Source organism: Chrysemys picta, chromosome 8 (assembly GCF_011386835.1).
Source record: "Chrysemys picta bellii isolate R12L10 chromosome 8, ASM1138683v2, whole genome shotgun sequence".
Taxonomy (NCBI): domain Eukaryota; kingdom Metazoa; phylum Chordata; order Testudines; family Emydidae; genus Chrysemys; species Chrysemys picta.
In genome coordinates, this window is record NC_088798.1 from 63,731,766 (window position 1) to 63,802,793 (window position 71,028).

A 71,028-nucleotide genomic window follows, 5' to 3' on the forward strand; every position below is an offset into this window, starting at 1 on the left:
TTTAAGAGCGCAAGTCCCACCAAATGGCAATGGGACTTGTACTCCTAAATCCTTGATGTGCCTTTGAAAATTTCCCCATGAAAGCAGGTAGGAAAAGAGCATTTTTGTATGTGCATCTACACACCTAATCTGACATGCAACATCATGTTCAAAATCACAGGTTAAAAGGACATGGTCAACATATCCACGCTAAGGCGGAGGTAACATCTACCATTATTGCAGTTGAAAGAAACCAGAGGTAAGAACGACACAGTCATCTCTATTTTTGGTAGGTTTGCTTTGTGCATTTGATAGCTCTTTGGCCTCGATCCAGAAAGGTGTCTAGGCACCGAACTCCCACTGATTTCAGTGGGAGTTAGGCACATAAATATCTTGAGGATCTGGGCCTTTATGTTTAGTCAGTTTCACTCTTTCTTCTGTAGAGTCAATTAAACTGGTCTGTTTCCTCTGCTGGTTTGAGTGTGTCTTTCCCAAGGCAGAGAGAGAGAGAGAGAGAGAGAAACATGTTTATAAAACAGGAAACTGAGATTTGTTAAACCACAAAACCTGCTGGATGGAGAAAGGGGGGTGGGGAGCGGGGGTCCAGTACAAGTTTGGTACCAGACGTTAACTTTGTTTTGTTCATGTACTAGAAGTCAAGCAGATGGTGTGTCCATTTAAACAAAAATACTCTGCTCTTAATTGCTCACTGAGCAATACCCTCTTGCTCCGTCACATTTTTTTTAAACCTAACTGAAAAAGAAATGTAGTTGATCAACTTAAATTATGCTCTCCCAAAATGGTATTAAGGTAGCATGTAGGAACTCCAGGCAAGATTGGTGCCCCATTGTACTGGATCTTATACATACACATAACTGCTTACAGTCTAAATAGACAAGACAAACAGTGTGTAGGAAGGGAAGCAGAGGCACAGAGTGTTGAGTCATACAGCAGGCCAGTGGAAGAGCTGTGAGTAGGATCCATGCCTGCAGGAATCCCAGTCCAGTGCCCTACCCACTATCACAATGTGTATCACTTAGGATTTATTTTAAAACTTTCTGGGCCAGATCTTCAGCTGATGTAAATTGATATAGCTCCACTGACTTCAATAGGGCTACACCAGTCCACATCAGCTGCGGATCTGGTCCTCTGTAATGCCTGAACTATCCGAGGCTTTACTGAAGTTCAGGACTCTGCTAATGTCCCCCCTATTACAAACCAGAATGTTGCTTTAACTGTGTTGTAACTGAGCCCTCTGACACAGATGCCTATCTGGGCCTGAGGGTGAGCTGCCTGTCCCTGACCTTGCTGATTTCTCTCTTGGGCTGGGGAAGGTTGTATGAGGAGCAGGGCAGGCCAGGGTAAATACCACATTTCGTTTGCTTTAGAGGGGGAAAAAATCCCACTTGATTTCATAACTGAATTCTTTAACCACCCATAATTCAGTCTTGCTGCCAAGCTGCGTTCAGGGCCTCATTTGGGAATTAGACTGACTTGGAACTAGGATAAGGGATTCTTAAAATAAAATAAAATAAAATAAAATAAAACCTCAATCTGGTAGTTGACAGTTTCCAGCTTTGTCCCTCCAGCAGAGCAGATCACAGTACTTGTGTCACTGCAGGACGGCCTGTCTCCTGCGTGCTTAGATGGGCTGTGTTTAGTCTCATGGAAAGTGGGGAATGGGAGGGATGAGAAATAGCCACAGGATGGAGCTGAAATCCAGGCCTGCAGTAACCAGGGGAAGGAACCTAAAAGGCCAACTGATATAACTCGAGGTCTGTGTTAAAATTATGTCTGGTGAACAAGAATGGGACACTGATGGACTAAATTTGGCATATCAGAAGTCATGCCTAATTAATGGACAAAATAATGAAAGGATGGGCGATTCCACTCATCACTCCCTTTGGGGACCTTTGGGAGAAAAATTGACCACGGGAGCGAGTTTCATCATCATGGCTGCCACCCTCACCATCTCCTGGGGGACCTCAGGTCTTCTTCATCCTCATTCTGAGAAATGTCCTGACCAGGCCAGCCAGAGAGAGGGACCCAGATGACATCTCCACCCCTACCAGCTTCAGCTAAACCCCTACCATCATTGGCATGTGAGACTTTGTCCCCACTCTACCCCATGTGTCTTTTTCTATCCCTATCTTATTTCCCCTTTCCCTCTCCTTTTTCCTTCTCTCTGATAAGAGTCTGGCTTAGCCAGCAAAGACTGTACATTTTGCAACACTGCTATTGAGCCTGTGACCAGAAAGAGGCAGCTAAAAGCAATACCCCAAACAGCCCTAATGCAGTGAGGGTGCAAGTGAGTCAACACCAGAGACAGAAGTTGTATTTTCTATCTTTGCTGTTCTTTCCTCTCCCCTTTGTGTGCATTTGTCTTCTAGGAAACGGGATTGGACTTTAATGACAACAGCTCCAGCCCATCTCAACTAATTTCTTCTTTTCCTTAAAAAGGATGGTCATTGTCGTAATACCGTCCAAGAGACTGTTAAACAAGGGGGGTTTTCCTTCTACAAACAGTCTCCAGCTGAAGGAAAAGGATATCATGCCATCCCCGGACAGGGAACAAGGCAGGCTGTTAAAATGCAAGCCTTATTTAATATTCTACATTTCAAAAGCTTTAACAACTAGTTTTCTGTCTTTTCTGTATCTGTAATACAAGGTTAAAGGATTTTTAATGGTGTCTTTGCCATAGGGCTAAGCAGGCTGAGGCCTCCATATACCAAAACTTGGGCCTTGTATAACACCGTTTAATGTTGGACAGTGAGTTGGTTATGCTAACAGCTTTGGCCCAGATATTCCAGTTAAATTAATACAATAGTAGGGTTACCATACGTCCGGATTTTCCCGGACATGTCCGGCTTTTGGGGGTTCAAATCCCCGTCCGGGGGGAAATCCCCAAAAGCCGGGCATGTCCGGGAAAATCGGGAGGGAGGGATGGAGGGCTCGGCCGGGGCCTCTTTGGCCGGGGCCGGTGCGGTGCCGGGCCGGGGTCGCGGGGCCGGGGGCATGGTGCGGGACCGGGCGGGGAGCCGGGGGCGTGGTGCCGGGAGCCGGGCGGTGCGCCGGGCCGCGGTAGCGGGAGGGTGCGCCGGGCCGCGGGCCGGTCCGGGGTAGCGGGGGGGGTGCGCCGGGCTGCGGGGCCGGGCGGGGAGCCGGGCCGGGGCCAGCGGGGGGGTGCGCCGGGCCGCGGGGCCGGGCGGTGCGCCGGGCCACGGTAGCGGGGGGGTGCGCCGGGCCGCGGGGCCGCGGGCCGGTCCGGGGTAGCGGGGGGGGGGGTGCGCTGGGCCGCGGGGCCGGGCAGGGAGCCGGGCCGGGGCCAGCGGGGGGGTGCGCCGGGCCGCGGGGCCGGGCGGGGAGCCGGGCGGGGGCCAGCGGGGGGCCAGCCTGGGCCGCGCCTCCTCCCCCCACACTCCCCCTTACCTGCTTCAGGCTTCCCGCGAATTAAATGTTCGCGGGAAGCAGGGGAGGGGGCGGAGACTTTGGGGAGGGGGCGGAGTTGGGGCGGGGGCGGGGCGGGGCTGGGGCGGGGCTGGGGGCAGGGCCGGGGGCCCCGTGGAGTGTCCTCCATTTGGAGGCACAAAATATGGTAACCCTATACAATAGGCCTGACAGAGTCCGGGCCCGGTTAAGGGGCTGGTGTGCGGGGCCTTTTGGGACAAGATTTAATGAGTTTTAATGAGTGCTTGCACTGGGGTGAGAAATGGACTGTATGTTTAGAACTTTTGTTATGGACTGTTTTGCACAAGTTTTTATAATAAGCCAGCCTCAAGGAGGGCATTGTATCCAGAGAGCCAGAAGTAAAGTTATTGAAGCCTCTGAAGGAGGGAAACTGAGGTGAGTTCACTGGTTGCGCCCTGACCTGCTGAAGGAGGGAGCTCTCGGTAGGGCTCGCCCTATGACATTGCTACATCTAGCCTGGAGGAAGATGTGAGGGACACTCTTGGGAATCCATTCAGTAATATGCTCCCAGGGCATATTGCTGTGACCTTTGAAGTGAATGGCAAGGCTCCCCCTAGTGTTTTGACTGGCCTCTAGTGGTGGTTCTAGTTATAGTATTCCTTGTTGCAGGAAATTCCTTTTGAACTCTTCTAATCAGAAGCCCTTGATGTGTCTGAGTTTGGCAAACAGAAAAACACCTGAGGGGGTGTTAGTGTACCCCGCCGGTGAGTGCTTCAGGTCCCCCTCTGCGCCTGATCCTCAGAGGATGAGTCTTACAGCCCTAGCGAGGGAGCTTTAGTGTCAGCTGTAGCAGTGCATGTGTCTAGGTCTCTAGGTCCCTACTTCAGTCCCTGCTGTGTTGGTTAAGATGGAGGTCGTCATATTCGCACCAGACTTCAAGATCACCGTCATCAAAAAAAAACTCCAAAAACAAACCGTCCCCCATCTATGTGTACAACATAACACCCTTGCAAAAACACCCACTTTCCACAGCTCTAGTATTAGCTCAATTAAAATTCGGGCCTGGATACCAAATTATCCCAATGAAACCAGAGGCAGCTACGACTTGTGCAACTGGTACACTGCAGCAATGCTGGCGTAGCATTTTATAGCACTGTTGCAACCATTCTCTAACTCCGTTCCACGTGAAATATTAACGTCACGAGCACTACAGCCATGCCTCGTGCTGGAGCTGAAGGGGCCACAAACCTGTATGTCAATGTCCTCTTTGCTGACTAGCCAAGGTCATTGACCTTACTGTCCTAGCTACAGAGTAGCGTTGTGGAATGGAGCAGTAGGGAGGCTGTCCCATTGACCTGTGTTTCTGGCCCTGCGCCACCACGTTTTCTAGCTGGCCTCATATTTTGTATGGCTGGTCAAAAAAGTTTGGTTTGGGGGATTTCAGTTCTTCCCCCCAACCTTCTCCTCACCCCACCCCCTTTTCTAGTGGCAAAATTTGCATACCATACTCTTTTTGTTTGAAATTGCTTTTTCATCAAAAAACAATCAAAAGAAGAATCTTCTTGAAGGTAGCACTCTAGCAGATAGAGCACTGGACTGCGAGTCAGGGGATCTGAGTTCTTATTCCAGGTTCTTCCACCAGTGTGCTGTGTGACCTTGGGCAAAACCTTTCCCTTCCCTGTGCTTCTGTTTCTCCTCCCACCCTTTGTCTTTCTTACCTGCAGAGACTGGAAGCTCTTTGGAGCAGATGCTGTCTCTCACTGTGGGTTTGTACAGCACCTAACACAATGGGCGCCCAGTCTTGGCTGGGTCCTCTACTAATAGGGAAGTAAGTGAATAGATGGTCAAGAAACCCATGTTGTTTCAGATTAACAGTGAAGCTAGATCCAAAGGCCAGATGACAAGCAGCGATGCCCCTACTTTTTGGAGTTATCTTTCTGCTCACATGGAATAATACTGAGCCCTTCCTAGTAGGGCAGAAGAAATTAGACAACCAACTCACGCTGAAACCAAATATCTGAATCCCTGTAATCAACCAATTGCAAAAATCTCCTTTATTTGCTTCAACCCAAATAAGCTAATGAACTCAGTTAAAAGGATTAAAAACTTTCAATTCAATTGTCAACATGCCAGTTAAACTAATTGAATTGTTTCATTAGTCTATGAAATTTAAAATGGTGTATAAAATGGGGCCTAATCAATGTGTTTTTCATTCTGACTGCCACATCCTTCCCTTGGGTATGATTTCCCACTGCAGCTCCTTAGTCCCCCTTTTCTGGTTGTATTTGATTCTTCTTTCTTGTATGCGGTGTTTGACACTGTGGGCCAGACCCTGTCATAGAAAAGTGGGGCTGGAAGGGCCAACCAGAAGTCAGCTAGTCCGTGTCCCACATGTATGGAAGCAGTTAGCGGTAACTGTTTTGCTCTGTGCTGCCAACTTGTGACCAGAATCAAAAACCAATGGACACATTTGGTTAGATGCACCACCCATTTTTCATAACCCAAGATCACACCCTCTTGGAAACTGCACCTTTATATTCCAAGGTGGAGAGGAGTGAGGGTTATCATAGAATATCAGGGTTGGAAGGGATCTCAGGAGGTCATCTAGTCCAACCCTCTGCTCAAAGCAGGACCAATCCCCAACTAAATCATCCCAGCCAGGGCTTTGTCAAGCCTGACCTTAAAAACCTCTCAGGAAGGAGATTCCATCACCACCTCCCTAGGTAACCCATTCCAGTGCTTCACCACCGTCCTAGTGAAAAAGTTTTTCCTAATATCCAACCTAAACCTCCCCCACTGCAACTTGAGACCATTACTCCTTGTTCTGTCATCTGGTACCACTTAGAACAGTCTAGATCCATCCTCTTTGGAACCTCCTTTCAGGTAGTTGAAAGCAGCTATCAAATCCCCCCTCATTCTTCTCTTCTGCAGACTAAACAATCCCAGTTCCCTCAGCCTCTCCTCATAAGTCATGTGCTCCAGCCCCCTAATCATTTTTGTTGCTCTCCTCTTTCCAATTTTTCCACATCCTTCTTGTAGTGTGGGGCCCAAAACTGGACACAGTACTCCAAATGAGGCCTCACCAATGTCAAATAGAGGGGAATGATCACGTCTCTCGATCTGCTGGCAATGCCCCTACTTATACAGCCCAAAATGCCTTAGCCTTCTTGGCAATGAGGGCACACTGTTGACTTATATCCAGCTTCTCGTCCACTGTAACCCCTAGGTCCTTTTCTGCAGAACTGCTGCCTAGCCATTCGGTCCCTAGTCTGTAACAGTGCATGGGATTCTTCCATCCTAAGTGCAGGACTCTGCACTTGTCCTTGTTGAACCTCATCAGATTTCTTTTGGCCCAATCCTCTAATTTGTCTAGGTTCCTCTGTATGCTATCCCTACCCTCCAGCGTATCTACCACTCCTCCCAGTTTAGTATCATCTGCAAACTTGCTGAGGGTGCAGTCCATGCCATTCTCCAGATCATTAATGAAGATATTGAACAAAACCAGCCCCAGGACCGACCCTTGAGGCACTACACTTGATACCGGCTGCCAACTAGACATGGAGCCATTGATCACTACCTGTTGAGCCCGATGATCTAGCCAGCTTTCTATTCACCTTATAGTCCATTCTTCCAGCCCATACTTCTTTAACTTGCCGGCAAGAATTCTGTGGGAATACTCTTATGTAGCAGCACTTCAAACTGTGCGGTTAAACAACATTCCCATCTCTGCCACTGCCTTTTTATGTGACCTTGGGCAAATCACTTTGCTTCTCTGTCACTCAGTTTCTCTCTGCACGCTTTGTCCAGTCTAAGACTGTAAACTATTTGGGATAGGAACTGCCTAACTGTGGTCACGTCTTCACTATGCACCACGGATGGTGGCGTGTAAGGTACGTGTAGCTATGCACCTTGTGAAAAGCAGGTTGTGTCCATGCTATAGTATGTAGCTACAAGTGTCAATGAAAGGCTCTGGCAGAGGAAGGCAGCAGGGAAAGGCTCCATCCCTGCTGCCAGAGGCTTTTCCTGCTGGGGGCTATGCATGTATGTACATTACACACCACTGAAAGAAGCACGCAGTGTAGATATACCCCCTATACATGTACAGTGCCTAGCACAACTGAACCCCAAACTCTTCTGAAGCTCCAAGTGCTGCTGTAATACAATAGGACGTGGGCAGGCTGACCCAGTAGGGGCAGGTAACACAGTGGATGCAGCCCTGAGCAGGAGAAACCTAATTGCACAGACAATTTCCTGCTCCTCTGCTTGGTTTCAATAGGAGCAGGGAACCAATCAGGACTCCTGGAGTTCCACCAATGAGAGCCCAGGTCTGGAGTCCTCTGTCAGGGTTGAGCTTCTCGTTCTGGCAACTGTTACCAGGTCTCTAGGAGCCAATAAGTTCTGACCGGCTACCTTAGAGCCCTGTGGACCAGGGTTTGGGACCCGTGGTCCCTGATGACACCTAATGATTTTTCTCCCCTTGTCCATTGCACATTCTGTCCCACCAGCCACTGTGCTCGTTCTCTGCTCTCCTGGTTTAAGTCCCATTGATCTTCCTGAGTGGCCCTTGTGTACGATTGCCCTTCGGCTCTCTGATTACGTGAATAATTTCCAATAAATAACCGCATCAGAAAAATGGCAAACTGATCCCAGACCACCCATGAACAGCGAATGAGGCTGAATGTGCCAGTTACATCATGTGGTGGGTGCTCCATGTTTGTATCCATATGAACAGATGAAGGGCCAGTCAGTGGCCCTCAAGAATATGCCGGGTCAGTCCTGGCTTTTGAATAACCAACACAACTTCTTCTTGTCTGCTGCTATTAACCAGCTGCACACAACAAATTACTTGCCGTGGATTATTCATGCAGCTCCAGCATTGTGCAATCTCTAGGCAATGACTTATGGGTTTGTTTAGGTCTAGCACTCGCCGGCGAGGGGACTCTGTGCCTAGCTTGTGGCTGGTCAGAAGGAAGTGCCTGCACACTCTGAACCAGAGGAAGGCATGTGGAAAATCTGGACAAGCCAGACACCCTGAAGAGTGTACAAATAGGGTTTCACTACATAGCTCAGCTTTCCTTAGCACAGGCTGACAGGTGAATATACACCCATTTCGCTGCTGGTGGGGTTTGTGCTGTGTGCGGGACAGTGGGGACCAGACAGATGGCATATAAGAAGCCTTCTAAAAAATAGCTTTGGTGAATGGGTGGTTTAGGTTCCCCAGATGCTGAGCCCCATCCCGCTTCCTCTCAGAACATAACCAGACCACCCCACTTCCATGTATTCCTAGTGCTCCCTGGCACTAGCCTTTCTCTCCCTGCTGTTACCGCAACTCTGAGGATGTGATCTACTCTATCTCCAGCCTGTTTGCAGGGTCTGTGGCTTCTAGGGACCCCTCTGCGTGGGCTGGAAAGTGGAGTCAGAGCCAAGTGGGACGTGGAAGAGAAGGGCATTTAGGGAATCACTGTCATTCTATATCCGGATGGGAATCAGGGTTGGTCACCACTGCCCAATGATCCCAGGTGCTGTCTGGAATAGCATCACCTAGACAATTTATTTCTGAAGCAGAGAGCTCAAATCTCTCAGCTCCTCCTCGCTTTCCACTCCAGGGATGCTAAGCTCCAAAAATCACCACCAATACTTTTACAGACACATCCTTACACAGCCCTGCCAGTGAGACCTGTCCCCTGTGAAGTGGTGCATAAAAGTGGCTTGCTCTTTAAGGGAAACTCCTCCCACATTTCAGTTGCTTTTCTCAAAATAATAGGTTCCAGGAAAGGCATTTGTTTCCCCCGTGCCTACCTGAAACCCACTTGCAGGCATCGGGGACTGGGCTGGAGAAGAGAAGGAGCGAAGGTAATGGGGAAAGCGGGACATCGCTTTGGTAGGCTAAAAGGAGAGAAATGGCTAAAGTGACTGTGAAACTGAAATGCAGAGTGGGCAGCTGACAACTGTGAGTTTAACATTCCTGCAGATCTTGGGCAATCAATCAGCTCCATTTCATTCCCTTATTGCAGCTGGATCTGATTCACATCACTAAGTGTTAATAGGAATCAGAACAAGCTACCACTATATTTATAGAGAGAGTGAGCATGTGTGCGATATTTCTGTCCATAAAGGTGGCCTAGTCTTCTCTAATAAAGTTCTAAGCCATTCTGCTGAAATGCTGTGGTTTCTGCTCACCGACAGCTCTATGCACTGAAGAGGTGTGCTCCTTCTCTGTTGCAGGAGACCATGGTACAGAGAGTGGCAATCATTGGAGCTGGCGTGAGTGGACTGGCCTCCATTAAGTGCTGTCTGGACGAGGGATTGGAGCCCACCTGCTTCGAGCGAAGCGATGACATCGGAGGGCTCTGGAAATTCACAGTAAGTGGGAAGCTCTGACAAAACATTCTGATTTCAGAATACGGCTGGTGTTGTCGCATCCCAGCTGTCACTCCATTCTGCATATGCCCTGTCTTGTATTTTACTTTCCCTGACACCTATAGACTGGTTTGCTCTTCAGGAGAAGCATCTGTTCATTGTTTAGAACAGATCACTAACTTTTGGGCACCATATCTTTCTATGGCACTTGCACAGGGTAGTGAAATCTGTGCTAATGGTCACTTTACTAACCACAGTCACAGCCACAGACTGATTTGGAGTAGAGGGGAGCTGTGGCTGCTCTGAAAATCAGGCCATCAGTCCCTGTAAAAGTTCCTTTGTGTTAATCACAAGGTGCTGTGCAACCACATGTTAGAACAGCCAGAAATATAACTGACTCTGTGGAGGCTTTATTGAGATTTTACTGCTTAAGAGTTAATTAGATGTCTTAAAAATAAAGCAAACTCTAGTTCCGGCTTAATGCTTTTAGAAGCGAGGCTGAGGGCACAATTTGGGGACGGGAATCCGAGCCAGCTGCGTCTGAGCCAGGCAAACTCAACTCTTACTCATTTACTCTGGCAGTGAGTGGGAGGGAAGTTGCGTCCGATGATGGTGCCACATGCAGTCCTTATCGGGCCTTGCTGTCTTATCAGAGCCCTGCGCCCTAGCCGCCCACCCCTGGAGTGCAGGGCAGGAGTTTGGTTTTGCTTTGCTGTAGCACGGAAAGCTCGACTCCTTGCTGGATTCTACCACCCCTGAAGGGGAAGAACCTTTCAGTACCCCCGCCCCCCAAAGTGACCCTCCTGCATGTATGTTCTCTGTGGCAGTCGGCAGGCTTGCAGGAATGAATCTAGACTCAGCGCAGAGCCATGTTATAAAAAGACTCTGCCTGCAGGACAAAAGTTGACATCAAGCACTGCAACTTTCTTCTTGCTGCCCTGCTCTCATGACCTGATCCTCCCGACAGCACAAACAAAGCCCTGACTCTGATAGGGGCCGTATTCAAAGAGCTGCTTATTGCCAGATCACAGGGTCTCGTTCTTCATTCTCTCACTTGGGTGAAGGAATAAGGCCCACAGTGAACCGAATCTCATTTCCATTGTGCTTATGATGAAATGTTGCGAGGCAGTGCGGGCTAGCAGGAACCAGCACCTTAGGCCTTCCAGTCCTGCTTCTGACGCTTGTTAACCATGTGTATGGAGCTGGACTTCTCTGCCTCAGTCTCCCCAGCTATGAAATGGGGTACTGACAGGACTAATGTTTGTGTATTGCTGCAAAGATGTGCTGACAAGGGGACAGCTCACACACACACACACACACTAGCACTCATGGGAGGGGGCTTTGGAGGCAGACCTCTGAGTGGGTTTCCTCATGAAGATCCTCCCAAGCAATAGAAAAGGCGCTACCCATAAACTTTGCTGATTTTCTGCACCAGCCCCAACCCTGAGAGGAGCAGATTCCCAATCCTCAGGGGAGAGGCTGCAGAGAAGTTAATGTAACCTGGGGCTTTCTTCCTTTTTCTGATGGTTCTTCGTGGGGCCAGAGAGGGGAAGATGCGCCCTTACCCCCCCCCCAACCCACATAGTCACCTTCCCCTCCCCCAGCACAAGCCTCAGACTCACAGGAAGAACCACCGGGGGCAGAGAGTTGCCAGAGCCAGCTGAGGCTTCCAAGGAGTAACTAGGAGACAATGACAGGCCAGCACAACCCAGAGAGAGCCTGGACAGAGAACCTAACCCTTCTCCAGGAGACAAGGCGGCCATCAAAGGCCAGAGCTGGAATGCAGGTGTGCTAGGTGTCATGGGTGCACAACAGAGGCATAGCCATGAGTGGGAATGGGTGGGCCATGGCCCACCCACTTAGCATCCAGGCCCACCCAAATCTGAGCAGGGGTATAGTCCCTGGAGTGTCACTCGGGCACCTGAAATCCAGGGCGGAGCTATGCACCCGCCCTTCAGAAAGCCATGCTCTGGCAGCTCTGCCTTGTCATTTTCTGAGCCGCCCCATGCGCATGCCCAACTTGGGAGGTGAAGCCCTGTGTCTGGGGGCACCCAAGGCTAGGAAGAGGGTGTGGCATCAAGGGAGAAGCACCCCTGTTCACGCCAGGAGCTCCCCGCAGGGAGTTCCACTGGATGGGACACCTGGGGAAGCCTTACATGCCCCCTCCCCCCAGCAGGGGCCATGCACCCCCACGCTGCAGTCAGCAGTGACTTCCAGCCAGTATAAAACAGAAGGTTTATTAGTCGTCTGGAACACAGCATAGAACAGAGCTTGTTAGCACAGAAAGTAGGGACATTCAGCAAAGACTGTCTGGGGGGATCCAGATCTCAGAGCCATGGGCTCTGCTCCCCGAGTCTCAAACCAGGAGCCTGACTTGCTTCCAGCAGCCCACCCTCAGTCATGCCCTGTTGCTCCTCTTCCGTCCTTTGTGTCTTTTCCAGGAAGACTGGTCACCTGGCCTCCGCCTCTTTGTTCTCCAAATCCTCCAGCTGGCTGTTGCAGAGGATGGGCCCCGGCCATCAGTTGCCACGATACAGAGTGTCCAGCTATTGTCTGGGCCCCGGGAGCTAGACAGCAGTCACACCTGCCCTCTAGGTTCTCTGCAACGATCACACACCTTTGTCCCACCACCTAGAATAGATACTTGTGAAACACATAAGGGAAACCGAGGCATACAGAGAATATTCATACAAAACATTAAGTAGGGTTACCATATTTCAGCAAGCAAAAAAGAGGACGGGAGGAGCCCTGCCCTAGCCCCGCCCCTGCCCCTCCCACTTCCCGCCCCCCCCAGAAGCCCCAACCCTCCCCCCGTTCCTTGTCCCCTGACTGCCCCCTCCTGGGACCCCTGCCCAAACTGCCCCCCAGGACTCCACTCCCTATCTAAGCCTCCCTGCCTCTTTTCCCCTGACTGCCCCAACCCTTATCCACACCCCCACCCCCAGACAGACCCCTGGGACTCCCATGCCCCATCCAACCACTCCCCACCCCCTGACAGCCCCCCCCAGAACTCCCAACCCATCTAAACCCCTCTGCTCCCTGTCCCCTGACTGCTCCGATCCCTCTCCGCACTCCTGCCCCCTGACAGCCCCCTCCCAGAACTCCCAACCCATCTAAACCCCTCTGCTCCCTGTCCCCTGACTGCTCCGATCCCTCTCCCCACTCCTGCCTCCTGACAGCTCCCCCCCAGAACTCCCAGCCCCCCACCCCCCTGCTCCTTGTCCCCTGACTGCCCCCTCCTGGGACCCCTGCTCCTAACTGCCCTCCAGAACCCCACCCCCTACCTAAGACTCCCTGTTCCTTGTCCCCTAACTGCCCCCTCCTAAGACCCCCCCCCAACTGCCCCCCAGGACCCTACCCCCTACCTGTACCCTGACTGCCCAAAACTTTCTCCACTCCCCCCAAAAAGCCCCCCCTGTTTCTTGACTGCCCCCTCCAGAACCTCCCTGCCCCTTCTCCTGCCCCCTGGCCCCCTTACCCTGCTGCTCAGAACACGGTGTTGGGCTCTGTGCGAGCCGGACACGTGGCTAAGCTCCCCAGCACAACAAAACCCGGTCCCTGGCCCTGCACAGTGCTGCCGGACCGGGCTGCAGGGGAGAGCTGCCCTTGTATCAGCACAAAGTGCTCTCGCTCCCGTTTTGCTACGCTGCATGGCAAAAACCGCTCCCAGTTGCAAAAGGGGAGGGCTGCACTTTGTGCTGATACACTTGCTCAGAATGCAGGGCGGCTCCGGCTCCTCTACAGCTGCTCCGGAGTCCAGCCCGGGACTTTCCTGCAGCCCTCCCAGCCGCTCGCTCTGCTCTGCCGGGGGAGGGGGGAAATCCCGGACATTGTGAGTGCTTTACAAATTCCCCCCGGACGCTATTTTTAGCACAAAAAGGAGGACATGTCCGGGTAAATCCGGACGAATGGTAACCCTACATTAAGAGAATTCCCACTTTGTCACACAGCTACAGCAACACTTGCATAAACAAAAACGCAGGAGCACTTGCATTGCCTCTACGCACCACTTCTTTCTGCACCACCCTTTCTTTTTAAATATTGGAATGGAGTTCCAGCCGGAGAAGCCCAGATTGACAACTCTGGAAACCAAAGACCTCTCCAGATGCCGTTTCCTTCACTCTGCCCTGTAACCATACCTCAACACCAATCGCAGGCTCCATCTCAAGGAGAGAGAAGGGATTTCACTCCCTTTGCCCACTCGGACCATGGCTACTGTCTTGACAACAGTAGGTCCAGTTAGTACCAACTCAGAGGGTGGTTTTTGTGGTGGAACACCTGGCTGCTTGGAATGGGTGTGAAGCCACTGTCTAATTTAACAGAGGGCGCACACATTGTATCCATATCATATTGCATTACCAAGGGATGCTTGGATTGGAGTTGTCTAGGCTGGGTGGTCATACTGCTGAAAAGGATCTGGGCATGATAGTGAATCACAAATTGAATATGAATCATTCTTGCAGGGCCAGTGCAAGGATATTTTGCACCCTAGGCGAAACTTCCACCTTGCGCCTCCCAACCCCAACGCTCCCCCTTGAGCATCACTTATTATAAACTTTCAAAAATGAATACTGCATAATATGGCATTGTTCAATAGAATTAATACATATTCAGCTTGAAAATTTATTATTTTCATTATATTTAGATTACATATTTAATGAAAATAAATGAATAACCTGACAGGGTGTGGGGCTGGCTGGCTTGGGGCAGGAGGGTGCGGCAGGGGTTGGCTGGAGACAGGGGAGTGCGGAGCTGGCTGGTTTTGGGCAGGGCAGGGGATGCGGAGCTGGGTGGCTGGAGACGGGTGTGTGGGGCTGGCTGGCTTTGGGCACGGGGGTGTGGCAGGGGCTGGCTGGAGACGGGGGTGTGGGGCTGGCTGGCTTTGGGCACGGTGGTGTGGCAGGGGCTGGCTGGAGACAGGGGGGTGTGGGGCTGGCTGGCTTCAGGCAGGGCAGGGCGGGGGGAATGCGGAGCTGGGGTGTGGAGCTGGCTGGAGATGGGGGTGTGGGGCTGGCTGGCTTCGGGCACGGGGGTGTGGCAGGGGCTGGCTGGAGACAGGGGAGTGCAGGGCTAGCTGGCTTCGGGCAGGGCAGGGGATGCGGAGCTGGTTGGAGATGGGGTGCGGGGTTGGCTGGAGATGGGGGTGTGGGGCTGGCTGGCTTTGGGCACGGGGGTGCGGCAGTGGCTGGCTGGAGACAGGGGAGTGCGGGGCTGGCTGGCTTGGAGCATGGGGCTGCTGCAGGGGTTGGATGGAGGCGAGGCTGTGGGGCTGGCTGCAGGCAGGGCAGGTGGTGTGGGGCTAGCTGAGAGCAGGGTGGCAGGTACCAGGGCTGTCCCTAGATATTCTTGGGCCCTATGCAGCCCCCCCGCGTGGGGGGGTGCCCCAGTCTTCCGTGGGGGAGGCGGGAGCGGGGGGGAGGCCTCCAGGGGGCCGGGGCTGGCTTGGGGGGCAGGGGGGAACTACCCCTCAGCACTCGCCGGCGGCGTGGCTGGGGCCGGGTCTCTGCTGCAGAGCTCAGGGGAGTGGGGGCAGGGCGGGGCTGAGCAGGGGCTGGGCCCGGGGAAGAGCCAGAGCAGCAGGGAGCAACACAGCGCCCCCGGCGGCCGGAGGAGGAATGACATCACTTCCTGGCTGGCCGGAGCTGATCAAAGAGGGTTACACATTTAGCCGGTGCCGGGTGAGCATCCCAGACATTTTGGGCACCGCTTTTTGGCGCCCTCAAATCTTGGCACCCTAGGCGGCTGCCTAGTTTGCCTAGTGGATGCACCGGCCCTGCAGCTGTGAACAAAGCTGATATCATTATGGGGTGTAGTAACAGGAGTGTCGTATGTATGGGAGGTAACTGTCCCACTCTACTCGGCACTGGTGAGGCTTCAGCTGGAGTACTGTGTCCAGTTCTGGGCACCACGCTTTAGAAAAGATGTGGACAAATTGGAGAGAGACCAGAAAAGACCAACAAAAATGATCAAAGGTTTAGAAAACCTGACCGATGAGGAAAGCTTAAAAAACCTGGGCACCTTTAGTCTTGAGAAAAGAAGACTGATGGAGGGACCTGATAAGTCTTCAAATATGTCAGGAGTTGAAGGTAGGAGAAGTGATGCATTTAATCTGCAGCAAGGGAGATTTAAGTTAGATATTAGCAAAAACTTTCTAACTCTAAAGGCAGTTAAGCTCTGGAATAGGGTTTCTAGGGAGGTTGTGGAATCCCATTTTTGGGAGGTTTTTAAGAGCAGGTTGGACAAACATCTGTCAGTGAGGGTCTAGGTATACTTGGTCCTGCCTCAGCACAAGGGGTTCGACTTGCTGACCTCTCAAGGCCCTCTGAGCAGTGCAGGAAATACTGTTGGTGCTTCGGGAAGTGGCACTCTTCCCTCTGAATCAATATTGAACATGTCCCTAGTGTGATGTTCAAGGGGGCACCAAGTTGCTGGAGGCACCGTCCTCCAGATGAGATGTGACACCACTCACAGGATCACTTGTGATCATTACAGGGACTTGTTTGTATGAAACTGGGCCTTAGCCCCAATGTCCTGGCCAAATTCCAAACTGGTTGTTTCCACTCTGCCTCTGAACTCTTCCCCTGCACCTCCGGTTAAGGATGGTATTCTTCACCCCTGTACTGCAATGGTGCGGTGCGCTCCAAAACAGCTGCCGTGGGACACGTGATCATTAACCCACCTCCTGGGGTCCTGCATAGAATCATAGAATCATAGAAGATTAGGGTTGGAAGAGACCTCAGGAGGTCATCTAGTCCAACCCCCTGCTCAAAGCAGGACCAACACCAACTAAATCATTCCAGCCAGGGCTTTGTCAAGCCAGGCCTTAAACTCCTCATTAAACTCTTGCACATTAAACTCCTCGGGCGAAAGGTGCAATAATTCCATCACATCCAGAGCTTTCCTATGGAAATGGCATTTGGTCCCCGGCCAACTTCTGTCTGATCTGAATTGGTGCCAGAGTGGCCAAGGCTGTGTAGCAACTCATTTAGACCCCGGCATTTTGTAAGTATAATTGAGATTGTTTTCCAATGTGCATTACATTGCATTTATCAACATTGAATTTCATTCATGATGTCCCTAGCCTTTGTTTGACAGAAGCTAGAAATGGGCGACAGGGGATGGATCACTTGGTGATTACCTGTTCTGTTCATTTCCTCTGAGGCACCTGGCATTGGCCACTGACAGAAGACAGGATACTAGGTTAGATGGACCTTTGGTCTGACCCAGTATGACCATTCTTATGTTCTTATCTTCCATTTTCTTGCCTAGTCACTCAGTTTTGTGAGATCCCTTTGTAACCCTTCGCAGTCTGCTTTGGACTTAACTATTTTGAGTAATTTTGTAACATCTGCAATTTTTGCCACTTCGCTGTTTACCCCCTTTTCCAGATTGTTTATGAATATGTTGAACAGCACAGGTCCCAGTACAGATTCTAGGGGGGACTCTGCAATTTACCTCTCTCCACTGTGAAAACTGGGCGTTTATTCCTACCCTTTGTTTCATATCTTTTAGCCAGCTTCTCCATTGTGGCCTTGTCTTCCTTGAGTGCTACTTATGCACCTTGATTGTCCAGTGACCCCGCTTCCTGCTTCTGATGTACTTAAAACAAATTCTTTTTTGGCCTGCCTAATTATGCTTTTACACTGGACTTGCCAGAGTTTATGATTTTCTATTTTCCTCAGTAGGATTTGACTTCCAATTTTTAAAGGATGCCTTTTTATCTCTAACTGCCTTTTTTATTCTGTTTAGCAATGGTGGCATTTTTTTGGTCCTCTTACAGGTTTTTCTTGGGGGGGTGGGGGTGGTATACATATAGTTTGAGGCTCTCTTTTGGTGTTTTTAAAACGTTTCCATGAAGCTTGCAAGCATTTCGCTCTTGTGACTGTTCCTTTTAATTTCTGTTTAACTAGCCTCCTCATATTTATGTAGTTCCCCTTTTTGAAGTAAAATGCTACTGTGGCTGGTTTATTTGGTATTTTCCCCCTATCAGGATGTTAAATTTAATTATATTATGGTCACTGTTACCGAATGGTTCAGCTATATTCACCTCTTGGACCAGATCCTGTGTGCCACTTAGGACTAAATCAAGAATTGCCTCTCCCCTTGTGAATTCTAGGACTAACTCCTCCAAGAAGCAGTCATTAATGGTGTTTAGAAATTTTATCTCTGCATCCCGTCCTGAGATGACATGTACCCAGTCAATATGGGGATAGTTGAAATCCCCAATTATTATTGGGTTTTCTGTTGTTGTAGCCTCTCTAATCTCCCTGAGCATTTCACAATCCCCATCCTAGTCAGGTGGTCAGTAGTACATTCCTCCTCTATACTCTCAGTATTCAAGCATGGAATTTCTGTCCATAGAGATTCTGTGGTACAGTCTGATTCATTTAAAATGTTTTCTATTTGACTTTATGCTTTCTTTCACACATAGTGCCACTCCTCCACCTGCACGACCAACACTTCATTCCTATATATTTTGTACCCTGGTAGTACTGTGTCCTATTGATTATCATTGTTCCCCCAAAGTTCTGTGATGCCTATTATATCAATATCCTCATTTACTACCAGGCACCCATTTTAATATTTAGACTTCTAGCATTTGTGTACAAGCACTCATAAAACTTGTCAGGATTTAGTTCTCTGCCTTCCTGTGGTGTAATTGTCTGGGACTCTTTTTCATTTGACTATTGCTCTTCAGTTCCTACCTGTACTTTGTCAACTTCTGTCCTTTCCACTAAGATATAGAGAATCCCCTTTCCACAAAGTTGGCGCCTATGTCCCCTTTAATAGATCCTTCCCTAAGGGATGTCTCTGTCTGAACCATGAGCTCCTCCACACCAGCTTTCCCCCAGCCCTTAGTTTAAAAACTCCTCTATGACTGTTTTCATTTTACATGCCAGCAATCTGGTTCTGTTCTGGTGTAGGTGGAGCCCATCCTTTCTGTACAGGCTCCTCCTTTCCCAAAAGGTTCTCCAGTCCCTAATAAACCTAAATCCCTCCTCCATCATCTCATCCACACATTGAGACCCTGCAGTTCTGCCTGCTTTACTGGCCCTGGGTGTGGAACTGGAACCATTTCAGAGAATGCTACTATGGAGGTCCTGGACTTCAATCTCTTACTTAGCAGCCTAAATTTGGCTGCCAGGGGCTCTCTCCTACCTTTCCCTATGTCATTGGTTCCTTCATGTACCGTGACCATTGGCTCCTCCCCAGCACTGCACATAAGTCTGTCTAGATGTCTCGAGATCCCCAAGCTTTGCACCTGCCGGACAATTCACGGTGCAGTTCTCCCGGCCATCACTTGTTCAAACTTGTTGACAGTGATATTGTGTTTAAACAACAGGGTTGTGGTTTCTCTGCCTGTCACTTAAGAAGAGCCAGGCTGTCACACAAAGAGTCATTAATCTGTTTGCACCTGAGACAAAGCAGAGGAACTTTAGGGGGATCCTGTATTTCTTTAATCAGTTAAAGAATAAAATCTGGGCCCATCCCAGATGTTTATAAAGCTCCTTATCTCAACAGGTAAAGATACTCCTGTATTTGCAGCGAAAATCCAACTAAGCAGCATGCAGTTGACAAAGGTTCAACTCCCTTTCTTGCACCTCATTGCCTGTTAATAGAGAGCTATGTGTTTTGTTCTGTTTTCATTACATAACCCTTCTTACTTCACATTCCCATTTGCAGAGCACAAGTACAAATGCACACCTATCAGGTAACTTTAAACACTCAGCATGAATTGGCAACAGCCTACTTTAACCGTTAGGTCACTGGCAACTTCCCGACTACCGATCAAATTAATGCTTAGCGCATAAGTATCAGTGGGACTATTTACTGTATCCCCATCTTGCCAATGCAAGATTCTTCCCACCCGTTTTATTTCTCAATGCCTTGGTCAAGTTTTAAACCTCCTAGGAGATTAGTGCTTGCCCTGTAATAGGTGGCATTGTAATATGCAGCCATTCACTGTCTCTAGGAACGCCTATACAGCAAAAAATAAAACAAACAAGACATGGCAGAGAATCTCGTAGCTCAGGCTACAACACTAAAAATAGCCTCGTAGACGTTCTGGCTTGGGCTGGAGCTCTGTCTCTGAAACCCACCCCATGGTGAACGGGAGAGACAAGACTGGAACTCAAGCTGTGTGGAAGCCTGTTTGTTTTTCAGTAACATGTAGCTGTTTTCTTTAATAAATGCCTCCCGGTGAAGACCGTTGTCGATTCCATATATCATGACATGCACCACTTCCCCTGTGAGACTAGTACACAACAAAATAGATCTGTCAGGCTGTTCAGTCCAACTCTTTTTTTCTAAATTACATACTATTTCTCCCAGCTAGTTCCCCCTGCATCATCCTAACCAACTCCAGCCACAGCCTGCACCCACTGGAATCAATGGGATTTTTAGCACTAATTTCAATAGGTCGCATTAGACCTTTGCATTTCATCAGCAGACAAAGCCAAATAGCCACACATAACAGGGTTCAAAAAAGAACTAGATAAGTTCATGGAGGATAGGTCCATTAATGACTATTAGCCAGGATGGACAGGGATGGTGTCCCTACCTCTGTTTGCCAGAAACTGGGAATGGGCGACAGGGGATGGATCACTTGATGATTACCTGTTCTGTTCATTTCCTCTTGGGCACCTGGCATTGGCCACTGTTGGAACACAGGATACTGTGCTAGATGGACCTTTGGTCTGACCCTGTATGGCCATTCTTATGTTCTTAATTTTCTGCATTTTCCACATACTGAACTCTCATGTTCGTATTAAAGGGAGATTGATTAAGGCACTACCCTTGTCCCTCTGAAAGCCTGAGTTGAAATCCTGCCTCGGATCACATTCAAGACACATGTGATTTTGTCATCCTAGCTCTCAGAGTGGGGGCAGTAAAAGTGGGTCTTTAAATAGGGACAGGTGGGGCCTTGTGGATGAGCTCAAAGAGGTTGAACCAGGCATAGGTGGCTGCGAAGAAGGAGGGGAGTGTGCAAAAATCTGATGAACAAGCAGACAAGGAAGGGGGTGTTGGTGGAGCAGAGGGGATGGGGAGCCAAATTCCTTGCCCTGCTTTGAGCTTTGGTTTTATGTTAGCAGCTCTCTGCAGCAAAGAAACCACAGACCTCCTGAAGACCTGAACTGTGGTCTCGGCCAGTAAATGGAGGAGGAGTTGATTATAATAGTCTGCATCTGTTTAGAGTCTTTCATCTGAGTAGCTCAAAGTGATCTTAGCTAACGTAGTATTATTATTCCCCTTTTATAGATGGGGAAACTGAGTCACAGCAGCCTTGTCTCTCTCAGCAGTGAAGTAACTTTCCCAAAGTTCCAAAGCTGGCCCGTGGCAGAGCTGGGAATATAACTCAAGTCCTGGTTCCTGGTCACCTTCCCTAGACAACACTCCCTCCAACTTTGTTTTAAAGAGTATTGATTTGAAGTTATGCGTATGTTCTTTCTTCCCTGCCTGTGATAGAATCTGAGAGGCGCTATGAAAGAAGCATAGGATTGGAGAAGGCAGCAGCACTTCTGTACATCTATTATATTAAAACGTAGAGTCCTCTTTCTTGACTGGATTTATTTTTATACCAAACATTTCTGTCCATCCTTGGTAGGATTTGGCTGGTGAATTCTGTACTCTGTAATTACATGGTAAAAACATGGGCCCTGATTCAGCAAAGCACTAAACCACACACTTAATTTTAATCCCATTGAAGATGGGATTTAAGCATCTGCTTAATTTGAAGTACATACTCCAGTCCATCCCTATTCAGCAAAATGTGCTTAAGTGCCTTGTAGATAGAGAGCGGCAGATGGCATGCACACGGACCATGGGTTACAATGGCACGTCTCCAAATAACCCAGTGTTGCTAACCCTAGGTGTTCAAAAATCATAAATCAGGCCTGAAAAGATCACGAGATTGGCATAAAAATCATGATTTTTTTTAAATGGTAAATCTGGGGTTCTTCTTACTTGCCTCCAGGGGACACCCAGGTCACATTTTCAAGCTTTTCTCTGCAACCGTGGGCTACAGCTTACTCTGTTAAAAAATGAAAGATTAGATTCTCATGTTATCACTTGCTTCCAGGAGCTGGGGCTTTAAGATAAACACAAAATGTTGCAAGTTGGCAACACTGGTAGCACACTGTAACTCATCATTCGCTCGCGCTTCTCATCTTATGTGTGCAGGAACGCTGGATGAAGCATCCCAGGTAAGCTGAGAATTGTGTCTCTGTAGCTAATTCTTTAGTGAGTGAATCTCCACCATGTTACAGCAAGTCTTGCAGTCACCTTCTGTGCAGATGTTTTTGCTGTTTTGTTTCTTATTATTATTCTCTGTAGGAACGTGCGGAGGAAGGCAGAGCCAGCATTTACCGCTCCGTGTTCACCAACTCCTGCAAAGAAATGATGTGTTTCCCTGACTTCCCTTTCCCTGATGATTTTCCAAATTACATGCACAATTCAAAGCTCCAAGAGTACATCAGGATGTATGCCAAGCACTTTGCTCTTTTAAGATATATAAAGTTCAAGGTAAGACTTAGAGCTGCTAAGGCCAGTGCATGGCGGGCCGGAATCATGGCTTTACCTACTTCCTGTCCCCATTAGAAGAGTGACTCCTAGTGGCAGAATAACTCACTCCCAGCCCCTTATTCCTCTGAGGGCAGAGGCTGGTGTTCTACCCCTGCTGACCTCGTTAGATGAGCACCATCCGGCCTTAACTGACTAATTCAGAGCAATGAACAAATATAATCAGTCTGTCTGCTGGTAATTTACAAGGGCAAATGGGTCACACTGTGCTTCTCAAAACATCCCCTCTGAGTCTGGCTTCTAGCTACACGGTGTTTTGGTGGTGGAGTAACTGAATGTTAGACAGGAGACACACAGGGTTTAAATACAAGTTAAGCCTTCCTCCTGTTTATAAAATAAATGTTTCGGTCATCCAATCAAAACAATCCCGTGTGGCTTAGATGACATCACACAGTGAGAACAGTGAATTAAGTATAGCAAAGAACTGGTCCTGAGCAATCCATTCATGGGCTGAAATTTACCTGAAGCATTAATTGACTGAGATTTAATAATGAACAAACCTGTGAAAATCAATCTGCTATTGGGTGAACACATACCAAAAGGCTACATTTGTCCAACTCTGATTCCAAAATGTCACCCAGATCAAAGTGATTATTATTTATCTTTATTGCAATAGCACCTAGGACCCCAGGCATGAACCAGGACCCCGTTGTGCTCGGAGCTGTACAAACACAGAACAGAGAGACAGTCCTTGCCCCAAAGAACCTACCTTCTAAAAATGGTACATCACTGAAAACACATCTCTGTAACTGACTTCCATCTTTGTAAGGTGTCGCTTTGGCGAAGCAGTAAGAGAACGCCAGGCAGGAAAATCAAAATAATTTGGCATGTTATTGGGGTCAAGGCCAGTTCATTAGCTCTTACACATGTATTCCAGAGTGAAATCCTGGCCCTATTAAAGTCAATGGCAAAACTCCTTTGGAGTTTAGTGGAGCAAGGTTTCGCCCAGCTCTACTGTGAATCCAGTAAGACCAATGACATTTACAAAGCTATCTGCCTGCAGAATCGTGTGCCAATGAATACAAACTCATGTGTTTGTTTCTTTTAAGACTATGGTCAGCAGTATAAAAAAACGCTCCGATTTCCCTGTTACCGGACAGTGGGATGTTATTACAAAACAGGACGGGAAGGAAGAGTCAGCTGTATTTGATGCGGTTATGGTTTGTTCGGGGCATCATGTGTATCCAAATTTCCCAGTTGATTGCTTCCCTGGTGAGTTGTGTGTGTGCAGTGCATATATTACAGCAAGGACTAGTCAAAACATTTTCATCAGCACATTGAGGAGGTTTTTTAATTGAAAAAAAACCTAAATTTTTGGAAACGAATTCAGTTTTCAAAAACTTCACCAAAACCTGAAAATTTGTACTAATAATGATTTTTTGAAAACAAAATCATTTCAGTTCCCTCTCTTTCATAGGAAATTCAAACAAAATTGCAGAAAATTGTGTAATATAATTTTACAATTTCACACAAAAACTGTGTTGTATTCCTTGTAGTTGTAGCTGTGTCAGTCCCAAGATGTTAGCGAGACAAGGTGGGGGAGGTCATATCTTTTATTGTTGTGAGAGAGACGCTTTCGAGCCATGCAGACCTGCATAAGAGTTTTGTGTGGCTCATAAGCTTATCTCTCTCACCCACAGAAGTTGATCCAATATAAGATATCACCTCGCCCACCTTGTCACCCACAAAAAATAAGCATTTTTCAACTTGTTCTAATAGCTTTAAAAACTTGCCAAACTTTCTTAATAACTGTTTCGTTCAGAACTATAAGCAGTATTAAAAACCAAGACCATATAATTGTAAAGTACAATGTTAGCAATTACGGTATATAAACCCCAGCTTTTTGTTTAGAGAAACATTATGCAATGGTATAGTCATCAAATTTTACTATTTGGCCGGGCATTACGAAGGCACAGGATTAATCTCTTTAGAACAACTTGGAGAGGGTGTTTCTGGGGATTTTGTTCTGTCCTTTGTTCATGTTAACAATTCAAATCCTCTCAAATGATCAAGGCCTATTTTAAATGCAATGTTTTTTTATGCAAGCAAGTGTTCTCTTGTCTTGGGGTTGGAAGTCTCACCAAAAAATGTCAGCAAAATGTGCAGGGTCAGATTCTGCTCTCAGTGACCTCTGAGTGCTTCTATTATCTGCAATTTCATTGGAGTAACTGGGTTCTTGACATGGCAATCAACTAAGATGCTGTGGCAGAACCTTTATGCCTGGTGAGGATGAGGATGCTTTGCATCTACGTAGTGCTTTCTGTCCAAGTGTCTCAACATTCTTTACCAGTGTGAGTGAATTCAGCCTCACCGTACATGATTTTACAGCTGGGAAGACTGAATCTCATAGGGATGATGGGCCTCATTTGCACAGCTGCTGAGCACCCACCACTCCATCTGCAGGTGCTCAGAACTTTGAAAAACTAGACAAGATGGAAGAGCTGGACACGGAACCAGCACTACTGGCTCCTGGGCCTGTGCCTTTGACTGTTTCCAAGGCAAAAAAGAACCCCCTTGAACTATCAAATCCTAGGAGGAGTTTGTAGCACGAGTAGTTTGAACCATCCTTTTTGTGACTTGTGAAATGAGCAAATCTGCTGTGGAAATCAGATAGAGACTAAATGCCGAGCCCCACAAATTACTGCAAAGGGGTCCAGCTGCAAGTGGGTAAAATCTATCCCTTTAAATATCCAGATGAACTCATTTTACTTTCCACTTTTCCTCAGGGTTAAAGACGTTTAAAGGTAGCTACTTCCACAGCCGGGAATACAAGGAACCAGAAAAATTCAAGGGGAAGAGAGTGCTTGTGATTGGACTGGGAAACTCTGGTTCAGACATTGCTGTGGAACTCAGTCACACGGCCTCACAGGTACAATTCCCTGTCTTGCTGTGGAGTTGCTAGTTCTCGTTATTGAGGTACAATAATTGAGGGTTTCAAAGCTGTCTCATCATGGATTTGGACACCCAATTAATGGGAATAGGCATCCAGGTCTTCTAGGTGGCTTTGAAGTTCATACACTTAACATAAGCTTAGAATGGTCGCATGCCGGAGGAAAACATTACGTGGCACAAATTTTAATCAAGAGCAGGCCAAGCGCATAGCACTGTAGGTGTCACTCCCGCAATGTACACTTCTTTGCAGTATATCTTCCCACCAGTTCTGGGTTGGAGCTGGAGGAGTGTGAAGTGGGCCCGATTCACCACTGCTTCACTCCAGTTCTATCCCAACGTAAGCGCAGTGAAGTCCGTGAGGTGACACTGGTGTAAAACTGGAGCACTGAAGTGGTGAAGAGGCCTCTACCAGTGATCACTCTGTTGTAGTTGCCTTTCTAGAATGGTAATGGCCTTACCCTGCTTTGTCCATTTTTTTTTTTTTTTTTTTTTTTTTTTTTTTTTTTTAGGTTTATCTCAGCTCTAGAAGCGGCTCCTGGGTGATGAGTCGCGTCTGGGACAATGGCTACCCCTGGGATATGCTGACTGTGACTCGCTTTGAAACCTTTCTCAGGGATACCCTTCCCACCTCCGTCAGCGACTGGCTGTACGTGAGGAGGATGAACAAGTGGTTTAAGCATGAGAACTACGGCCTGATGCCTTTGAATAGGTAATTTTATGGGATTCTCCCTGCAAAGCATTTGAGAAGGAAGGCAAAGCCTTGCTCAGCTTTGAAAAGGCAGCACAGTGGTGTCCCGGTTGCACTCTACTGGTAGCGTCAATGTACTTTCTTCTCATCAGGCAGCAGGTTTATAGCAGGTTAGCTTAAAAATAAGAGCGCAGGACAAGTGAATGAAATCTCATGCTTCAGCAGCCATATGGATTGCTTGCAAGAGTAGGAAAGGAATCCTCTGTCCCTTCTAATCCATATGGACTCAGAGTTATGCAACCGGAGAGGTGCACATGGCTAGTTTGCTATGCTCTCATGCATCGTTGTTGGAGATGGGACTCCAAACTATCAGGGCTAGGTCTGGTCCAGTACAGAAATGTCTTTCCTAAGCCATTAGAGAGACAACTTCTGTCGGTGAGAGAGACAGTTTTGAGCTTACACTGAAGAAGAGCTCTGTGTGTCTCGAAAGCTTGTCTCTCTCACCAGCAGAAGTTGGCCCAATAAAAGATATTCCCTCCCCCAACTTTGTCTCCCCAATATTCTGAGACTGACACAGCTACAATTACACTGCATACTTTTCTAAACAACATCCACGTCTTTGCCTAAATCCAAAAACACATCACTACTTTTAGTAGGTAATTCAAGGATTAATTTACTTCTGAAACGCCCCATGTGTTGGCAGGGACTTCAGAATGCCAGTGAAGTCCATGTTTGGACTGACTTTGCTTTTAAACCTCATTGCACCATGGGGATGATCTTAGTTTTTGCTCTAGCTGAAAGAATGGGAAACGTGCAGTATTCCATACGTTGTCCAGTATATGGAGATCAGTGGACCCAATCTCATTGTTTAGGGTAAAGTAACTCAAACCCTGGCAACAATAGTTTTTTTTTTTTTTCCAACTAGATACACTACTACAGTGATGTCACCAAATCTCAAAAGTGAGTTAGCAGATCCTATTTCAAGGAACAGCTGTAATTATGTGATGTATGCAGTGTTGTTGCAACCATGAGGTCTCAGGATTTGCAAGAGACAAGATGGATGAGAAAATATCATTTATTGGACCAACTTCTATTGGTGAAAAAGACAAGCTTTCAAGTTTACACAGAGCTCTTCTTCAATGTGGAAGAGGTCATCAGAATGTTCACCAGATTACCTTTTCCAGACCAGAAACGCTAGGTGTAGCATGAAAGCTTCTCTTTCACAAGCAGAAAGTCGGTCCAATAAAAGATATTACCTCCCCCACCTTGTTTCTCTCATAATTAAATGTCAATTATAATACATATAAAAAGATAGTGTCCAGATTATTAGAACTCAAAGTTGGCCAAATACTGAAAAAAAATTGTTTTATTCAAATTTTCAATGAATTTGATTTGTCAATATTTGTGTTTTGTTTCTCACAAATATTCATTTATCATGTGTATCACAGTAGTACCTAGAAGCCCTAGTCCTGGCTCAGGACTCCATTGTGCTGGGTGCTGTACAAACACAGACCAAACGATGTTTCCCTGTCCCACAAAAATGAGTTTATTGGTACCAATATTTTTGTAAAGGAAACTTCAAAATTGCATGCAGACCTGTTTGTGGAAACTGGCTTTTAAATTCATGCCTATGAGCATTCATGCCAGAAATGCTTATGCCCAAGTTTACCAGGGAACTCAAACAATACCACGTGACTTATCTGACCAAATCTGGGTTCAAATAGCAAATTTAGAATACAAACGACTTGCGAAGCACTGTTTCCAATCCAGCCATAGGTTGGGTATTTTTAAAACACAAAAAAAGTGTTGAATAATTTAAAATGGTAGATTCTGAGGAACTCATGATCCATTCATGGATATCCCATAAGCAAAAGAAAGATTCTAAATTAATTGCGAATTATTTATTCAGCCTTAAAGCGATTACTATGAGACAGACAGTTCCTTGAGCTTTAAAGGATAAAACCCTTCATTGCTAAAGTGATCCTGTTGCAGCCTTACATTACAAATAAAAGAAGAGGTACTCCAGCAATGCCATGTAAATCAGCTCATGCCTGAGCACTAGTGTTGGGAGGTAGCAAGCACAGGAATTTCTACTGTGGAGTGCTGGCGATAGGTAACCATAGGCTCAAGGAGAAAGGGTTAGCTCCTTTTCCTGACATTCGCATACAGAAACACAGTGATCTCTCTGCTTCTCCTAGCCAGGAGACAGGCAGCACTTTATCATAGAATATCAGGGTTGGAAGAGACCTCAGGAGGTCATCTAGTCCAACCCCCTTGCTCAAAGCAGGACCAATCCCCAGACAGATTTTTTTTTTTTAACCCCAGTTCCCCAAATGGCTCCCTCAAGGATTGAATTCACAACCCTGGGTTTAGCAGGCCAATGCTCAAACCACTGAGCTATCCCTCCCCCCACTACAGGCCTCTATGCTTTTCTTTCTTTATAGAACCAGCCGTAAAGAGCCAGTGTTCAATGATGATCTCCCAAGCCGCATCACATGTGGAACAGTGGTGGTGAAACCCAATGTGAAGGAATTCACGGAAACCTCAGCTATATTTCAGGATGGGACTGTGCAGGAAAACGTTGATTTTGTCATCTTTGCAACAGGCTACAGCTACTCCTACCCCTTCATGGAAGACAACGCTATCATCAAATGCAGAGACAACGAGGTCACTTTGTACAAGGGCATCCTTCCTCCTCGACTCGAGAAGCCAACCATGGCTGTCATTGGCCTGGTCCAGTCGCTTGGTGCAATTATTCCAACATCAGATCTCCAAGCTCGCTGGGCTATAAGGGTGTTTAAGGGTAGGTGAAGGGAAATAGGGGGGCGGAGAACTGTCCCAGATGAGCTTGTCTGTGAGAACTAGCATTGCTTTGCAACCTATAATTCCTTGCAGATTCAAGCTGGGGATCTGGTCCAAAAAGAGAAGCAGGCGTTCATTTGTGCACCTGCAGACCTCATGGGATTTGCTAGGCCTGCTCACCCAGAAGTTGTAGATCAGTGGGAGTATGGCTGGTTTAACTGAGTGCATGGGTGAAGGGCTGGAAGAGTATCTTATTGATTAGGAGATGGAATAAACTAGTGACCTTGTACCTGTTCTTTTCTAGGGTTATATAAGCTTCCCCCAGTGAATGACATGATGGAAGATATTGATGAAAAAATGGGGAAAAAGCTCAAATGGTACGTGCAAAGTGCAGTTCTCAGGTAGCCCTCCCTGCTCTGGGTGCATGAAAAAGGCCACCACGACCTGTCTTTTCTGTATAAACCCGACATAATGTTATGGTCTGATCTCTGTAATGCATACGCTCTGTCCAATATATTATGACAACCTGCCATCCAATAAGCAAGTGGCTTTTTCCAAGGAGCCACTCTTTTAAACTCCCACTTCCCACCCCAGCACACATCCCAAATATTGTATATCACGTGCTCTCCTCAGCCTGGGAACTTGGGTTCTCCCCTATTTGGCCCACCGAACAAATATAACAGAGAAAAAACTTCTGCAGCACCAGGTTCAGGATCATTAAAAACTCTGGCCTCCTCAACAAGCATTCAGCACCCCCCAAACACCCCCCCACATTGTTCTGAACCTCTCTCACTCTGATAGTGTGTAGCTTCCCTCAGAATGGTGGAGAATCCTGTTTACCGGCCTGACCCAGCCCTCATTAAAGTAAATAGAAGCATTTCCCTTCACTTCGGCAGGAGTTGTATTGGGTACATACCTGTTCAAAAAATTTCCAGTGGGGCGTTTTTCTGTCAGAAAATGTGGATCTGTTAAACTTGAAACGTTCCATGCAAGTGTGTCATTTCTGACAGTCAAAATCCAATCTTATTGGACTGGAACTTTCTGAGTTTTCAATTTTGAAATTACTTTTTGTTTTGAAATGTATTTATTTTTATTTTATGTTAAGTTTTTAATGTTTTTACATTTTTGTGTTATTTTATAAACGTCAACATAAAACAGAGTCAAAATCAAAATACAACCTTGATCTGTAGCTAAAAATTTTCATTTTGCGGCAAATTTTGAAATTTGACATTTCATTCCAATTCAGAATTAATGATTTTTTTCAAAATCATGGAATTCCCTGAAAAATGCAAATTCAGCTCCCGACCAGCAAGGTTAGTTCCAGTCTGGGGGGATAGTCCATTATTATAGGCATCTTCTCACCAGGGACAAAGTATACAGGCACTCCTTAACTCATGGAAGGGGTTACAAGCAGAAAATAAGAATGGCCATACTGCGTCACACCATAGGTCCGTCTGGCCCAATATCCTGTCTTCCAACAGTGGCCAGTGCCATGTGCTTCAGGGCAATGAACAGAACAGGGAAATTGATGGAGTGATCCACTCCGAGCTTCTGGCAGTGAGAGGTTTAGGTACACCCAGAACATGGGGTTGCATACCTGGCTGTCTTGGCTATAGCCATTGATGGACCTATGCTCCAGAAACTTCTCTAATTCTTTTTTGAACCCAGTTATACCTTTGATTTTCACGACTTCCCTCTGGTTCTCTGCCCATTATGTGATTGATTCAGGGTGGGGCTATAAAAGAAAGGGAAGCTGTCGCAAGAGAGCCTACCTAAGTGCAGGAGATGTCCGCTCCCCTCCCAGCTTGCCGTCAGCAGGAAAGCTGTCAGTTGTTACCAAGTGTTCTCTGTTACTTTGATCCTGTTTTGGAATCTTCTTTCTGTTGAGGAAGCTGGCCCTGAGGAAAGGGACTTGAACTGAACTAGCGTTAGGGCTTTATTTGAACTCCCTGGCTGGTGGGGTTGCCAATTTCAGTTGGACAAATTCCTGGAGGTTTTATCACATGACATAATCTTTAATTAAAGATTAATTTTTAATTCCTGGAGACTCCAGGACAATCCTGGAGAGTTGGCAACTCTGCCTATCTGCTCACGAGCTTACGTCACCTTTAAAATATGAGGTGAGAGAATCACATGATCTATAACAAATGGACAACTGTTGCTGGAGTTAACAGAGTGTGGTCTTATTTGTAGTAATCCTGCCAGCCAAAGTACTTGCTTTTGCATCCCTTACAAAGCCAGATCGTAGTGTTGCCATGGGATGTGTCCTCAGGATCCAAGAAGGCATAGAATAGAAAGAGTTTGGGGCCTCAGGGCCACAATAGTGCAGAGTACCCCTGTCATGCTGGTGTAACACCCCATCTGCAGTGGAGGCTGCTGGGGCAAAAGAGCAGTGGAAGAGAGCAAGGCTAGTAGTGAGTGAGGCAGTGACTGGCACCAGAGAAGAAGGGATGCAGGAAGTGGGGAGCCAATGGATAGGCTAAGTTGCATCATCGGAGGGGCAATAGGGACAGAGCTGAAAGGAAGAAAGTCCAGTTCAGGAAGGGCAAGAAAGACAGAGATCACAAGAAGAGAAGGGAGAGTCACAACAGGGACAGGACCTAGAAAGAGGCAAGACAGTGGTACACAGGGAAAAGAGGAAAAGTTAAAGGAAGAAAAGTACAGTTAAACAAGGAAAAAGGACTATGTCTCTAAGTAATCTAAGAAATTATTAGAAAAAGAGTGTTAGAAAACTGTGAGAAAGGTAAAGCAAGAATGAATGTGGGGGAAATAAGCAGCAGTAAAAGATAAACTCTAATTAAAGGGACACAAACTTAAGAAACAAGAAGGAAGTGAGCTGTAGCGCAAGTAAGAAAATAATAATTATGTAAAACAAAACATCTTAAGGTAGACGAGGTGAAGTGACAGGAATAGTGAAAATGTCTGAGCAAAGGGGCTGTAAGCCAGAAAGGAGGGGAGAGAGAATTGTTCAATCAAGAAGCCAGCACATCGCATCAAGGAGTACATACATGCCTTTATTTAAGCTGAATCTTAGAACAGTGAACAAAGATTGCACAAGAGACTTGCTCAATATATAACTAAACATCCTAAGAATCTCTACTCCAAACCCTGGGCTTACAGAGGCTGCAAATAAGAAACTGACCAGGGAACGTACAATGGTGGGGTTTATGTTCTGGTGCATTGTATTTTCTAATTCAAAATTCTGTTATTTCATTAATTATTGCCTATAACAAGAGTTTAATTAAGATAGTGATAGTCAATAGACAGTAGATAACAGTGATTGTTTACCGTAGGTTACGGTGTAAGCCTAAATAGTAGTTCCTGCTAAAACAACTAACTGATTTACTTGTGATTATTTGCCACTTAACTGATTTCTACATTTCCCCAACTGATTGAGATAAAACATAATTTGACCTCTAGATTGCCTCTGCCTCTCTTTCCTGCTTGGATTCCAAATCCCCCCCCATTAGGCCCGTTACATTGGCTGCTTTAGTGACACCTGCAGCACAGAGGCCAAGGTTGAGAACAGAATACCTTCTCACCCTTGGAACAGGGCCCACCAGCTCCAAGATGAAGCACACAAGTGAGGGGCTTTGGGGGTGGGGGGGAACCTACACTGTAGTTGTCCACACTGCATGTCTTCTGTTAACAAATATAAGGCTTCACTCTCCAGCAGTATCAGACTGGCCCTTTTCAGATGTAATCCAGTCACAGTCGAATGCTGTATATCAAACACATGAAATCACCCCTTCTGAACAGATCTTAGAAGTAGCTTATTCAGAGCAGCCCCAGTCCCTGCAACCCTCACTCAGGCAAAACTCTCACTGAGGCAATGAGACGTAAGATTGCAGTGAGTTAAATGTGTTTGCCGCAGTATTTCTGTGCAACAATAGCATACCACATCACAGCAACAATAGATATACTCCATGGTGTATCTATCCCTTCTACCACCATATAGAAGTGCAGAGTTAACCTTGTGTCCATTAACCAAATGCCTTTTTTCTACAACAATACTGTACTCAGCAATGTATTATATCTTCTCCCTTCCCACCTTAAGGTATGGGCAGAGCAATACCCTACAGACAGATTATATTTCCTACATGGATGAACTCGCCTCTGCTATTGGTGTGAAGCCCAATTTTCCACTGCTGTTCCTGACGGATCCAAGGCTGGCCCTGGAAGCGTACTTTGGCCCGTGCAGTCCATACCAGTTTTGTCTGACGGGACCAGGGAAGTGGGATGGAGCCAGAAATGCCATCCTGACCCAGTGGGACCGGACGCTGAAGGCTACGAGGACCCGAGTCGTAAATGATTCTCAGAAACATTTCCCCGTCTTGAATTTGCTTAGAATACTTGCCCTCCCTCTTCTCCTTCTTGCTGTTTTTCTGATGTTTAACTAATCAACAATTTTAAGGCTCTCAACATGAAATTAGCAAATAGAAAGGAAAATTCTTCCTGAGAAAGGAGAGGAGAGAATCCTATCACTTCATATCGGTTCTGACCTACCATGTGTGCAGATAGATTGATAGATAGATATACCACACATGCATGTATAAACTCAATGGGCCACAGCCTCTGCTGTGTAAACTGACATTGCTCCATAGAAGTCAGTGCCAGATGTTCTTTTGGTGTCAATGAGCATTACCTGATTTGTGCTCTTCTGTTTGTATCCTAGGAAATACTGAAAGAACAAAAAGAAGAACAGGAGGACTTGTGGCACCTTAGAGACTAACAAATTTATTAGAGCATAAGCTTTCGTGGACTATAGCCCACTTCTTCGGATGCATATAGAATGGAACATATATTGAGGAGATATATATACACACATACAGAGAGCATAAACAGGTGGGAGTTGTCTTACCACCTCTGAGAGGCCAATTAATTAAGAGAAAAAAACTTTTGAAGTGATAATCAAGCTAGCCCAGCACAGACAGACAGTTAGATAACAAGTGTGAGAATACTTACAAGGGGAGATAGATTTCAATGTTTGTAATGGCCCAACCATTCCCAGTCCTTATTTAAACCGGAGTTGATTGTGTCTAGTTTGCATATCAATTCTAGCTCAGCAGTTTCTCGTTGGAGTCTGTTTTTGAAGTTTTTCTGTTGTAATATAGCCACCCGCAGGTCTGTCACTGAATGACCAGACAGGTTAAAGTGTTCTCCCACTGGTTTTTGAGTATTTTGATTCCTGATGTCAGATTTGTGTCCATTAATTCTTTTGCGTAGAGACTGTCCGGTTTGGCCAATGTACATGGCAGAGGGGCATTGCTGGCACATGATGGCATATATCACATTGGTAGATGTGCAGGTGAACGAGCCCCTGATGGTATGGCTGATGTGATTAGGTCCTATGATGATGTCACTGGAATAGATATGTGGACAGAGTTGACATCGGGGTTTGTTACAAGGATAGGTTCCTGGGTTAGTGGTTTTGTTCAGTGATGTGTGGTTGCTGGTGAGTATTTGCTTTAGGTTGGGGGGTTGTCTGTAAGCGAGGACAGGTCTGTCTCCCAAGATCTGTGAGAGTAAAGGATCATCTTTCAGGATAGGTTGTAGATCTCTGATGATGCGCTGGAGAGGTTTTAGTTGGGGGCTGAAGGTGACAGCTAGTGGTGTTCTGTTATTTTCTTTGTTGGGCCTGTCTTGTAGGAGGTGACTTCTGGGTACTCGTCTGGCTCTGTCAATCTGTTTTTTCACTTCAGCAGGTGGGTATTGTAGTTTTAAGAATGCTTGATAGAGATCTTGTAGGTGCTTGTCTCTATCCAAGGGATTGGAGCAAATGCGGTTATATCTTAGAGCTTGGCTGTAGACAATGGATCGTGTGGTGTGTCCTGGATGGAAGCTGGAGGCATGTAGGTAAGTGTAGCGGTCAGTAGGTTTCCGGTATAGGGTGGTATTTATGTGACCATCGCTTATTAGCACAGTAGTGTCCAGGAAATGGACCGCTTGTGTGGATTGATCTAGGCTGAGGTTGATGGTGGGATGGAAATTATTGAAATCATGGTGAAATTCCTCAAGGGCTTCTTTTCCATGGGTCCAGATGATGAAGATGTCATCAATGTAGCGCAAGTAGAGTAGGGGCGTTAGGGGACGAGAGCTAAGGAAGCGTTGTTCTAAGTCAGCCATAAAAATGTTGGCATATTGTGGGGCCATGCGGGTACCCATAGCAGTGCCGCTGACTTGAAGGTATATATTGTCCCCAAATGTGAAATAGTTGTGGGTGAGGACAAAATCACAAAGTTCAGCCACCAGGTTAGCTGTGATATTATCAGGGATACTGTTCCTGATAGCTTGTAGTCCATCTTTGTGTGGAATATTGGTGTAGAGGGCTTCTACGTCCATAGTGGCCAGGATGGTGTTTTCTGGAAGATCACCGATGGATTGTAGTTTCCTCAGGAAGTCAGTGGTGTCTCGAAGATAGCTGGGAGTGCTGGTAGCGTAGGGTCTGAGGAGAGAGTCTACATAACCAGACAAGCCTGATGTTAGGGTGCCAATGCCTGAGATGATGGGGCGTCCAGGATATCCAGGTTTATGGATCTTGGGTAGCAAATAGAATACCCCTGGTCGGGGTTCTAGGCATGTGTCTGTACAGATTTGTTCCTGTGCTTTGTCAGGGAGTTTTTTTAGCAGATGGTGTAGTTTCTTTAGGTAATCCTCAGTGGGATCAGAGGATAATGGCCTGTAGAATGTGGTGTTAGAGAGCTGTCTAGCAGCCTCCTGGTCATATTCCAATTTATTCATGATGACGACAGCACCTCCTTTGTCAGCCTTTTTGATTATGATGTCAGGGTTGTTTCTGAGGCTGTAGATGGCGTTGTGTTCTGCATGGCTGAGGTTATGTGGCAAGTGATGTTGCTTTTCCACAATTTCAGCCTTTGCACGTCGACGGAAGCACTCTATGTAGAAATCCAGTCTGTTGTTTCGACCGTCCGGAGGAGTCCACGCAGAATCCTTTTTTTTGTAGTGCTGGTAGGGAGGATTCTGTGGGTTAGTATGCTGTTCAGAGGTATGTTGGAAATATTCTTTGAGTCGGAGACGTCGAAAGTAGGATTCTAGGTCACCGCAGAACTGTATCATATTCATGGGTCTGGAGGGACAAAAGGAGAGGCCCCGAGATAGGACAGACTCTTCTGCTGGGCTAAGAGTATAGCTGGAAAGATTAACAATATTGCTGGGTGGGTTAAGGGAACTACTGTTGTGGCTGCTTGTGGCATGTAGCAGTTTAGATAGTTTAGTGTCCTTTTTCCTTTGTAGAGAGGCAAAGTTTGTCTTGTAAATGGCTTGTCTAGTTTTTGTAAAGTCTATCCATGAGGAAGTTTGTGTGGAAGGTTGGTTTCTTATGAGAGTATCCAGTTCTGAGAGCTCATTCTTAATCTTTCCCTGTTTGCTGTATAGGATGCTGATCAGGTGATTTCGCAGTTTCTTTGAGAGTGTGTGACACAGTCTCTCAGCATAGTCTGTGTGATATGTAGATTGTAATGGATTTTTTACCTTTAGTCCTTTTGGTATGATGTCCATCTGCTTGCATTTGGAAAGGAAGATGATGTCTGTCTGTATCTGTACGAGTTTTTTCATGAGGTTGATGGATTTCCACTCCATACGGCTAAATGCAGTGCCTTGCATAATGAAAGGTTTCAGAGTAGCAGCCGTGTTAGTCTGTATCCGTAAAAAGAAGAACAGGAGGACTTGTGGCACCTTAGAGACTAACAAATTTATTAGAGCATAAGCTTTCGTGGACTATAGCCCACTTCTTCGGATGCATATAGAATGGAACATATATTGAGGAGATATATATACACACATACAGAGAGCATAAACAGGTGGGAGTTGTCTTACCACCTCTGAGAGGCCAATTAATTAAGAGAAAAAAACTTTTGAAGTGATAATCAAGCTAGCCCAGCACAGACAGACAGTTAGATAACAAGTGTGAGAATACTTACAAGGGGAGATAGATTTCAATGTTTGTAATGGCCCAACCATTCCCAGTCCTTATTTAAACCGGAGTTGATTGTGTCTAGTTTGCATATCAATTCTAGCTCAGCAGTTTCTCGTTGGAGTCTGAAAGAACAGACTCATTACAAGGGGAATATTGAGATAAATAAGATGTTATCTCCATGTTTTCTTAGACCCCAAGCCCTTCACATCTACATTATTCAATAGTGTGATAACTTAGAGCTAGTCAAAAAATGACAATTATTTTTCACGGGAAATTGTTTTTTAAAATTGTTTTTATAGTTTTACGTTTCCCCACTGAAATTTTTGGTCTCTCATTGAAAAAATGAAACCAAAATTTTTTTAGTCCTCAAAAACAATTTTTAGTTAAAAAATGTTTGCGCACTTGGGCAGGACGGGGAAGTTATACTCCCCTCCCTCCCCCCCCAAAAAATCAGTTTCAATTTTTTTCTCAAAAATTTTTTTTCAACCAAAATAAACATTTTAACCGCAGTAAAAATATTTGTCGAAAAAATTGTTTTGGTCAAAAAGCCATTTTTTTGTTGAAAAAAATCTTTCAGTGAGAAAATTTCGATCGGGTCTTGTAATAATTCTCTCTAACAGCATGTTCAGCTGCAGCATCTGCCTCTTACCAAACAATCTGAAATGCATACACTACAAGGCTATCAAAATAACTATCCTAAATGGGGTGGGGTAAACAAAATATCCAGTTTCCTGCTGTGTTTAGAGAGAACTTCTCTGAACTCGTCAGTGAGGGCTTGACAGACAAATTGTTGCTCTCCACCTTTCCCCAGTCATGAGTTAGTAAAAGCCCCCAGAATCTTCTTTTTCATTTGGATAAATATTCCCTTGAAGCAGTGTGATCTACTAGTTAGAGCAAGAGACCGGGGGTATGTTTACACTGCAGTCAGAGGGGAAACCATGCTACTTGCGCGTGTGTTGGCTTTTATCTGTAAAGTACGGACTGCTGTCAACTTTGTAAAGTGCTTTGCATTCTTTGTACGAAAGGCACCATATATGTACCAATCAACATTATTATCTGAAGCTGGTCAGTCTAGAACACAGGCTGTTGTTAGCTATCCGGTATCTCCTGCTTCTGACTGAATGCTGTGGTCAGATCCTCGCTCACCCAGACAGAAGAGGGAGGTTTATGCCCAGTCATGTTTAAACCAGATGCATGCCCAGATGTTCCGCGGTGGGATTACATTCATTGCGTCTCTTCTCCCTTCACTTACAGCCTGAGCTAATCACCATGGAACTCAATGGAAAGACACCCCTCCCCCCATTGACTTCAATGGACATTGGATGAGGCCCCTATTGTACAAGGCACCAGTTTTGTTTTGTTTTTTTAAAGTCAATTACAATATTGAAATTAAAATGTATTGGAATCTTTTCACTGGTTTCCTGATTCTCTCTCAGCTAGGAAACAATGAATTATTTATTACGAGGGGTTTATGTAGCTAGCAACTGTAATATTGTGTAAAGTGAGACACTAGGATGTCGATTATAGTGATTGGCGCTAGGGCAAAAGGATGATGATTTATACCAAGAGGATGGGATGTACTAAATGCGCATTGGATGGGATGGGAATCTCTCGCAGGGCGGTGAGAGATTCAGATAAGCCTCTGGAAGGGTAGAGGCTGGCAAAAGCATATGCACTAAGGGAAGCAAGAGAAGACTCTGGCCCCAGCTCTGCATTTGGATTCATAGATTCTAGGACTGGAAAGGACCTCGAGAGGTCATCGAGTCCAGTCCCCTGCCCGCATGGCAGGACCAAATACTGTCTAGACCATCCCATTCAGTTCAAAGTATTTGGTTTAATTATGTTTTAGGGATTTGATTTTTTTAAAACACTGTTTGTGGGAAGGGGGCAGGGACACGTTTGGAAGTCTAGGTAGTGGATAGCATAATTTCATCTGCAAATTAATAACTTCTCACCTAAACTGCACCCACAACTGTTTTGCAGGCACCAGAAGAGAGCCTAGTAAATTGCACAGTAGAGGTACCTTAGGACATGTCTACATGAAAAGGTTATTTCAATATAAGGTAGGGTGTGAATTTAAACCAATATGGTTATACACTGTTATTCCAGTCTAAGAGAGCCTTTTTCTAGTTTAGCGTATGTCACTTTGGAAGGGGTTTAAGCTATACCAGAAAAAACACTTTAATACTGGAATAAGTGTGCCCACCTGGAGAGCAATCAAGAACAGGCTGCAGGGCTACAAGAGATGAAGGGTGCAGCGGCGTTTCCATTGTAAACTGTATCCTAAACTTCCTACAACTCTTCAGCTGCAAGAATTTTGCCACCCATTGATACCTGGTGCAGGTGGCCTTGGGTCTCACGTCAGGGCATGAATATTTTTAAGGGGTGGATGAGATTCTGATACAACTGCAAAATAGAGGCATTAAAAAAAGTAGGTATCCTGGTTAATTTCCCCATGTAGACAAGAGTGATCTGGCTAGGGCAGCCACACAGTAAGAGAGCAGGAGCACTGGCTGTGGTATATGGCTGCAGAAAGGAGGGTGAGCAGCGCTAAGAGGGTGCTGGCAGGACTTATGGGATGTTGGGGTACAGCAGCTGTTTATGGGATGAGCAGTGCTGTTAGAAAGAATTTAGGGCAGGGGTGAGCAAACTACGGCCTGCAGGCCACATCCGATTTAATCCAACCATTGAGCTCCTGCTGGGGAGCAGGGTTGGGGCCACTCCACACGCGTGTGTCGCGGCTTCCAGAAGCAGCGGCATGTCCCCACTACGGCTCCTATGCATAGGGACAGCCAGGGGGCTCTGCACACTGCCTCACTCCAAGCACTGCCCCTGCAGCTCCCATTGGCCGGGACCCAGCCACGATTCCTCTCCTGCCCTCCGAACCCCTCAATCCCAGCCCAGAGCACCCTCCTGTGACCCAAACCCCTCATCCCCAGCACCACCCCAGAGCTCGCACCTCTAGTGGAGCCCTCACCCCCTCCTGCACCCCAACCCCAATTTCATGAGCATTCATAGCCCACCATATAATTTCCATACCCAGATGTGGCCCTCAGGCCAAAAAGTTTGCCCACCCTTGATTTAGGGGATGATGGAGCAGAGAGAGAGAGATTTTGTCAGAAAGTTGTGGCAGGAAAGTGGAGGTGTCAGGAGGGAGTCAGCAGCAGGATGGAGCAGACAGCAGAGAGGAAGATGCTCCTGGCTGCCGCTGAATAGCGTCTTTGCAATGTTTCCATCTCCCTTGGTGATGAATAACAACAGCTGATAGTGCCATGATTGCTGGATGGCAGCAGGTCCCATGTATCAGCTCATCTGTCTGAAAAGAGCACTGGAGGCAGCAACAAAAATCAGCTCCTTAGCAGAAGTAGCCTTGTAACACAGGATTGTATTCAAACAACTAAAAACTATAGTGACAAGGTGGGGGAGGTAATAGGTTACCTCCCTCATCTTGTCTCTCATATCCTGGAACCAACATGGCTACAACTACACTGCAAATAAAAATTATTTTAGATGCCCAAATATTTTCTGTATAAGACTCCACTAAAAGAATGTGCACACAGCACTCATTACATGGGTACATAAGCACTCTGTAGTCTTTTGTTTTGCTAACTGTCCCAATATTTCCCCATGGTTTATTGCTTCAAAGCATTTCTGAGTGATGTTCTAGGAACCACGCTGGAGAGTCTTCCATTTTTACCTTCATTGTTTTCATCCTCTGATTCACTTTCTGTTGTCACTAAATGGACAATATTTCAGTCCCAGGCATCAGTTTTAGTCTTTGAATAGCTGGTTTCAGTACATTACACATAGAAGATCTCTGTTGTAGCAAGGGCCTCTTTTCACAAAGGCTCTGTCCACCTGAGAGAAGAGGTCTCTGAATATTGGTAACTTACTGTTGAAAAACCTTTGGTCACCTCGTTAGAGGATGAGTTTGACATTATTTTCTAGTTATTCACCCAACTGCACAATGGGTCATGATTCTGACGGATCACTGTGAGCAATCAACATCACATTGTGTATGAGATATACACCTGAAACCCGAGATACATCTGGCCACTGAGTTTACTATCCAAGAGATACTACAGTGTGTCAGCAAAGGTCTTCTTACCTGAAACCTTTCTCTTTTGCTACATATTTCACTGATAAGCAGAGGGGGGCACTGATAGGGGAACCCCTCCATTACCTTCCCAGCAAAGCAAACCTATCAACGCAAGGCCTATTTAAAAGTTCACATGAATAATCATAAGTTTTTGCTGTATTTGCCCAGCTATAGTGCTGCCAATAGCCTCAAGGCTACAAAAATCATGGGCTTATCTGTGCTTCACTGTCGCCTCTTGTCCTCCCAACTTCTGTTTGCCTCACTCCCACTTGGGCTATGGCTCAGTCTTTCTTAGTACTTTATCAACTTGTATTATTTCCCTGTAGCGTGCAGTGTTATGAGACTCGCAAGGTGTTTGCTCAAGGATGCAGCCCAGATAATGGGCCAGCTCCTCAGCTGGTGGAAATTGGTTTAGCACCACTGATGTCATGGAGTGACAGTGATTCACATCAGCTGAGAAACTGTTCTATTGCTTCCAGGGTCCAACTGAGTTAATGGAGGAATGCCAGGTGCAGCAATACATCTGCAGTGTGAGGCTGCAGAACATTATTCTCTGCCTAAGAATCAGTGGAAAACTTTTTTTAATGCCTCTATTTTGCAGTTGTATCAGAATCTCATCCACCCCTTAAAAATATTCATGCCCTGACGTGAGACCCAAGGCCACCTGCACCAGGTATCAATGGGTGGCAAAATTCTTGCAGCTGAAGAGTTGTAGGAAGTTTTGGATACAGTTTACAATGGAAACGCCGCTGCACCCTTCATCTCTTGTAGCCCTGCAGCCTGTTCTTGATTGCTCAGTTAGGCTCTGACCTGCAGCCTGTTGAAGTTAGGGTTGCCAACCCGCCTGGATTGTCCTGGAGTCTCCAGGAATTAAAGATTAATCTTTAATTAAAGACTATGTCGGGTGATGGAACCTCCAGGAATACAGCCAACCAAAATTGGCAACCCTAGTGAAGTCAATGGAAAGATTCCCATTGATTTCACTTCGGCTTTGGAGCAGACCCTTATAATGTTTAAACAGGGGTTATCTTTCAAGATTCACTTACTTGTTAGCAATATCAGAATCAATTCAAGCAAATCTTGGTGCTTTGCAAATGGGGAGGCCTGACCGAAAGTCACAGGGGATTCCATGCAAGTCTATTGAATATCACGGATGGGTCATCAGTGGGGAACAAACCCAGGATTGCTCAAACTAAAGCCTCGACTGCTTGAGGCACAGGAATATAGCTATTAACTAGAAGCTGCAACAGGCACATGAACCTCTCATGCAAACCAGAGAGACATACTGTATTAACATGGGTTACATAGTATGGAAGCTTGCACTGCATTTAAGCCAAATCATTGCCACAGTTCAATAGAGCCTAAGTGCATGTCATTGGACTATATGCGTTCCCCTCTGTACTGCCACTGAAGTGAATGCACTTGTCCTAGGGATACATTTGGACCATGAAGTAAGTGATGGCTAAAATCTAATATGCTATTGGTTAAATATCTCATACGCCCACTTTGGGCACTTAAATGCTGCTCTGGCTGTCAGCTGGCTCCACCTATCAGTAACAATTTGTCTTTTCCATCTCCTATTCTGATCTGCTTTTGAGAAAAGGCCCCAGTACCTAGTTCATAGTAAATGGAAGTGAACATCTCCTAATTCATTAGCCCTGGCAGAAGAATTGCAACCCAGGTTAAAACCATTTTCCTCCCTTTGGTGTGTCAGCCAGCAATCTAGTACCAGTGACCCGATAGTAGAAGTGGTAACCATGGCCCATCATCCCATAACAGTCTGGGAGGAGATGACATTGCATTGCTTCCCTTTACTTAAAAAAATGTTTTCCTGTGAAGCAAGTAAATGCTTCCCTGCAAAATGCCAACAAAGCATAAAGCAGGGCTGCCCCTCCCCTTTTCAAGAGGAGAAAATGCATGAAGCGTATGAGTAAATAGCCATCGGAGAATGGAAAAGCAAGACCCTTCCTGCTTCCGAATAGAAATGAGATCTACTTGTCCAAGGAGGGGTTAGCATGAGAGATCCAAATGTAGTGCCAGTGAAACTAAAGAAAAACCATTAGACTTTTCACCCCAGTAAACTTTCAAGAACCACAATGGAACAGACCTTAGGGGATGGGATAAAATCAGAAATACAGCTGAAATTCATTTCCTCAGGTGAGTCAGCCTCTTTTTGGCCACAATGAGTAGGCAAGATATATATGGGGAGTTCCTGGGAAAAGATATTCTGCATGTTTGGCCCCAATCACATATACATAAACCATGTAATTATGAATAAATAAGAAACAGCAGCCCTGAAGAAATCCAGAGTACAAAGACACTGGTGAAGGCGAGTTATTTAAACTTGGATTGGTGCCGTAGTTTGTTTGATCACGGTGGAGAAGGGAGACCTGGAAGAGTTTGTTTGTTTTTAAAATAGGGGGTTTCCTACGTGTTTGGCACCTGAGAAGTATCAAAAATGTGATATGCTTAATACAATAAAGAATGTGCAGCACTTTGAGATCTACTGATGAAAAGCACAATATAAGAAATAGGTTTATTATATTCACAGGGATGGCTTAAGCAATCTAGCCCACTCTCCTACTTGAAGAGGGAAGAAAAACCCCAAGACATTAAGCCAACACAGAGGACCCTGGGTATGTCCTAATATGTATATAACATGATGGGAACGTCTTGAAAGGCCTAATATCAAGTTTACAATGGACACAACACAATGGCATGCTGACTGCTCTACACCACAAATGTGGATTTAATAACAGGGGCTGAAACGAGGGAACTTTAGAGTACATTGTGTCTAGGGGGAGTGGATGGTAATGTTGCAGGGATAGTAACTCGCTGGCTGCAGTAAGGGCTAGGTCTCCCGTTCCTCTATTTCTCTTGTTAAACAGATGATGATCTCAAAAAAGAAGATTTATTTCACCCTAGCATCTATGGAACTCGTCATGCACCAGGCCCCCCATTGTGCTGGAGGCTGTACAGAGACACAACAAATATTCATGTGACTCTCTGGCATGAGGGGATGCTTTCGACAGGAACAGCCAACTCAAGCACTTCTCCACTGAGGATCTTCCAGCGCTGCTGCTGCTTTCCAAATTCTGCCCCGTCTCCCCAGGCAGCCTAATAGGACACTCCTGCAATATGCCCTCTCATGAGAGAGCACCCAGGAGCAACCCTGGGTTCCCAGGCAGAAGAATCACTTCTCCCCACTCTGTATCCAGCACCACTTCCGGTGAAGTGCGGCCACTGGGAGCTGCAGACGGTCAATGTAAACAAACTGTCTCATGGCCCACCAGTGGATTTCCCTGACGGGCCGTGTGTGGTCTGTTGGTTGCCCACCACTGCTATACAGGCTTCCAAATAATCAGTGGTAACGTCTCTTATTAAGGCAACCCTCCCCATTTAAAGATATTGGCAGGAGCCATGGCATGATCTACACCAGTGGTTTTCAAACTGTGGGTCACGATCCAGTACTGGGTCATGGAATGTAAGGCACTGGGTCATGGCGGCTCTGGTCAGCGCTGCCGATTGGGCCGTTAAAAGTCCCGTTGGTGGTGCTGCTTGGCTAAGGTAGGCTAGTCCCTACCTGTTCCAACACTGCGCTGCGGCCCGGAAGCGGCCAGCAGCAGGTCTGGCTCCTAGCAGGGGGTGCCACGTGGCTCTGCGCGCTGCCCCCGCCCCAAGCACCAGCTCTACACTTCCATTGGCTGGGAACCGGCCAAAGTGAACTGGGGGGGGCAGTGCTTGCGGGTGAGAGCCATGCAGAGCCACTTGTGCGCCTCACCTAGGCAGGGCCAGTGCAAGGAAGTTTTGCGCCCTAGGCTAAACTTCCACCTTGCACCCCGCCCCCAGCACTGCAGCAGCTCCCTGCCCCCACTCCACCCTGAGGGGCCCCCCCTCCCACAGCAGCTTCCCCCCCTCTGCCCTGAGGCACACCCCCCCCGCGGCAGCTCCCCACCCCAGCTCACCTCTGCTCCGTCTCCTCCCCGAGCATGCCGCCCCCGCTCTAATTCTCCTCCCCTCCCAAGCTTGTGGCACCAAACAGCTGATTGGCACCGCAAGCCTGGGAGGCGGGAAAAGTGGACCAGCGATGGCGTGCTCGGGGAGGGGGCGTAGCAGAGGTGACCTGGGGTGGGGAGCCCTGCAGCAGCTTCCCCCCCACCACCCTGAGGCACCCCCACAGCAGCTCCCCACCCCCCCGGCCCGGGGAGCCGTGTGGCACCTCCCCACCCCAGCTCACCTCTGCTCCGCCTCTTCCCCGAGCACGCCACCTCCGCTCTAATTCTCCTCCCAGGCTTGCGGCGCCAAACAGCTGATTGGCACTGCAAGCCTGGGAGGCGGGAGAAGTGGAGCGGCAACCGCGCGCTCGGGGAGGAACGCTGTAATACAAAAAAAAAAAAAAAAATTGGGGGCACTGCTTTTTGGCACCCCCAAATCTTGGTGCCCTAGGCAACCGCCTAGTTCGCCTTAATGGTAGCACCGGCCCTGCACCTAGGAGCTGGACCTGCTGCTGGCCGCTTCTCGGGCACAGCGTGGTCCACGGTGCCAGGACAGGCGGGAAGCCTGCCTCTGCGCCCGGGCTGCGCCACTGACCAGAAGCCACCAGAGGTAAGCCTGCGCCCCAACCCCACGTCCCAATCCCCTGCCCCAGCCTTGAGCCCCAGCCTCAAACCCAGAGCCCCCTCCTGCACCCCAAGCCTCTCACCCCCAGCCCCACCCCAGAGCCTGCACCCTCCAGTCCAGAGCCCCGTCCCACATCCTGAACCCCTCATTCCTGGCCCCACCCCACAGCCCTCACCCCTGCACCCCAACCCTCTGCCCCAGCCCTGAGCTCCTCCCACAACCCAAACCCCTCATCCCCAGCTCCATTGGGTGCGAGCATCAACAATTTTCTTCAACTGGGTCACCAGAAAAAAAAGTTTGAAAACCACTGATCTACACAGTCTGATTCTCTCCTGCCTTCCCTCTGGTGTAATCATAATCACCTGTGCAAAGTGAGTGAGAAACCCACCAGAGCTCTGTGTCTGCTGACTTCATTGGTGATAGCACTGCCTTCGCTTTGGTAACATGGTGAAAGACAATGGAGACTCAGGCCCGCTATAGGAACGTGGGAGACAGCGTACCAGATCAGATTAGTTGTCTGTTTAGCCCAGTGTTCCTGTCTTTGTCAGTAGAGAGTGCCAGATGCTTTAGAGAAAGGTGCAAGAAACCCCAGGGTGGGATAATTATGAATGTACCTGTTCATAGCAGAAAGTTTTTCCCAAACCCCATCAGATTGGGTTGGATTTTCAAGTGCCTAGCGCCCATCATTTGAACCAGATTAGTGCTCAACTCCTGTGTAGGATTCAAAATCAGGGCTGATTTTCCACAGTACCCAAGGCCCAGTAGCTCAAATTGGGACACTAATGGCCAGATTTTCATTAATGCTCAGCGCCCAACAGGCTAAATTCTTCTGAAAACCCGGCCACTTACTCTGGTGCGTAAATGGAGTTGAGCTCCTTTGGAAAATCTGCCCCTTACTGGTTGGATTATGCCTTTAAACATGAGGGTTTAGAGTTTACATTTTTTAAAATAGTGCATCAATTCTAGCATAGCTGCTAATGTTCTTTGTTCATACACACAACCAGTCCTCTTTTTGACTCTTGGCTTCAATGAAATCTTTCAGAAGAGTTGCATAGATTGATTATGTGCTGTGTACAGAGCATTTACAAGCCAAGGATGCTGTGATATGGAGAATGAAGGCTTCTCTTGCATTCCTGTAGATTGCTTTGCTTTTATCCAGTGCCAGCTTTATAAGGCTTGTTCATATAGCAGCTTGTGGGCCTCATTGCCATGGTAGCTCTGGAAGTGGATAAGGCCCAAACCAAACTCCCGATTCTGTTTGAACTGGCAGTTTTGCCCACTGATTTATTTAAAGCCACTTGGGGGTATGACCAATGTTAAAATCTATTGATTCCTTCAATTCTTCCCCCAAATGACCCTTACTGCCAGGGCTGGCCTTAGGGAAAATGGCATCCTGGGCAAACTTGTACTTTGGCACCCCTGGCACCCACTTCCTCCCCCAGGCGCCCAACCCCCTCCCCTCCCATCACCCCTGGGCCCTGCTGCCTCCCCCTTATTGCCCCAAGCTCCCTCACACCCCAGGCCTTCATAGAATATCAGGGTTGGGAGGGACCTCAGAAGGTCATCTAGTCCAACCTCCTGTTCAAAGCAGGACCATTTTTTTTTTTACCCCAGTTCCCTAGATGGCCCCTTCAAGGATTGAACTCACAACCCTGGGTTTAGCAAGCCAATGCTCAAATTACTGAGCTATCCCTCTGTCCCCTTCAACAGTGCCCTCCTGACCATGGTGCTCTGCACAGTCACCCACATCACCCATGAAAGGCCGGCCCTGCTTGTTACCACAAGGAGCAATAATTTGCTGTATATAAAGGTCAAAAAAGGATGGTTCCCTCACACCTTAGTCCCCCTACTCTACATGCTAGGCCCCCAAATGTTGTCACAATCAATCTGACAGGAGATAGCATTGCTGAATCCAAAGACGAGAGATCAATGTTATTTCAACTTCAACTCTGGGGAAAGGCTGCTGGAACTAACCTCAATATCACCAAAACCAGATGTTCAAAAATCTTAAATTGCCCCACCCCCAAAAAAATCATGAGGTTGGCTTAAAAATCTTGAGGTTCATTTCATTTGCCTTCTGTTTTTTGATATTTTAGGATGAACTTGTCACTCTTTCAAGCTTTTCTCTCCAAGAACAAAAGCTAGAAACTGCCTGTGGTTAAGGTTGCCCAGCACTTTCCTTTATAAGATCCTGTTTTCAGTTGCTTCTTGCTTTGCCAACCTTTAACTATTTTCACTGATCTTTTCCATTTTGGGTGTCTGGCTCAGGCTGAATTTTTCTTAGGGCTGGTCCACACTAAGCCCCCAGTTTGAATTAAGATACGCAACTTCAGCTACGTGAATAACATAGCTGAAGTCGAAGTATCTTAGTTCAAACTTAAAGGTACTTAGCACGGGTCCACACGCGGCAGGCAGGCTCCCCTGTCGACGCCGCCTACTCCTCTCGTGGAGCAAGAGTACCGGCGTCAACGGCGAGCACTTCCGGGATCGATTTATCACGTCTAGACAAGATGCGATAAATCGATCCCAGAAGATCGATTGCTTGCCGCCGAACCAGTGGGTAAGTATAGACATACCCTTAGAAAATTTCAGCCAAAACAGTTCAGCAGTTTCTCATAATAAGGTCGGTGAAACATATGTTGTTTTGCTCAGGTTAAAAAATTCTTACAACCGTTTTGTTGAGCAGATCTAACACCCTGGTGTGTTGGAATAAGGACTTAAAATATGGCAGGGGGTCACCTAGCTGTCAGGAAGGTTCCTTTTGCCATCCCTATAAAAAAAGCCACCCAAACATGGCCAGGTTATAAGCTTTTGAAAAATCTGTGTCAGCAAGACTTGTTAGATTTTGGCAGCTAAACTAGGGTTACCATATTTCAGCAAGCAAAAGAAGATGGGAGGAGCCACTGTCCTGCCCTAGCCCCGCCCCCATCCTGCCACTTCCTGTCCCCCTCAGAACCCCCAACCCTCTCCCCGCTCCTTGTCCCCTGACTGCCCCCTCCTGGAACCCCTGCCCCTAACTGCCCCCCAGGACTCCACCCCCTACCTAAGCCTCCCTCCCTCTTGTCCCCTGACTGCCCCCTACTGAGACCCTCCCCCCATCCTAACTGGCCCTCTAGGACCCTACCCCCTACCTGTACCCTGACTGCCCATAACTTTATCCACCCCCCACCCCAGAAAGCCCCCCCTGGAACTCCTGACCCCCCCCTCTTGACTGCCCCCTCCAGAACATCCCTGCCCCTTCTATGACCCCCTGGCCCCCTTACCATGCCGCTCGTCCCGGCAGGCTGGGCAGCAGGGGAGGAGGAGCTCCAGACTGCCGGAGGCCATCTGCAAATGCAGGGAGGGAGTGATCTCAGCTGCAGGGGCGAGGAGGGGCTCTCTCTGGCTGTCGGAGCCCCATGTAAGTGGCACCATCCGGCCTGCTGCCCTGTTAGCCGCGCGCGCTCTGCATAGGGGGGGGGGGGGAAGAGGGAGAAGGAAGTCTGGACATTTACAAATTTCCCCCGTACGCCATTTTTAGCTCAAAAAGCCGGACATGTCCGGGGGAATCCGGACGAATGGTAACCCTAGCTAAACCTCTAAAGATTCCATCTACACTGAGCATGCGCCAGCCCCTCGGAGGTCCTATCTGCCTGATGGACTGTGCATGCACCATCCCCACAGAGCAATTGAGCATGTTCCGCCCCAGGGCTGAGCAGGAATTTCCCTACAATTGCTCTTCCTGGCTGCCAGCAGCTGCGGCACTGGACATTGGAACAGAGTGTAGTGAGAGACTGTCTCCTGTGCTTTCATGTTTCCTCTGCCAGCACCTAGGCAGTGAGGAGGAAGCAGAGGGTGGAGGAAGCAGGCCTTGGGGGAGACGGACACAAAATGGCATGGGAGGAGGACTGTGATGTGGAGCCAACTGTGAATCATAGAATATCAGGGTTGGAAGGGACCTCAGGAGATCATCTAGTCCAATCCCCTGCTCAAAGCAGGACCAATTCCCAACTAAATCATCCCAGCCAGGGCTTTGTCAAGCCTGACCTTAAAAACCTCTAAGGAAGGAGATTCCACTACCTCCCTAGAAAAAAATTGTTAGTCTCTAAGGTGCCACAAGTACTCCTATTCTTCTTTTTGCGGATACAGACTAACACGGCTGCTACTCTGATACCTCCCTAGGTAACCCATTCCAGTGTTTCACCACCCTCCTAGTGAAAAAGTTTTTTCTAATATCCAACCTAAACCTCCCCCACTGCAACTTGAGACCATTACTCCTTGTTCTGTCATCAGATACCACTGAGAACAGTCTAGATCCATCCTCTTTGGAACCCCCTTTCAGGTAGTTCCGAAAGCAGCTATCAAATCCCCCCCTCATTCTTCTCTTCTGCAGACTAAACAATCCCAGTTCCCTCAGCCTCTCCTCATAAGTCATGTGCTCCAGCCCCCTAATCATTTTTGTTGCCCTCTGCTGGACTCTTTCCAATTTTTCCACATCCTCCTTGTAGTGTGGGGCCCAAAACTGGACACAGTACTCCAGATGAGGCCTCACCAATGTCAAATAGAGAGGAATGATCACATCCCTCGATCTGCTGGCAATGCCCCTACTTATACAGGCCAAAATGCCGTTAGCCTTCTTGGCAACAAGGGCACACTGTTGACTGTGGGGACTGATCTGGGACTGCGATGAGGAAGGTGCATTGGGACATGGAGACAAGCAGGGAGACCTGGTCTGGGCTGTCGAGCCCAGGGGAAGGCAGTGGTGGAGAGACCAGGACAGGGATGAGGAGCTGGGTGGAGGAGACTGGGACTGCGGCCAGGACAGGGACAGAAAGGATCAGGCTTGCGAGGGGCAGGAGCAGAAGGCCTAGAGTGTGCTCAGACCTCAGAATTCCTGAGCCTCAACATACTTCTGCAAATATCTGTGAAATCCACTGACACAATGTGTGCATCATCTCCTCTAGTGGCTGGCCCACACGCTGCTGCCACCAGGTACTCTGAGCTCACACAGCTGAGGTCTGTGCAGGGACTGTCAGGGTTCCAGCCCTGCCAATGAACCACGTGGGACTCACCATGGTCCCTGTCACAGGCTAACATTGGCCCTTTAAAAAGAGGCAAGAGACCTGTGATAACTGACAGCCTCCTCACCCCCAGGGGGGCTTAAAAGAAGGCAACTGGGCCACAGAAATGACAGGAGGAGCATGTCAGGAAAAGGGCAGGTAAGAGCTGCCAGAGACTGGTGGAGGTCTCTGAAGGAGGTTCTTGGGGGAAGGCAGGAGAGCAGCAAAAGGGGGTTGTTAGCTGACTACCCCAAGTGAGGAAGCCAGGGCTGAGGGTCAGGGAGAGTGAGGGATGCTTCCCAAGTGGGGATGATTTCCTAGCACAGTGGCTGTTGTGGTTCCTGCTGGGAAGAGCAAGGTTGCACTCCAGCTGGAAGGGCTGGGGTGCCTCTCCTGGTAAAAGAGACAAGAGCAGTCTGGCAAAAAGCACAGGTATGGCAGAAGACACTGGCATCAAGGGACTTGTAACAATACAAGACTCACCTCTGCAGTGCCTCCTGCTGGTTATCTCAGGAATTAACTCTCCAGCCATTGGAGCACCCTCTGCAGGCCAGTGTCCTGCTACCGCTTGGCCCCCCGTGTCCCTCCCAGACCTGGTGCCCTGTTGTCTAAGGTGCTGCCCCCTGGCAATAACCCCTCACAGCTCTGGGTCTCCCCTTCCCAGGGGAACCCCCACTCACTATCCTCACTTCACCTCAGTCTTGACTACTGTCAGTCCTTATCTAGCCCCCATTCACTGGGGAAGACTGCAGCGTATAAGCCACTCATCACAGGCAAAGGGGTTTGGACCTGCTGCCTGCCTCTGGGTACCCATAGGCTGCCCCCTGCAACCCAGTACCTAATAGGCCTTACCAGGCCTGCAGCCTAGGGCTTTCCTAGGCCAGAGCTCCCCCGCTCCCTTGGCCTTTCCCCAGCCCTGCTCCACTCCAGATACCTGGTTAGGTTCCCTACAACCAGGCCCATCTCTCTCTGAACACAGAGAGAGACTACTGAGCACCCAGCCTCTTATATAGGGCCAGCTGGGGGCTGATTAGGGCATGGCCCAGCTGCAGCTGCTTCCCCGATCAACCTAGTAGCTTTTCCTTTGCCCCAGCCCTCTGCCAGGGCTGTTTTAAGCCCTTCCAGGCAGGAGTGGGGGATCACCCCGCTACAGGACTGTATGTCTTGGGATTTTAAGGACTGCGTGAACTGGGGGTGATAAATGCACTGAGGTCTGGGACTTTCATTATGGACTACTTGTGCTATGTTTTTGTAATAGTGTCCCCAAGGAGGGGTATTATTTAGGCAAGAGAGCCTCTTCATGGAGTTTCTGGGAACCACTGAAGGAGAAACTGAGTCAGGTGCACTTACTATGCTATGGCCTGCTGCAGAAGGGTACCCAAGCAAGGGACACTTCATCCATCCTGCATCATGGAATTGCCATTTTTTCAGCTTGCTCTAACCTAGGAAGTTACACACAGAGAGACTACATTAAAGGAACATTACGTTTGCAAAGTCAAGTGCTCAGAATTCGGGAAATGGCAGAATTTGGATTGGCTGGGCAACTTGAACCCAACTCCCTTGAGTATTTGCATTATGACAACTGTTTTCAGTTAGATGATCACACGCTATTTATTCAGAGCACAGGCTGGACAGTGTTCGGAAGATGGATCAGGACTGTGTAGTTAATGAGACTGTCATCTGACTGGTCTCTTTCTCTCTCGCACATACGCGTAATTCACATCTGTTTTTCTCATGCACCAGATAACCACATCACCCAGCCATTCTCTTAAAACTCACCCACATCTCCCTCCCGCCGTGGTAATAGGTAACCATTATGCTCTTCTTGATACAGGAAAGAAGGAATCACTCCCTACAGTAAAGGAGGAGAAGCCTCGTACCCCTAAGGCTGGGAGGTCTGCTGCCACCACTGCGAATAGGAAACGTAGGGTAGTGGTGGTCGGAGACTCTCTGCTGAGGGGGACGGAGGCACCCATCTGTCGCCCTGACATTTCATCTCGGGAGGTATGCTGCCTGCCGGGAGCCCGTATCCGAGACGTTACGGAGGCATTGTTGAGGATTATCCAGCCCTCTGACTACTACCCCATGCTACTCATCCATGTGGGCACAAATGATACTGCGCAGCGTGACACTGAGCGGATCAAGAGTGACTACAGGGCTCTGGGAGTACGTGTGAAGGAGTTTGGAGCGCAGGTGGTATTCTCTTCGATTCTTCCTGTCAAAGGTAGGGGCCCGGGCAGAGACAGATGCATCATGGAGGTGAATGCCTGGCTGCGAAGATGGTGTCGCCAGGAGGGCTTTGGCTTCCTAGACCACGGGATGCTATTCGAGGAAGGACTGCTAGGCAGAGATGGCGTTCACCTTTCCAGGAGGCGAAAGACCCTATTTGGACACAGACTGGCTAACCTAGTGAGGAGGGCTTTAAACTAGGTTCGACGGGGACAGGTGAGTAAAGCCCACAGGTAAGTGGGGAACATGGAGTCCTGGGAGATGGGTTGGAAACGAGAGGGAGTGTGGGCTATATTGGCAGAGAGAAAGGGGGGTCAGGACAAAACTGGGAGGAAAGATCAAACCAGTATCTTAGATGCCTATATACAAATGCGAGAAGTATGGGCAATAAGCAGGAAGAACTGGAAGTGCTAATAAATAAATACAACTATGACATTGTTGGCATCACTGAAACTTGGTGGGATGATACACATGATTGGAATGTTGGTGTGGATGGGTACAGCTTGCTCAGGAAGGATAGACAGGGGAAAAAGGGAGGAGGTGTTGCCTTATATATTAAAAATGTACACACTTGGACTGAGGTAGAGATGGACATAGGAGACGGAAGTGTTGAGAGTCTCTGGGTTAGGCTAAAAGGGGTAAAAAACAAGGGAGATGTCATGCTAGGAGTCTACTACAGGCCACCTAACCAGGTGGAAGAGGTGGATGAGGCTTTTTTAAGCAACTAACAAAATCAGCCAAAGCCCAAGATTTGGTGGTGATGGGGGACTTCAACTATCTGGATATATGTTGGGAAAATAACACAGCGGGGCACAGACTATCCAACAAATTCTTGGACTGCATTGCAGACAACTTTTTATTTCAGAAGGTTGAAAAAGCTACTGGGGGGGAAGCTCTTCTAGACTTGATTTTAACAAATAGGGAGGAACTCGTTGAGAATTTGAAAGTAGAAGGCAGCCTGAGTGAAAGTGATCATGAAATCATGGAGTTTGCAATTCTAACGAAGGGTAGAAGGGAGAACAGCAAAATAGAGACAATAGATTTCAGGAAGGCAGATTTTGGTAAGCTCAGAGAGCTGATAGGTAAGGTCCCATGGGAATCAAGACTGAGGGGAAAAATAACTGAGGAGAGTTGGCAGTTTTTCAAAGGGACACTATTAAGGGCCCAAAAGCAAGCTATTCCGCTGGTTAGGAAAGATAGAAAATGTGGCAAAAGACCACCCTTGACTTAACCACGAGATCTTGCGTGATCTAAAAAATAAAAAGGAGTCATATAAAAAATGGAAACTGGACAGATTACAAAGGATGAATATAGGCAAACAACACAGGAATGCAGGGGCAAGATTAGAAAGGCAAAGGTACAAAATGAGCTCAAACTAGCTACAGGAATAAAGGGAAACAAGAAGACTTTTTATCAATACATTAGAAGCAAGAGGAGGACCAAAGACAGCATAGGCCCACTGCTTAGTGAAGAGGGAGAAACAGTAACAGGAAACTTGGAAATGGCAGAGATGCTTAATGACTTCTTTGTTTCGGTCTTCACCGAGAAGTCTGAAGGAATGCCTAACATAGTGAATGCTAATGGGAAGGGGGTAGGTTTAGCAGATAAAATAAAAAAAGAACAAGTTAAAAATCACTTAGTGTAGTGAGTCGGTGTGGCTCCCCTCCTGCCCGGAAGAGGGAGCCCACGTGCAGGCACCAGAGTGGGTGGGACCACGACCGCCTGTCCCCGCCCCCCGGAAGTCAAGGGGCGGGACAGGAAGTATAAAGGCCGGCCGCCAGAGCTCAGTCGGCGGCCAGCCACCACAGGGAGCAGACGTGCGGCCGGGAGCTCCCGGCCAGGAGACCGGCGAAGACCGAGGCCTGGACCCTAGCTGGCCTGAGCTACCCCGGGCCCGCTACGAGGAGGAGCCGCCGGAGCCCGTTCACGCCCGCCACTGGGAGAATCCCTGGGAACCGCACCCCACTAACCCTGAGGGTGAGACTGGACCCGAACCCCTTCGCCCCTGCTGCTATCCAGAGGAGCCGCCTGAGGACCGTTGGCATGACTTCCCGGCAGAGCTACCGGACTTGCCGCCGAGCCCGGGCAGAGAGGAGCCCATGCAGATGGACTGGCCCGATCCCGACGCGACGAACGAGGTAGGCTTTGAGGGGGATCATGGAAGTAGCCCGGGGATAGACGACCCCGGTCCGGCTGTAACTGAGTGTGAGCCTATGTCAGTGTGTTGCGGTCTGGATACCCCACTGACCAGCAGCGGCAGCAACCGCTGTTAGGGCCCCGGGCTGGAACGCAGTGGAGTGGGTGGGCCTGCGTTCCCCCCTGCCACCCTCCGCATGGGTGGCAGGCTTCCCCCTCACCCAACGCTCGGCTACAGAAGCCTAGGCGTGCCTTACCTGAACTGTTTATCCGCTCAGCCCCTGCAAACAAGGGCCTGAGCTAACTGTGTTTGCCCCGCCCTGATCCAGGGCCTGGGCTTGAACTATTTGCTCGCTCAGCCCCCTGCAAACAAGGGCCTGAGCCTAACTGTGTTTGCCCCGCCCTGATCCAGGGCCTGGGCTCCTGAACTGCTTGCTCGCTCAGCCCCCCTGCAGTCAAGGGCCTGAGCTTTAACTGTGGTTGCTCCGACTCTGCACCGAAGAGCCGGAGTTTCGGGACTAACTGACTGCTTGTTCCCACAGTAGTGAGTCGGTGTGGCTCCCCACCTGCCCGGAAGGGTCGAGCCCCGGCTAGGACCTACTACACTTAGAAAAGTTAGATGCCTGCAAGTCACCAGGGCCTGATGAAATGCATCCTAGAATACTCAAGGAGCTAATAGAGGAGGTATCTGAGCTTCTAGCTATTATCTTTGGAAAATCATGGGAGACGGGAGAGATTCCAGAAGACTGGAAAAGGGCAAATATAGTGCTCATCTATAAAAAGGGAAATAAAAACAACCCAGGAAACTACAGACCAGTTAATTTAACTTCTGTGCCAGGGAAGATAATGGAGCAAGTAATTAAGGAAATCATCTGCAAACACTTGGAAGGTGGTAAGGTGATAGGGAACAGCCAGCATGGATTTGTGAAGAACAAATCATGTCAAACCAATCTGATAGCTTTCTTTGATAGGATAACGAGCCTTGTGGATAAGGGTGAAGCTGTGGATGTGGTATACCTAGACTTCAGTAAGGCATTTGATACGGTCTCGCATGATATTCTTATCGATAAACTAGGCAAATACAATTTAGATGGGGCTACTATAAGGTGGGTGCATAACTGGCTGGATAACCGTACTCAGAGAGTTATTAATGGTTCCCAATCCTGCTGGAAAGGCATAACGAGTGGGGTACCTCAGGGGTCTGTTTTGGGACCGGCTCTGTTCAATATCTTCATCAACGACTTAGATATTGGCATAGAAAGTATGCTTATTAAGTTTGCGGATGATACCAAACTGGGAGGGATTGCAACTGCTTTCGAGGACAGGGTCATAATTCAAAATGATCTGGACAAATTGGAGAAATGGTCTGAGTTAAACAGGATGAAGTTTAACAAAGTGCTCCACTTAGGAAGAAAAAATCAGTTTCACACATACAGAATGGGAAGAGACTGTCTAGGAAGGAGTACGGCAGAAAGGGATCTAGGGGTTATAGTGGACCACAAGCTAAATATGAGTCAACAGTGTGATGCTGTTGCAAAAGAAGCAAACATGATTCTGGGATGTATTAACAGGTGTGTTGTGAGCAAGACACGAGAAGTCATTCTTCCGCTCTATTCTGCTCTAGTTAGGCCTCAGCTGGAGTATTGTGTCCAGTTCTGGGCACCGCATTTTAAAAAAGATGTGGAGAAATTGGAAAGGGTCCAGAGAAGAGCAACAAGAATGATTAAAGGTCTTGAGAACATGACCTATGAAGGAAGGCTGAAAGAATTGGGTTTGTTTAGCTTGGAAAAGAGAAGACTGAGAGGGGACATGATAGCAGTTTTCAGGTATCTAAAAGGGTGTCATAAGGAGGAGAGAGAAAACTTGTTCACCTTAGCCTCTAAGGATAGAACAAGAAGCAATGGGTTTAAACTGCAGCAAGGGACGTCTAGGTTGGACATTAGGAAAAAGTTCCTAACTGTTAGGGTGGTTAAACACTGGAATAAATTGCCTAGGGAAGTTGTGGAATCTCCATCTCTGGAGATATTTAAGAGTAGGTTAGATAAATGTCTATCAGGGATGGTCTAGACAGTGTTTGGTCCTGCCATGCGGGCAGGGGACTGGACTCGATGACCTCTCGAGGTCCCTTCCAGTCCTAGAATCTATGAATCACCCTTCCATCCCTTTAGTCACTCACCTCCCAAGGGTGAAGCCCTCACTACTATGTTCACTCTCCAACTAGGACACCTCTCTGTTCTCACACCTGACTCACCTGTTTTCATACTGCTCAAGAGACCCTCAGTTCTCACTAACATTCTCATCATGTCTCCCTCTGCCTCAGACCCTCCCATCCTGAGGACCGTTATAGAGAAGAATGGAGGGAACCAACTTCAACATTACCTCCAGTTCTTCTCTTTCTGGGATCCTTACCAGTCTGTATTTAGGCCTAGGAGGTGTCTAGGAACTATACCACTTTCTCTGGCCAATGATCTCCCTCTGGCAATGGACAGATCCTCTGCCCATACTCGTTTCCTTAGTTCTTTCACTAGGCCTTGGTCGTGATGTGCAGTGACCTGTCTAAGGGATCTAGTGGGAGGATGGAATCACTCTGCAGTAGCTCCACTCTTTTAGGCAATGTTTCACCTTCCCTGATGGAAGGCCCGGTGGAGGTTTCATCTCCCCAACGCTCCTATTCAGTGTGTATCTGAAGCTGTTTTGGGTGGGATGCTGGGGATAGAGATGAGACCAGTCGTGCCCAGGTAGCACTAAATTCTAGAAGTCTGGCAGAAATGGTGGCAGAAACCAGGAGAGCAGTAAAGTCAATAACAGAAGCCCTTCGTAGTGATAAAAAATTTATGGAGATTGAAAATAATAAGAGAGAAGCAAATGTAGAGATTTTTTGACACCCAGTGAAATCTGGCTTATACTGGATCTTTATTACTCTGGACATTAACCCAGATATATTAAAATCTGGGCTGCACTCGCTTAGCCAAATATAATATTCAGGTTATTCACTGGTGAGCATGTGTGTTACAGATCCCCTCTGTGCTGATCTACAGAGGACATGAATTGTTACAGCTCCCAACTTGAGGGGCTGTCTCTTTAGCTCAAGCTGTAAAAGCTCAGGCTTTTAGCTTTGGAGATCCCTGGTTTGATCCTGATATGTCAACTAAGATGCTCTCTGTCATGCTGAGTGAGGAGATATCTGAGCCTTTAGCAATTATCTTTGAAAACTCATGGAAGATGGGAGAGATTCCAGAAGACTGGAAAAGGGCAAATATAGTGCCAATCTATAAAAAGGGAAATAAGGTCAACCCGGGGAATTACTGACCAGTCAGTTCAACTTCTGTACCCAGAAAGATAATGGAGCAAATAATTAAGCAATCAATTTGCAAACATCTAGATGATAATAAGGTAATAAGTAACAGTCAGCATGGATTTGTCAAGAACAAATTGTGTCAAACCAACCTGATAGCTTTCTTTGACAGGGTAACAAGCCTTGTGGATGGGGGGAAACGGTAGATGTGGTATATTTTGACTTTAATAAAGCTTTTGATACTGTCTCGCATGACCTTCTTAAAAACAAACTAGGGAAATGCAACCTAGATGGAGCTACTATAAGGTGGGTGTAAAACTAGTTGGAAGTGTAGTTATCAGTGGTTCAAAGTCATGCTGGAAGGGCATAATGAGTGAGGTCCTGCAGGGATTAGTTTTGGCTTCGGTTCTGTTCAATATCTTCATCAATGATTTAGATAATGGCATAGAAAGTACACTTGTAAAGTTTGCGGACGATACCAAGCTGGGAGGTGTTGCAGGTGCTTTTGAGGATAGGATTAAAATTCAAAATGATCTGGACAAACTGGAGAAATGGTCTGAAGTAAATAGGATGAAATTCAATAAGGACAAATGCGAAGTACTCCACTTAGGAAGGAACGATCAGTTGCACACATACAAAATGGGAAGGAGTACTTCGGAAAGGGATCTGGGGGTCAGAATGGACTACAAGCTAAATATGAGTCAACAGTGTAACACTATTGCCAAAAAAAAAAGCAAACATAATTCTAGGATGTATTAGCAGGAGTGTTGTAAGCAAGACACAAGAAGTAATTCTTCCACTCTACTCCGTGCTGGTTAGGCCTCAACTGGAGTGTTGTGTCCAGTTCTGGATGCCACATTTCAGGACAGATCTGGACAAATTGGAGAAAGTCCAGAGAAGAGCAACAAAAATGATTAAAGATCTAGAAAACGTGACCCATGAGGGAAGATTGAAAAAATTGGGCATGTTTAGTCTGGAAAAAAAAAGACTGAGAGGGCACATAACAGTTTTCAAGTACCTAAAAGGTTGTTACAAGGAGGAGACTGAAGAATTGTTCTTCTTAACCTCTGAGGATAGGACAAGAAGCAATGGGCTTAAATTGCAGCAAGGGTGGTTTAGGTTGGACACTAGGAAAAACTTCCTAACTGTCAGGGTGGTTAAACACAGGAATAAATTGCATAGGGAGGTTGTGGAATCTCCATCACTGGAGATTTTTAAGAGCAGGTTAGACAAACACCTGTCAGGGATGGTCTAAAATGATAATACTTAGTCCTATCATAAGTCCAGGGGACTGGACTCTCAAGGTCCCTTCCAGTCCTATGATACTATGCTTGCTCAGGGCCAGCCTTAGGGAAAATGGTGCCCTGGGTGAACTTGTATTTTGGCACCCTTGGTCCCCACTGCCTCTCCCAGTCCCCCGCCCATCCTCCCCATTGCTCTGGCCCCTGCTGGCTCCATGAGCCCTCCCCATCGCACCCGGGCCCTGCTGCCTCCTCCCCCACATTGCCTCAATCTTCCTTCCACAGCTTTGCACCCCAGACCCGCCCCACTCCTGTGCTTGTTCTTGTAGGAAAGAGAACAGGAACAGATCGTTAAAATCCCAACATTTTCTAGGTCTGCATGTCTCCTGTTGCTAAGTGTTTTTCTCCCTAACATGCCCCCTCTGCTCCCCCCCCCCCGAGATTCTTGCCCCAGTGATTCATTGGGCGCTTTTCCCACTCCTGGAGATAAGAACAGTATCTTTCTATTTGTCTACATGTTGTCAGGCACACCAGTGATGTCACAGAGGAAAGTAATAAAAAAAGTGATTGCTTCTCCTCATAAAAATTGTCAACTTTAAAAACCTGTGATGTGAATGACTTCTCTTGGAAGGTGGAATTATACTGATGTCCTTGTGCTTCCTAGGAATTGGCTTATAGTGAGGGAGCACATGTCCCTAATGGTGCATTGTAATGTGTAAAGGGCAGTTCCACCTACAGCTAGGAAACTAAAATAACTGTGCACTTATACAGAGCATTATATTAGCAGAGTGCTGTTCAGACACTTGTGACACTGGCAGACCAGATGCCAGCTCATGCCAAGGCCCCTAGGCCTCATTGAACACTGACAAATGCATAGCTTAGGCAGGGGTGGCCAACCTGAGGCTGAGAAGGAGCCAGAATTTATCAATGTACATTGCCAAAGAGGCACAGTAACATGTCAGCAGCCCCCCATCAGCTCTCCCACCCCAGCTCCCAGCACCTCCTGCCCACGGGCAGCTTCGCTGATCAGCGCCTCTCCCTCTCTCCCTGCACCTCCTGATCAGCTGTTTCGTGGCGTGCAGGAGGCTCTGGGAGGGAGGGGAAGGAGCAAGGGCATGGCAGGCTCAAGGGAGGGGGTAGGAAGGGGTGGAGTGGAGGCAGGGCCTGTGGCAGAGCCAGGGGTTGAGCAGTGAGCACCCCCCAGCACATTGGAAAGTTGGCACCTGTAGCTCCAGCCCCGGAGTCGCTGCCTATACAAGGAGCCACATATTAACTTCTGAAGAGCTGCATGTGGCTCCAGAGCCACAGATTGGCCACCAGTGGCTTAGGGTGACCAGGTGTCCATTTTTCGACTGGAACACCCGGTCAAAAAGGGATCCTGGAGGCTCCGGTCAGCGCCGCGCAGCTCCTGGGAAGCAACTAGCATGTCCCCTCTCCGGCGCCTATGTATAGGGGCAACCAGGGGCTCCACACACTGCCCTCACCCCAAGCACTGCCCCCACAACTCCCATTGTCTGGGAACTGTGGCCAATGGGAACTGTGGGGGCAGCGCCTGCAGACAGGGCAGTGCGCAGTGCCGCCTGACTGCGCTTCCACGTAGGAGCCGGAGGGGGGACATGTTGGCTGCTTCTGGGAGCTGCTTGAGGTAAGCGCCACCCAGAGCCTGCACCCCAACTCTCTCCCAGGACCCAACCCTCTGCCCCAGCCCCAGCTCTGATCCCCCTCCCACCCTGTGAACCCCTTGATCCCAGCCTGGAGCACCCTCCTGCACCCCAAACCCTTCATTCCCAGCCCCATCCCAGAGCCCTCACCCACAGTCAAAGCCTTCACTCCCCCCCAACACGGCACCTCTGCCCCAGCCTAGAGCCCCCTCCCGTACTCCAAACCCCCCAGCCCCAGCCTGGAGCCCCCTCCTGCACCCCAAATCCCTCATCCCTGGCCCTGCCCCAGAGCCCACACCCCTAGCCAGACCCCTCACTCCCTCTTGCATCCCAACCCCCTGAGCTAGACCCGTGAAAATGAGTGAATGAGGGTGGGGAGATCAAGCGACAGAGGGAGAGGGGATGGAATGAGCAGGGGATGGGGTCTGATTTGTAACAGTCTGCCCTGAGGTTGGTACCCACTCATGAGCCACTCCAGAGCACCTGACAATATTAACTAATGAAGCCTCTCAACACCCCTGGGAGGTAGATCAGTGTTTTCAGCACTTCTCAGAGGAGACAATGGTCATATAACATATCCAAGGCATCACAGCACATCTGTGGCAGAGCAGAGATTAGCACTCAGGAGCTTCCTGGATTCTAGCCTTACATACAAGCCGCAGGAGATCACTGCCTCAAAAGCTAGGAGGGTTTGTGTATGCTGGTATGTAAGGAATGTGGGGGAGTATATGTTATGCAATATAGGTACAACTTAGGTGATCCAGGCTGTAATACAGTGTGTTGGGTGCAGGGATGGTTATGAATACTGCTACACACTAGGGAAATTTGAATATGGATCCAAACATTGTAACTCGAGCTCAAGTCCAATGGAGCTGAAGTTTGGTTGTTGGGAGCAGAGGGGAGGGTTAACTATATATTTCTTTCACTGCTTAGAGTTGCTTAACTGTCACTACCAGACACCTACAATGAACCTGTCAATTAGAGTCCAAACCACCCGTGCCAGCTGAGCTCACACTCTCATTTCAGTATTGCCAACCCCAAAAGTCCAAAAATGAGACAATCTTTTTGTACTTTGTATTTGCCTTTTGTTTTTTCAAGCCGTGAGGGCACATTTGGGTCACATTTTCCAGCTTCTCTGCAACCCTGAGAGCAAGAAACTTGCTTTTAAACAAACAGAAAAATGAGATTTCTCATGTAATTACTTGATTCCAGGAGCTGGAGCTTTAAGTCAAGCATCAACTATTGGGAGACTCACAAGAGCTGGCAACACACGATCCTTGGTGGACTCCCAGTCCAATGTTCTCTTTTTTATTCATCTATTGAATTTAATTAAAAATGTATTAAAATTAATAAAAGCTTATCCGTGAAGGTCCCAGAGCTGAGAGGAGTCATGAGAGTACCTTGCCAATGGGCTCTAAGGATTTGTGTATGTGGGGAAAAATTATTCCCGTCAATTTCCCAGTGTAGACAAACTATGCTCCCATTTCCCCTATCTCCAGGCTTCTGGTTTGCTTTTGATTCAGGGTTCACAAGACAGATCCTCCAGAGCCCAAACTCCCAGCGACTGTTTCGGTCCTCTCTACCAGGAGCCCACAGGGCACATGTCTGAGCAGTGAGATAAACACTGTGAAAGGGAAAAGTTAACTCCTCCCAAGTATAAAGCCCCTTGCTCTGTTAGGGTGTGTTAATCTTCCTACCCAGCAGCCTGTGAAGAGACCGCTTGCCTGCTCCATAGAGGAAGGGAAAAACAGGTAAGAAATGGAAAGACAAAATAGGAGGAGGAGAAATGGGGGGGAGGGGATTCAGACAGCATGGCTTAGCTATAAACTACAATTACCTTCTGAGCTGCTGCCTCTGGGTCTCTAACCCAAGGCGGAGAGGGACTCTAGTTACAGCAGGGTGATGCATCTGAAGAAGTGAGGTTTTTACCCACGAAAGCTTATGCCCAAATAAATCTGTTAGTCTTTAAGGTGCCACCAGACTCCTTGTTGTTTTTGTAGTTACAGCAGGTAGACCTATGAAAGTTGTGTTTTGGGGCACATAATGGGGGTTGCATTTGGGGATAAAGGGGCAAGCCAATGGGATGAGAGCAGTCAGGTGGGATCATGAATAGGGGATTGGGGGGGGAATACACACATAGTATAGCTCAAACAGTGTTTGTATGTTGTTTTTTGCAGTCTTTCTCCAAATCCATTTATTTTTACCGCCCCATGTCTTTCCTGGTTTCACAGCAAAGGGTGTAGTTTGGGGGAGGAAGGGCAGGAGGGGTGCTGCCCCCCAAACTACAAGCCTTGGGCAGGTGTGGAATTTCCCCCACACACCTGGCCCTGTTGGCCTGGCTGGAGCTGGCCCCCAAAATATAGAAATCAAATGACACCTCTGGTTTCACTCCTCCGTCTCTTCATTTTTTCATTCCCTTCATGCCCCTTTCCTTCCTTGTATGCTGGATCTTACACTCGTTTCAGTATCTTTTCCCTGGATCACAGTTTACTGTAGAATCCTGCGTTTTTTCCCTTGCATTGATCTCTTTCCTGCTCTCCTTTCTTTTCAAACAGCTATTCTGATTGGTCCTCACGCTTCACTTTCTTATTTTCCCTCCCACATCATGTCTTCTCTCCTCTTTCACCCTCCGTTTGTTCCCTGTTTCCCTCCCTTTCCTGAAGTCTCCTTGACCTCCTGCGCACCTTCCCTACCGCTCCTTCAGTCTTCCTCCCAATTCCTCCTTAAATCCAGCCTTCACCTCGCCTCTCACTCATCCCTGCATCCTGCTCTCAATTCCCTTCCTTCTCCCTACCCTTCTCCCCAAACTCCCTGTGACAGGTTGGATTACAGAAACCCCCTTGGCAGCTGCCACCTGACGTACCAAGACTACCTCTGCTTCTGTTTTCCCTGCCAGCTCAGGACTCCAGCACCCTGTCTTGCTGAGCCAGACACTCCCATCTGCTCCAACACAGACCCAGGGTCTGAATCACTTGTCCCAAAGCTGCAAGTTTACCTGAAAATAGCTCACAAAAGTGTGCTTGTCTTTAGCACTCAGATGCCCAACTCCCAATGGGGTCTAAACCCAGATAAATCCGTTTTACCCTGCATAAAGCTTATGCAGGGCAAACTCAAATTGTTCGCCCTCTATAACACTGATAGAGAGATATGCACAGCTGTTTGCTCCCCCAGGTATTAATACATACTCTGAGTTAATTAATAAGGAAAAAAGTGATTTTATTAAATACTAATAGAAAATAAATAGAATAGAATAATTTAAAATTAAATTAAATAGAAAATAGGATTTAAGTGGTTCCAAGTAGTAACAGACAGAACAAAGTAAGTCACCAAACAAAATAAAATAAAATGCGCAAATCTATGTCTAATCAAACTGAATACAGATAATCTCACCCTCAGAGATGCTTCAGTAAGCTTTTTCTCAGACTGGACACCTTCCAGGCCTGGGCACAATTCTTTCCCAATTCTTGTTACAGCTCAGGTGATAGCTAGCGGATTCTTCATGATGGCTCCTCCCCATCTTTGTTCTGTTCCAACCCTTTATATATCTTTTGCATAAGGCGTGAACCCTTTGTCCCTCTGGGTTTCCACCCCCCTTCACTGGAAAAGCACCAGGTTAAAGATGGATTCCAGTTCAGGTGACATGATCACATGTCACTGCAAGCCTTCATTGCCCACTTGCCAGCACACACATATACAGGAAGACTAACAGGTAAACACAGCCATCTGCAGACAATGGTCCTGGTTAATGGGAGTCATCAAGATTCCAAACCATCATTAATCGCCCACACTTTGCATAATTACAATAGGCCCTCAGAGTTATATTTCATATTTCTAGTTTCAGATACAAGAGTGGTACATTTATACAAATAGGATGATCACACTCAGTAGATTATAAGCTTTGTAATGATACCTTGCCAGAGACCTTTTGCATGAAGCATATTCCAGTTACATTATATTCACTTCTTATTATGTTTTTATAAAACCATATAGACTGCACAACGTCACACTCCCTCACTCATGAACAGGGCTAGGAAGCTGGAGACCTGGGCCCCACTCTCAGTGCTGCCACAGAGCTCTGAACTTGGGCCACTCATTTGGCCCACCTATGCCTCAGTTTCTCCATTTCCAGCCTTACACTATTCTTGTGGGGGTTCAGTTACTCATGTTTGTGATGCACCCTGAGGGTGGAGAGCGCTCTGGGAGTGCACAGTATAGTTATTATAGATCCCCTGTGCCTATCCTGCAGCTCCCATACGTTATCTCCTGTCCCCAAATGTCTCCGATCTCCCAAATCATCCATTCTCTTCATCCTGTCCCCCTAACCTCATACCCCTTCACGGCCACCTCCCCAGCATAGTCAGAGCCTCCTTCTCTTATGCCCCTCTCCTTCCACTGAGCTTGTGCTCTGGAGTCCCTGACATTTAACGTACTCCCTCCACAAAGCTTAGTTCATTCTCAGCATCTTCCCCACCCCACCAGATGGCTCCCTTTATCCCATTTGGGTAATCAGAAAGGACTATAAGGGGCAACTGAGGAGCAAGGCACTGCTGGGAAGCTCACAGCAGCACTGGCAATACTCAGAACTCACCTGAACATTCAAGACTCCATTCCATCCTCCTCCCACAGAGCAGAGTCGAGGACCCACTGACTTGAATTCCTAAACCATTTTGCTGAAGCCACGAGGACCCCATTCCCTGGTGATTCCTTGCACTGACCAGACTGTGTGATCCTCCCAAACACCAGCACACCATGGCCAAGAGAGTTGCTGTGATCGGCTCTGGCGTGAGCGGACTGACCTCCATCAAGTGCTGCCTGGATGAGGGACTGCAGCCCACCTGCTTCGAGAGAAGCAACGACATCGGGGGGCTCTGGAGATTCAAAGTAAGTGGGGGGGTTCATTGCCTGTAGAGTTGGCACATTGGCTGTTTTTGTAAACTGGACCTTCCTCTGTTCTGCCCTTCCTAAGGGGGCTAAGATCCCCTCTGCTGTCAGGCACAGAGGGAAGCAAAGAAGGGAAACAGTGGGTGGAAAAATCCTGAGGGGGCGGGGAGGAGTAGCCCAGTAGCACATTCCTTCTGGTGTCTGGGAGCTCACAGAAGCTGTTCCATGCCAGTGGCACTGGGACATGTTGTATGATCAGTGGAACTAGAGAAAGAGGGTCACACTTCAGGAGGAACCTAGTTCGGTGTGAATTCAGGAATGCAAGCCAGATCCAGGCTGCTTGCACACACATCCTGGAGCCTCAGTTCATACCCCTGGCCTCTCAGCATGCCTAATACAGATCTTTCCTACAACTCTGCCTGCTTATCGCTAATGGTACAGGGCAGGGCTGCACAGCTGTGATGGGGGGTGGTCATGGTTACAGCCACATTATAGGTAGGGTTGCCAGTTTTGGTTGGACATATTCCTGGAGGTGTCCTCACATGACATAATCTTGAATTAAAGATTAATCTTTAATTCCTGGAGACTCCGGGACAATCCTGGATGGCTGGCAACCATAGTTACGTGATACGTGATCTATGACATACCACTGGGAAAATCTCTGAGACTTCAAGGCTCTTTAACTCCTTCTCTGTGCTGCCCCCTGCCCAGCCCTGTTCTCCTTTGTGACAGGCGCAACTGATCGCAGCCTGGCTCTTGAACTTGCCCCTGGAGCCTGGAAAGTGACTAGCAGAGGGATTTTGTGACAAGCATGTCTCCTCTTTTTTGCTGCTTTTTGATGCTTATGGCAGGCTTGAAAGTCTGGGGGCAATGGGCTGTTATTTGTAAAGGTGATTTTGTTTTGTTTGATTTTACTGTATAAATATTAGGTAGGACAAGTATGCTCTCCCCTGGTTTTGTAGGAGGACTCACAGGGGGTGGAGGAAGTTTAATTATGTTCATTTGCTGGAGATGTACATTGTGAGCTCTAATGGAAAGAGGTTTTCAATGTTTAACAAAGACATTCTTCCTTCCAAGTGTCCAGTAAACACTGGAGATAAATAGGTGTTAGCCAAAACAAACAAAGCGAAGATTTAAACACTCTTAAGTGAACTTTTAGTCCATTTTCCTCTCAGTTGCCCAGTTTTTCCTCTCTTGCCTATTTGTGTTGTAATGTTAGTAGGTCTCCAGTTGCCAGGAGTCTTTCAAACTAGACAAGAGTGTAAAAAAACCCACTCCCTCCCCCATCAAACCCTTTTCGGTCTCGTTCATTTTTCATAAAACAACAAATGAAGGACCCAAGCTCAATATTTCTTCCTTTTTGGTCGCCTTAGCTCTTGCATTTTCCCACATTTTGTGTGTTCACATATGTTAAATGTAACAGTACATGAATGCACATTTTACATTTAATCAAACAATTCTAAAAGTAAATGTACTGGCTCATGCTGTATTTCCCTGAGATCAAGATGACATTGTGTTATATTCAGACCTGGGGTAAGCCGGTGTATCTCCATTGCATTTCACCTGCATTCAACAACTAAATGTGGCCTGTCCTAAAATTTGTCTGAGAGTTCATTTATTTCCCTCTGTCCTTTAAACATAACTGAATGGAGAATGAATTACTGAAGACTGTTTTTATGTTCACTTTCAGAGCTGGCCGAATAACTGTTTATCTCCCCACCGTGAGTTAATTATGCTAATGTGGCTTGTTTACCCCCTAGTGAAACCTTTGTGGGGGGGAAAGGTTGAGAGAACAGTATGTAGTCAAGGCAAAGACAAATAAAAGTATGTGCCATTTTTCTGTGTCTTTGTGATGTCTAAAGAGAACCTAAAAGTTTGGGGGAGATGGTAAGTTTTCTTGTTTGGCTTGTGTTTTACTTTACATTGTGCTTTTGCCTAGCAACAGTGTTACATACATCTCCCAGTGGGTATGGTGACCAGTGTGAAACAGGCTTTCAGTAGAGATATTACATGACACTCTATGGCAGTGGTCCCTAAACTGTGGGGTGCACCCCCCCTAAGGCGGTGGAGGAACATTCAGGGGGCATAGCGGGGCACAGGCCAGCTGCCACAGGGCGGGTGGGGAGGGAGCATTACCCAGCCCCTGCCGCAGTTCAGCACCCAGCAGCCACCCCAGCTCCAGGCCCTGACCAGGCCCAGTCATGGCTCCGCTCCCAGTCCCTCCGCCACCCTCAGCCCCTGACTGACTGCAGCCCAGCCATGGCTCCACTCCTGGCCACTGCCCCAGCCCAGCCCCCAGTTGGCCCTCAGCCTCCCCCGACCATGGCCCCTGGCTCCCCGCCACAGCTCCAGGCCCAGCCTTGGCCCTCCCTTCCCTCTGTCTGTGCACCCCCTCAGGAGCCGTGGCCCCGCTCCTGGCCCCAGCTCCCAACCGTGGCTCTGGGGTGGAGGGCAGCACACAGCGTGACAAGTTTGGGGATCCCTATAATCCTTTTGCACCCCTGAGCCCTCTGCCAGTTGACACAAAGAGGAACCTTGGTTGCAGTCTCCCCTCTTTTCAACCCAAGAAAGATTTATTTTCTTTGTCATGTCAAGTAAGCAGAGTGATCCAGCTGCAATGTATCTGGACTTGCTGGTGGGGTTGCCAATCCTCCAGGATTGTCCTGGAGTCTCTAGAAATTAAACATTATTTTTTAATTAAAGATTAATTTGTTATATGATAAAACCTCCAGGAATATGTCCAACCAAAACTGGCAACCCTACGGCTTCTGGAATTCAATAACCTGTTAATTCTCAGCTGGGTCTCAGTGACTGTGTATAAACAAATGGGATCTGTTTTGGGCAACGTTTAAATAATCACCTGCCAAGAAAAAATTGCCCCAGCACTGGTGGTGGCTAGAAGCCACACTGCAAGCACTGTAATGCACAGCAATTCCTCTAACACCCCAGCAAGAAGAGACAAAATCATGCCAAATGTGTGTTTGTAAGTATAGAGTTTAATTTTATACTTCATAGAAAGGATCAAATGCAGCCTTGATGGACATTTTATAGAGGTTCTTACCATCTTCATTACCAAAATACCTGAGCACCTTCCAGTCATGCATTAAGTGACATGACTAAGTTCTGTCACGTATGGTTCATTCTTTCTCTCACTCTCTCCCAAAGGAGAGAATTGTGCACACTGTGGAGTGTCTTGATGGAATTTTTTAAATATAAATCATATGTACACTGTGCTGTGTTTGACAGGAGGTCTCTACCATGTAATGCTAGGGATGAAATTTTGCCCTAGAAGAATACCTCATTAGACAGCAACCGTGAATGGTAAATTACAGCTCATACTGCCATTCCCCCAGTTAAAAATGTAGCTGAATTATGGTGCCAGTGTAAATAGTCTATGGACACTAGGGCAAACATGCAATTCTGTGCTGATGAGCTGAAGCAAGTAATACTTTTCCTTTATGTCTGCCAAAGGATGAAGAAGCCCTTAGGACACAAATGAGTCTTGCAGAAGTCTTGCAACATGGGAGTGGACTGTAAATGATCTTAGATGGCCATGAAATAATGACCTGTTCAAACTTCAGTAACACCATGAACCAAGTGTGCAAAGACCACTTACAAGTCATAAGAGTTGCTACAACAGCAGCCATTCATGTGTACTGTTGTTTATTATTTGTATCACAGCAGCATCTAGATGCCCCAACAAGGTCCCATTGTGTTAGTACTGTACATACACCAAGTGAGACATCCTCAAAGAACTTAAAAATCTCAATAGACAAAGCACAGGAGAAAAGCAATGGCATTATCCCCATTTTACAGATGGGAAACAGAGGCCCAGAGAGATCCTCAAAGGTATTTAGGCTCCTAACTTCCATTGGATCTGGACCTAAGTGACTTCCACAAGGTGTCATAGTGCGTCTGCAATTCACGTCTCCTGAGTTCCAGCACAGACTCTTAACTACAAGACCATCCTCACAAAGGAGAACATTTGCTACAAAGAAAAACTTGTGGCAAGAGAGATCACTTTGGCTCTGCATTGGGAAGCTTAGACAGAAGTGAGAGCCCACACACTGCATCGGGCTATCACAAACCTTCAGAGTCATTGAGCATCACACAGCAACATGGAAAACTGCAGATTTCCATATCTAGTAACATTTTAAAATACACGTTTGTTTGTCTGATGTTTTCTAGGAAAAGGTAGAGGAAGGCAGAGCCAGTATCTACCAATCTGTATTCACCAATTCCTCCAAGGAGATGTCGTGCTTCAGTGACTTTCCGATGCCAGAACACTTTCCAAACTTCCTGCACAACACCAGATTCCTGGAATATTTGAAACTGTATGCAAAGCGCTTTGATCTTCTGAAATACATCAGGTTCAAGGTATGTCCTATTAAAATAGGGTCCTGCTACTTATTTATTTCCTATACACAAAAGCCAGCTACTTACAGGCTGTATAACTTGTCTTTTAGGTTAAGGAAAACAGCAAAATAAGAGAGAACAAAAGTAAAGTCTGCATGAGAGTGAGCACAACTTCAGAATGGCTTGTTACATAACGTAACCTACCGATTCTGCATGTGTGTGTAGAACTGCAGCTGTATGCATTGTTGTTGTAGCCATGTTGGTCCCAGGATATATGCAAAATAAAGTGGGGGAGATAATATTTCTAGTGGACCAGTTTTGACTGGTGAGAGAGACATGCTTTCGAGCTTACATTGAAGAAGAGCTCTGCATAAGCTCAAAAGCTTGTGTGTCTCACCCACAGAAATTGGTCCAGTAAACGATATTATCTCCAGCACCTTATGTCTCTAGAACTATAGCTGATCTGGCTACTGGGGAACAGATTGCTTTCTGATAATACTCTGCTGGGTGGAGGACCTGGGGAAGGTTGGCAGAAGCCAATATTATGGAAGAGAGATGAGACTGTCACAGGGTGGCTGAAAAGGGACAATGTGGCGACAGGGGAAAGGGCAGCAGGGGCATGGATTAGATGCTAAGTGGATTCAGATTCAACAGGGTAGATGATCGGCCAAAATTCTGACCAGGCCCTCGATAGTGAGAGGGGACACTTGAAGGATTCTGGCCTTTTTCTCATGGATTCAGTCCCAACCCCTGTTTCTACCCCACAAAAAGCACAGGATGTCAGGACAAGGAACCGTGTGAAGAGATCAGGCTAGTGGATAGGATAA

At 47.4% G+C, this 71,028-nt stretch overlaps 2 protein-coding genes and 1 long non-coding RNA gene across 16 annotated transcripts in view; all 3 read left to right on the forward strand.

The window, feature by feature from the left end:
- The first annotated feature begins 216 nt into the window (after positions 1–216).
- On the forward strand, positions 217–38,054 carry LOC101943609 (flavin-containing monooxygenase 3). 12 transcript variants are annotated; one of them, XM_065554653.1, is made up of 11 exons: positions 9,102–9,240; positions 9,613–9,750; positions 21,827–21,950; positions 22,081–22,269; positions 23,376–23,538; positions 25,053–25,195; positions 25,728–25,927; positions 28,351–28,709; positions 29,013–29,085; positions 32,766–33,012; positions 37,899–38,054. In XM_065554653.1, exons 2-11 carry the CDS (start codon positions 9,722–9,724, stop codon positions 37,968–37,970), a joined length of 1,599 nt encoding a protein of 532 aa, XP_065410725.1. In that variant the 5' UTR covers positions 9,102–9,240; positions 9,613–9,721; the 3' UTR covers positions 37,971–38,054. The 12 variants fall into 12 exon arrangements, with proteins under 12 accessions (XP_065410724.1, XP_065410725.1, XP_065410718.1 ...); XM_065554654.1 differs by having other exon boundaries at positions 9,200–9,240; positions 9,574–9,750; XM_065554646.1 differs by lacking the exon at positions 37,899–38,054 and having other exon boundaries at positions 32,766–33,397.
- A 14,160-nt stretch (positions 38,055–52,214) lies between these two features.
- On the forward strand, positions 52,215–53,911 carry LOC135973101 (uncharacterized). Its single transcript, XR_010589800.1, has 2 exons — positions 52,215–52,406; positions 53,172–53,911. It is a non-coding gene; the product is annotated as an uncharacterized LOC135973101 (long non-coding RNA).
- Positions 53,912–62,563: 8,652 nt separating this feature from the next.
- LOC101942967 (flavin containing dimethylaniline monoxygenase 2) overlaps positions 62,564–71,028 on the forward strand; it is a 19,794-nt gene continuing 11,329 nt past the window's right edge. For 2 of the 3 annotated variants that reach the window (XM_008173529.4, XM_008173530.4), the window contains exons 1-3: positions 62,564–62,715; positions 65,591–65,845; positions 70,034–70,222. In XM_008173529.4, the coding sequence (XP_008171751.1) occupies positions 65,714–65,845; positions 70,034–70,222 (321 nt within the window). In that variant the 5' untranslated portion in view covers positions 62,564–62,715; positions 65,591–65,713. The remainder of the gene's footprint in view (positions 62,716–65,590; positions 65,846–70,033; positions 70,223–71,028) is intronic. The other variant, XM_005283372.5, reaches the window with a different exon arrangement.

Bases quoted from the DNA above. Each gene is read 5' to 3' on its own strand.
- LOC101943609 (XM_065554645.1), top strand. From the start codon at position 9,314: ATGCAGAGTGGGCAGCTGACAACT. The intron at 9,751-22,080 runs GTAAGTGGGAAG...TATTCTCTGTAG, and splicing joins GAGGGCTCTGGAAATTCACA to GAACGTGCGGAGGAAGGCAG. The intron at 25,928-28,350 runs GTAATTTTATGG...CTTTCTTTATAG, and splicing joins GGCCTGATGCCTTTGAATAG to AACCAGCCGTAAAGAGCCAG.